The sequence below is a fragment of the Ziziphus jujuba genome, chromosome 10 (assembly GCF_031755915.1).
Source record: "Ziziphus jujuba cultivar Dongzao chromosome 10, ASM3175591v1".
NCBI lineage: Eukaryota > Viridiplantae > Streptophyta > Magnoliopsida > Rosales > Rhamnaceae > Ziziphus > Ziziphus jujuba.
In genome coordinates, this window is record NC_083388.1 from 9399072 (window position 1) to 9455560 (window position 56489).

At 30.9% G+C, this 56489-nt stretch overlaps 5 protein-coding genes and 1 long non-coding RNA gene across 8 annotated transcripts; 3 read left to right on the forward strand and 3 right to left on the reverse strand.

Moving 5' to 3' along the window:
- The first annotated feature begins 9506 nt into the window (after nt 1-9506).
- LOC107411109 (probable protein phosphatase 2C 4) lies at nt 9507-13035 on the forward strand. Its single transcript, XM_016018627.4, has 4 exons — nt 9507-11422; nt 11525-11638; nt 12280-12544; nt 12653-13035. The coding sequence occupies exons 1-4, from the start codon at nt 9743-9745 to the stop codon at nt 12766-12768; spliced, it is 2175 nt and encodes a 724-aa protein (XP_015874113.1). The 5' UTR covers nt 9507-9742; the 3' UTR covers nt 12769-13035.
- An 8296-nt stretch (nt 13036-21331) lies between these two features.
- LOC107411108 (uncharacterized) lies at nt 21332-23202 on the forward strand. Its single transcript, XM_016018626.4, has 4 exons — nt 21332-21787; nt 21888-22010; nt 22095-22256; nt 22362-23202. Exons 1-4 carry the CDS (start codon nt 21651-21653, stop codon nt 22942-22944), a joined length of 1005 nt encoding a protein of 334 aa, XP_015874112.2. The 5' UTR covers nt 21332-21650; the 3' UTR covers nt 22945-23202.
- Nucleotides 23203-23433: 231 nt separating this feature from the next.
- On the reverse strand, nt 23434-29258 carry LOC107411107 (U-box domain-containing protein 33). Its single transcript, XM_016018625.4, has 7 exons — nt 28797-29258; nt 28201-28319; nt 27272-27381; nt 26321-26903; nt 25329-25880; nt 24258-24980; nt 23434-23863 (listed from the first exon to the last, which is right to left on the reverse strand). Exons 1-7 carry the CDS (start codon nt 29143-29145, stop codon nt 23681-23683), a joined length of 2619 nt encoding a protein of 872 aa, XP_015874111.3. The 5' UTR covers nt 29146-29258; the 3' UTR covers nt 23434-23680.
- Nucleotides 29259-31469: 2211 nt separating this feature from the next.
- Nucleotides 31470-35142, reverse strand: LOC107411104 (actin-1). 3 transcript variants are annotated; one of them, XM_016018622.4, is made up of 5 exons: nt 34917-35142; nt 33577-33649; nt 33049-33442; nt 32053-32666; nt 31470-31789 (listed from the first exon to the last, which is right to left on the reverse strand). In XM_016018622.4, the coding sequence occupies exons 2-5, from the start codon at nt 33634-33636 to the stop codon at nt 31724-31726; spliced, it is 1134 nt and encodes a 377-aa protein (XP_015874108.1). In that variant the 5' UTR covers nt 33637-33649; nt 34917-35142; the 3' UTR covers nt 31470-31723. The 3 variants fall into 3 exon arrangements, with proteins under 3 accessions (XP_015874108.1, XP_015874106.1, XP_015874105.1); XM_016018620.4 differs by lacking the exon at nt 34917-35142 and adding an exon at nt 34784-34887; XM_016018619.4 differs by lacking the exon at nt 34917-35142 and adding an exon at nt 34455-34747.
- Nucleotides 35143-40150: 5008 nt separating this feature from the next.
- Nucleotides 40151-41370, forward strand: LOC107411099 (cyclin-dependent protein kinase inhibitor SMR10). Its single transcript, XM_016018610.4, has one exon. It carries the CDS (start codon nt 40612-40614, stop codon nt 41173-41175), a length of 564 nt encoding a protein of 187 aa, XP_015874096.2. The 5' UTR covers nt 40151-40611; the 3' UTR covers nt 41176-41370.
- Nucleotides 41371-54996: 13626 nt separating this feature from the next.
- LOC125420785 (uncharacterized) lies at nt 54997-55547 on the reverse strand. Its single transcript, XR_007239045.2, has 3 exons — nt 55436-55547; nt 55244-55301; nt 54997-55113 (listed from the first exon to the last, which is right to left on the reverse strand). It is a non-coding gene; the product is annotated as an uncharacterized LOC125420785 (long non-coding RNA).
- Nucleotides 55548-56489: the final 942 nt, after the last annotated feature.

Consider the following 56489-nt stretch of genomic DNA (forward strand, 5'->3'; position numbering starts at 1 on the left):
AAAAGGAGGGAAAAAAAAGAAAAAATAGGAGGGAGAAATGCCAACCAGCAATAATCACGCTTTTACTTTTAGTACACTTAATCACACGCTTATTACTTAAAATAAAAAAAAAAAAAAAAAAAATCACACGCCTGTGGTAAAGCTCTCAGCTCCAAATATCAGCTTTGAAAAAATTGGTTCAAACTCTCAAATTTCACCGTTACAGCTTTCTTAAAAAACTGTAAAATTTTAAAGTGAAAAAAAATTTACCTTTTGAAAACCCAAAAAAATGAAAGTAAGCAATTTAAACTGCAGCAATTCCATCACAAGCACATTTTAAAAAAAAAAAAAAAAAAAAAAAAACAACTCACCTCGAATGTGACCGAAGCTAGACCATCTCATTTGACGTACGTGTACTTTGGGAACCCATGCATAAAGCATACAAGTTAGAGATTGCCACTGATTCAGACTCAGTGAGTCACCAACAAACATAATCTTCTTCCCCCTCCATTTCTCCAAGAAATTTAAACCATTAAACCTGCAACAAATTTCAGTACCCAGAGTTCCCAATTTGTTTTCTTACCTAAAATTGGGAACGGAAAAAACAAAAAAAAAAAATTGTACCTGGGCAAGGAACAAGAAAAGGCTTGCCATCTATATTTGAAGTAAGATTTACCTTGGTGACCATATCAGCAAAATATCGGCAACATTTCTACAATATCCATTGAAAAAACTACTATTTTTGTCAATATTTGTCAATAACGTTGACATTCATAGACAACGTGAACATTTAAACAATAATCCAAATATACATTTTTTCTTTTTATTGGTGTTGATGCTCATCGAAATTCGATATTATCATTAATATTTCGCTAAAATCGTCAACTTTTTCTTCAATGCGAATGCCAAACTTCAATGCGCCTTTTTAGAACACTGAATAATAATAATAATAATTAGATATATTATTATTTATAGTTATTTTCTAATACGGAGTCATTTCTATAGTGTTCTTTTTTTCTTTTTCTTTTTTTTAGGTCGTAATAGTTGTTCATATAGTTTATATAAGGGATTTTTAAGCATTAGATTGTTCAATTGAAAAGAATAAATAAATAGATTTTTTTATCATAAAAATTAAATAGATGTAAAATTTTAAAATTTATAAGATAAAATAATAATTTATAACACTTATCATGTTATATTTTTGGAAACAATTACACAAACTTCCCTTTTAGTTTTCGTGTTTTTCCCTCTATATCTTTGGATTTTTAAAATTATACATACTTTTTATAGTTTCATTTTTTTTTTTTAAATATTCTTATAAGTGGTTGTATAATTCACGTTACAAAAATTTGTTAGTCGCACTACGGTTTTAATAATATTTTTATATTTTAAAGATATCCATTAAAAAAAAAGTTGAAAATATCCTTTAATACTCAAACAAAATCAAAATCAAAATTACATACATTACAATTCTATTTGGTTAGGGTTTAATGATGAAGATGAAATGATAGAAGAGAGCGATTGACCATCATTCTTTTCACTCATGAAAATCTAAAATAAATATTAAAGAGTATAGTTTCCAATAGCGAATATTAAAGAACATAATTTCCAACAAAGAAAAAACATTTAAGAGATAGCTCCTTAGACATTAAAATTAAATTTATCCAAATAAAAAGCTTTACAAGTAAAACTTCGATATTGTTGATGGATAGCAGGATTTCTAAAAATTACCTCGAGTCAAAATTATTTGATTAGAGAATTAGATGTGCAACTCGTGCATGCCGTTTATACCGTATAGGATGTGGAACAAATAGGCAAAGAAAAAACGAATTCAAAAGCCCCAACTTTTTTAGCCCCTTTGCAATTTAGTTCGAGGTCTTCAATTTTTTTTTTTTTTTTTTACTTCTTGAAAAAAACCTTTTTCAATTTAGAATAACACCATATCAAAGAGCCACAATGGGATACTATATGTAGACGAACACCAGAATCAAAGAGCCACATCTAAACACTGGGAGGGATAAAATGTGTTTGTTTCTTAAAAAATTTGGAGCGAAGAAAATTAGGGAAACATGTGAAGTTTTTGAAAAATTAAGGTGTAATGTATCTAAATTTATCTTATTTTATTAAACATATTTTATTTAGTACACAAAAATAATTTTTTATATGAATGTATATAGAATATAGTGTGGCTAATAATTTTCATTAGTGTAAATTAAATCACTCTATTCTTCTTCCCTATGTCAAACTTTGAAATCTGATGGTACAATGACAATAATCCCCTTCTCAATGTAAAATATTAAATTTGCAAAACATAAAAAGAAATTATAAAATGCCATTCTTTGACAAAAAAATAATAAAATGTAAGTTTAGAAGTTTATTTGTAAAAAAAATGCCACTCGTTGACAAAAAATAATAAGATGTAAGTTTGGAAGTTTGGAAGTTTATTTGTAAAAAATATACAAATAAATTGTAAAATAACATATATTTATTTGTATATGCAATCTTTTAATATTTTAAATTAAATGTATTTTGGTCATTATAAAAAATTAACAAGAGCACAAGATTTCAAAGATTGATTGAGAAAAGGAGAATATGTGGGGGGAAAAAAAATGAAATTGAAACCAAAAGGAAGTATGTGCCATTTTTAAAAATCCAAAGTTATATATGAAAAAAAATTTGAAGAAGTTTGCCTAGTTTACTTTTTTTTTTTTATTTAATACTTTGGTCATTTATAAAACGCGTGTATTTATCGTGGTATTGCAAATTTGTAATGTGATCAAAGAACCAAAATGTCATGTGAAAGTGAAAATGTTGGAGCTTGATATAGAAGATACTGGGCCAGCTTGACCTTAACGCTAATTTAATGACAAATAGCAATAGTGGTTCAACATCAAATAATTTATAAGTCCCCAAAAATAAAAGTACAAAAATTTAAATATATACTTATATATGATTTCTTTTTGTTATTTATCAGTGTGAAATGATTTTGTCAAAGTTGTGAATCAAAGTGCATTATTGCTGTTTTATGTAAATGATCCAGCTTTCGGTTTGGAGGAGAAAGCCATGGTGTTGAAAAATGCGGCATCAATTTGATTATTTCATTTAATTTATTAATCAATTGAGAAAATTGAAGGCCAAACACAATTTGTTGAGAATATATAAAACCGCATTAAATATAGAAGACCTTCTGACCAAGAAATTAAAGCCATGGAACTTAATTCAACTAATTGATCCATAAAAACTGCTAATTAATAAAAAAATGAAAAAAGAAGACTGTCTTCAAATTGACAACTTATAGAAGAGTTCTTATTTAATTACCCAAAAAACCAAAGCCATAATTTTCAACCCTAAAAAATGCACATGAACCAGGAAAGTAAAAGATGGGACCGGATTTGGGTTCCCAATTTTGTTAATTTTTAAATTTTTTACCTTGTTCTTTAACAAGAAGGAATGTTATGTTTCCCAATCAGATTGTATATTTTCCATCTTTTCAAAGGAAAGAGGTTAAGAATTCAATTGTGAAAGGGAAAGATTTGAGAGAGAGAGAGAGAGAGAGAGAGAGAGAGAGAGAGAGAGAGAGAGAGAGAGAGAAGAAAATTACAAGGCGTGCTAGCTAGCAGTGTTGAGAAGTTTAGGAGATAGATTTGTCAAAGTTTGGAAGTATAAGGAGGAAGATGAAGATGTGGATGGCATAGAATAGAGACAACATGAATGCAATAGTGGTAGCTAGTGGGCTGTTGTGGTGCTGGTGCTGACGGCTAATGACAATGACCATTGTGCTGCTGCCCATATAAATTCCTTTCTGGGTCAAACTATCTGGAGTGTGTTTGCTCTATGGCTATCATTCTATTCATTTAAATATCCTAGACTTGCCCATATCTTTCTACCCATTTGATATATATAATTTTCTTTCTCCTCCATTATTTTCTAGGATAATTATTGAGTTACCTTGACTTTTATCTATATATTCAACATTCTTTCTGCAGGACTAAAATATATCTTAATTAATTAATTAAACTACTACTTTAGAAGTTTCTTTTGATGAATTTGATTCTGTCTGTACAAATTTGAAAGTTTAAAAGTATGCAAGTTGAGTCAAAATGTAGAGTTTGTTCACATTTCTAACCATTTTCTCATTAAGTTTGTTATTTTTTATGACTTTGTTTTCCTTTTCCTTTTCCTTTTTCATGGTTGATGTAAGTTTGAAAAAAAAAAAAAAATCCATTAGGTTAGGTTAATATGGTTTAGCAATTGCATGCTTTCATGTGTTCTTAAAATTTTGAATCACTTATGATCAACCAAACATTTTTGTTTTATTTTGGTTATTTCAAAATAATTTTTGTGTACATCCGAAAAATTATTTTAAATCATTTATACTAAACAAAAAGTACTTTTAACCTTTACCACAAAAAAAAAAAAAAAGTTCTCTGCTATTTTGGATAGTATATTAGAAAAAAAATTTTTATTTTTTGGATGGTATATTAGAAAAAGTTCTCTGCTATTTTTAAGTTTGAAAACAGTATTTGACAATCATACCAACACACTTTCGTATTTTAAATATAACCATAATAGTAATTATATTTCCTTGAAAAACTATTTTCGTATCAATAACAGTATTGCCTCTAGGGTAGCAATTTGTTTATAAACTTCAATTAATGTGTCCATGTTTTATTAGTAAAATAATATTCACTTATCTGAGGGTTTATTATTATTATTATTATTATTATTATTACTAGTACAACTTAGGGATGAGAATATTTATCTAGATTAAAGTTTGAACCTATCTAGAAATACATTTTCAATAGTTTTACAATTGCCTTAAATCTACAAATTCATTTATGCAGACCTTGAATTGGAAGAAAATTCCCTTCCCACAAGTCGTAACTTGTAATTAAAAGAAAAATTATAATTTTGTCAATCATATTACCATATCATTTTTCTTTCAACTTATATAAAAAAAATTGATAAATAAGACAGTACCCTTTGTAATTAATAACATACTTTATTTTTCTCCTATTGTGAAATAAATACAAAGGATAAATACAAAGGATAAATACAATTAAGCATAAATCAATTAAATATTGACACATGATAACATTCAGTTATTTGATATTTAATATTATTCCCTTGCAAATTTTGATAACAATATTTTTGTCCGTTTTCAAAATATGTTATCATTCAGTTATTTGATATTTATTATTATTCCCTTGCAAATTATGATAATAATATTTTTGTCGGTTTTCAAAATATGGTAAAAGCTTACATAATGTAATCAAAATTCTGTTCTAATCTCAATACATCTATGTTGTGGCTAGATTTTCACTCATAACCAACCCAAACAGACTTGACTAGTCAGCCCTAAAATCTTCAGTCCTGACCTCAGAACGTACTCAGCAAGAAACGACTGGAGTTCAACATCAATAAAGTGACCTGAAAACTCTTATTCGATTTCAGTGACAAATCTTCAAAGACCTCATGTTCAGGAATATTGTTTAGGGGGCACCATTATTATTATTATTGTTTTTCAAGTTAAACACATATTTTCAATGATATTTTTAGCAATTTCACACATGATATTACTTAAGTTATAAACTAAATTTGGTTAAATAAAACATAACAATTACACCACACTAAAAGTAGTAAAAGAAAATTTGAAAAAGAAATAAATCTAGAAAACTTTAAATAATAGTTTTACTGTAGTATAGTCAGCAGGGATAAAAAACTTTTATATCAAAAGATATGTCAACGGCTAGACAAAGATAGTGATAATGTCAAAGTTGAGAAATCTTTTTATATTTAGAATTATGGAAATGTTTTTTGAATAATTAGAATTATGGGATTAGAGGTTAAAAGATACATTTAATAATTATCTAACAACTTTTACATATTAAAAGGCATTTATTTAGCTTTTGATAGTGGCTATGTGGATCATTAAATAGAAGAAATCCAACAGACTACATTTGCAAGCAAAAGCAAAAATTAAAGGAAAAAAAACTGGGGGAAAAATTTCAAGTTAAGGGATATTAACATGTATATATAAAAATTATAAAAAAGAAAAAGAAAAAAGAAAAATAAAATAAAACGAAGTTTGAGGAGTCCAAATGCCCCGGGCACAAATAGAACCGCCCATGGCACCGGAGACGGTGGCTTCCATAGTTGCAGAGGGACTTATAGCAATCTTGAAGTGGTTCATGATGAAGATCAGATAGTAGTTGGACACGAGCGAAAATCCATGGATTTTTTAACCATCCATACATTGATTAGTGAGACAATGAGAAAGGATTAGCTAAAAGGCACATAATTCAACAATTAAAGCTTTTATCTGTTACCAATATTACTAAAGGTTTAGATGCTGAATACTGCATAATTAACAATCAGCACCTTCGGAGAATTTTAAATTCCATATAATTATTAGACAAAATAATTAAGCATTAAAGAGCAAATGAAAATGATGAGCATGATACAAAATTATGCTGATCACTTTTAAGATCATACTAAAAGATATAGAAAGAGATATAAGTTTCTCATTACATTTTACTATGCTACAATCATGTGCTTACTTTATTATTTTATCCAGTAATTTTATGAATTAATAAAAAAAGCAATTTTATAATTTAAATTAACCTAGGAAAGAGACCGAGGCAGATCTATATCTCCTTAGTTCCTTATACAATATTTAAGCTGAAGTGGATAGCATTACAAGACACTAAGCAAGTATGGTGCTAGCAAACCCAAAAGGTCTACAAGGTAATAAGTAAAAACCCACTAAGTTGTTTCAGAAAATATTCAGAAACACCCAGTGGAATGAGCAATGGTAAAACCAAAAAGAAAGAAAAGAGGTATAATATTCTCTATTATTATACTTGGCAATATAATGAAAACATATGGTTTAAAGATCCAAAGCTAAAATAATTTATACACCAAGTTGATGCGTCAATGCATCAAACCCACCAATCTTTATTCTTTTTTTTTTTTTTCTAATTTTTTTATGGAGAGGATTAGAAAGCCAAAGTAACAAACTGTGCTCCTAAAAAGTAATAATTTGTATGGGAAAAAAGTCGTTATTGAAATTATAGGCCATTAAAGATTCTTGGGCTTCATTTCTTTCGTATTTTATTACATTTCCAAATAATAGTCATTGAAGGTTGAGCCTATGGATTGTGAAATCTTCTATCTCAATATCAAAATTGATGAGTGTATTAGTAAAACAATATGTGATATAAATACATAAACAAGTTATGTGGTGACCGGTATGCATTATTTTGTTGGCTATGCAATGTCAAAGATTTTCCAAGAACCCTTTGGACTTAAATATACAAGTATAATCAAGCTTCAATGCACATACTTAAATTTGAGTGTGTGCACATATGTATATATATTCAAGCGCAAAATATATATATATATATATATATAAATAATAAAATAAAGCACAAAAATAAGTGTCCAGATTGACATCGACATCAGTTATATCATGAAAGGTTGAGGTTCTCCTAAAAGAGACAAAGTTTTTGGGGAGAGGGGGTGGGTGGGTCAGCAAGTGGATGTGGAGATGGTGGCCTAGGAAGGTTTCTCCACTTGCAATATTTAATGATGATGGCTTTGAATGCTCAAATGCGGATACAATTAAAAATAATAATAATAAAAAAGCAAGAGAAATTTTGAGTTTTCCTGATTATATTTTAAAAAATTAATAACAACTTAAGGTCCATTTTGACTCTTAATATATATATATTTAACTACATGATAAGGATAATTCCCATCCATTCTTTCTTTTTCGTAGTGTTGGATGCAATCATATACCTAAAAACCAATTACCTCATTCTCATGATTTGCCACAGTAGTTTTGATAGCCACGTGTCCATAAGTGGCCAAAGAATAATAAAAAAAATGGTAAAATAGAAAAGAAGATATAACTTGGGGGAAAAAAAAATACTAAATTATATTTATTGCATGTAGCTGGATGGTTGATTTATTTTGTAAACTAAGTTGGTAATTATTCCCCCATGCTAAGAAAAAAAAAAGTTGTTAATATTTTTTCCCCAATCATTGTTTTTTCACATATTCCATTTAAGCAAATTAAAAAAAAAAAAGGTTAACCAGTGATCATTATATTTTATTTCATTAATGCAAGTTTAATTTGAGAATAAGGATAAGAAAAAAAAAAAAAGGTATGATAATATTTAAGTATGTTTTTACGACATTTGTTACTTGAACAATTTTCTTGTTTTTGTTTAAAGTGGAAGATTTGAATTTGAAATGTTTGTATAAAAAAATAATAAAGTATTTTGCTAATACATTATTCTTAAAAGAACTTCTGAGGAAAAAAAAAAAAAAGTACCATATGATTATGACCTTATATATATATTTTTTCTGTTAATAAGTAAATAAGTGGTTTTTTTATTATTTTTTATTACAGGGTTTAGTATGAAAACAGATAAATTAAATCAGAAGGCACTAAGAAATCTCTGTGAAACTAACTTAGCCATTAAGGAAATTCTGTACATGAAAATTTTGGCTATCTGGTTTGAAAATATGGATCTTAGGCCATCATGTTCTTTTGTTTTTTTTTTTTAAGATAAATAAATAAATAATATAATGCATAACACACACACACACACACAAAATATATATGAAATGTGTGGTCAATTTAAAAATACACAACCTGAAAGTCAACAAAAAGACAAGTCTATATCGGTCAAGCTTCATTAATTCTCACAACACCAGTTAAAATGTAGCATAATTAGTAATGTACAACCACCCCACCTTACCAAATTTAATAAATAACAAAAAAATTCTAAAAAATAAAAAATAAAAAATTAAGACAAACAAAACTGATAAGAAAGTCAAGCTCAGCTGCGGAGCAAGAGAGCTTCACTTGGGAAACCCGGAGTTGACATAAATTAAAAAAAAGAAAAAAAAAAACACAAACAGCTGGGGTTTTTTATAGTGTGTCAATAATGAGATGCCAGGTGTCAGTCAACCTTAGCTCCAAAATCAATCCTTTCCACTCGATCCAACGGTGATCGTGGCACGCTTTCCCACGCTTATTTATTGGCTTTTTGCTCTTTGACTTTTCGATCTTAACCAGAAGTTATGACCTCCTTTCAACAATCCCACCACCTTCACCTCACGCGCTTCTACTGTTTGTGATTTTGAAAATCTCCACCGCATTGGAAACAAACAAAATTATGTGAGCGTTTCCCTCTCTTTGTGGAGCCCACAACCCCAACGCGTTTGCAACAAACACTCTTTGTCCACTTGTAATCGAGCGTGTATTCCACGCTCCAATATAAGAAGGTTAATAAAAAAATAAATAAATCTATTTTGATTATTGTACCAAGACCCGCTAATCTAAAACCTAAACCCTGGAAGTTTTACTTACAACCCCCAACCTTTGTCAACGCCCAACACCCCCACCCTTCCCAACCCAAATATATATATATATATATAAAATAAAAATAAAAAAAAGCAAAATACCAAATTTCCTTTTTCTTCTTCTTTCTTTTTGTTTTTTTAATAACACAAATTGGAAAAAAAAAATGTTTTTTTTTTTTTTTTACATTTCAAAACCTCTGCTCAAAGTCAACGCCTCTCTCCTTCTCTCTCTATTTTCTCCTCTCTCTCTTACCTCTTCTTCTCCTGAGCTTCCTTGTCTCTCCTTCTTTTCTCTCTGGAAGAATCGGCCATGAAATATCGGTCACTGTAATTTTTATTACTAAGAAAAATTTCTTAGAAAAAAATAATAAAATCTTTTTTTGAAAAGATGGGTAACGGCTTTGGGAAATTAAGCGTTTGTTTCACCGGCAACGGAGAAGATCGCCGGAGACACCACCAAGATATATCTCTTCTGGTATCGGAACCTCTGGATGAGGGTCTGGGCCACTCGTTTTGCTATGTACGACCCGACCCATATCGGCTTTCTTCGTCCAAAGTCCATTCCGAAGAGACCACGACCTTCCGAACAATCTCAGGCGCGTCTGTGAGTGCCAACACTTCGACTCCTCTATCGACAGCCTTCGATCTGTACTCTTACAACAGTATTGATCGAGCTGCGGCTTTTGAGAGCTCCACCTCTTTCGCTTCGATTCCTCTGCAACCGATCCCGAGGAATTTCATGAACTCGGGCCCATTTTCGGGAAATCTAACCGGAATTCCCTGCTCCGGACCGCTCGAGAGGGGGTTTTTATCAGGCCCGATTGAACGCGGGTTCATGTCAGGCCCCCTCGATCGTGGGCTTTATTCGGGGCCTATGGAGAAAGATAGTTCTGATCAGTTCCAGAGGAGCTTCTCTCATGGGGCTTTTGCTTTCAGACCCAGATCGAGAAAAGAGAAGCTGATTCGGGTGTTTCGGAGAGCTTTATCGAAGACGATTTCTCGGGGACAGAATTCAATCGTGGCTCCGATTAAAAGTGTCGTGTCGGTCAAAGAGCCCGATTGGATTGTCGGGTCGGAGAAGCACAATGAGAATCTGACAGTTAGCAGTTTGAATTTGAGCAGCGATGGAAGTTTGGAAGACGACGATTCGTTGGAGAGCCAGAATCTGCAGTGGGCTCAAGGTAAAGCAGGGGAGGATCGAGTACACGTCGTGGTTTCTGAAGAACACGGGTGGGTTTTCGTCGGGATTTACGACGGGTTCAACGGTCCGGATGCTCCGGATTACCTCCTTTCGAACTTGTACTCGGCTGTGCACAAGGAGCTCAAGGGTTTGCTTTGGGATGAGAAGCTCGACACCGCCACCGCCGCCCCTGCAGCTTCCCCTGTTCATTCTGAAAGTTCCAATCCAGACATGGAAGATTCGTTGCGGAATAGTGATAGCGATATGGTGAGGAATCGAGTGGTGGAGGTTTGTTCTCAGTGTGTTGAGCAAGAGAATCATCCTTGTGCAAGTGGGGATGAGTATTTCGATTCGAATTTCAGAAGAAAGAAAGGTAGGAATACGAAAAGCAAGTACAGAGGGGCAGCGAAGAAATGGGAGGATAACCAGAGGAGGTGGAGGTGTGAATGGGATAGAGAGAGAGTCGAGCTCGATAGAAGGTTGAAGGAACAGCTAAATCGATCTGGGTCTGATGGGTCGAGAGCGATTAACCACTCTGATGTGTTGAAAGCTCTATCTCAAGCTCTGAGGAAAACAGAGGAAGCGTATCTGGATATTGCAGATAAGATGGTTATGGAAAATCCTGAACTAGCTTTGATGGGTTCTTGTGTTCTTGTTATGCTAATGAAAGGTGAAGATGTTTATGTGATGAATGTGGGTGATAGTCGAGCTGTTTTGGCTCAGAAAGCTGAGCCTGATTATTGGCTCGGGAAGATTCGACAGGACTTGGAAAGGATCAATGAAGAAACATTACATGATCTTGAAGGTTCGGATGGTGATAGATCTAGCACCATTCCAACTTTAACAGCTCTTCAGCTTTCTAAGGATCATAGCACCAGCGTGGACGAGGTACCATTTCTGCTATTTTTTTGGAATGAAATTTACCTTTTTTTAACTTTTGGGCTTGATTTTTGAGCTTTGCTTGATCTTTTTATACTCTTTTGCTTTTAGGAGGTTCAGAGAATAAAAAATGAACACCCTGATGATTCTTGTGCTGTGGTGAACGATCGGGTTAAAGGTTCATTGAAGGTTACACGTGCTTTTGGTGCTGGTTTTCTCAAACAGGTGCTTTTCCATTTTACTCTGGCTAGCATTTTACTTTCCAACATTAACTTGAACTTAGTTAATTTGCATTTTTTGGGCCTTAAAGTACATATATTGGAAAATGTACTGCTATTGTCTCCATAGAACTATGCTTGATATATTAACAACGTAGCCTTTAGATATACGGTTAGAAGGATGTATCTACCTCCAGACTCCGGTAGCATTCATTGCCTTCTTCTATAGTTGAATTTCATCTAAATGTATAATGCTGAATATAATCTAGTTAGCTTGTGTTATGCTTAATTCAGTAACAGTGGTTGTGGAATATAAACAATGTGGATGTTGAAAGCTGTATCCATGAAAATGAAAGATAAACTTCTTATACTTGAAAAAAAGAGTGGAAAGAACTTGAATCTCTTTGCCAGTAAAATTTTCAAACGAAGGAAGTGGAAGTGGAAGTTAAATGGTGTTTTTGAAAATATTAAGAGTCAAATCCAGCTGCCAAATGCATGCCCGAGTGAATATCAACTACTAGATTGTGCAAATGGGAGGGGTTGTAAATCTTAGTTAGATGGCTGCTATTGCTAAATTTAGATTTGCAATGTCTCGTCGCAAAATTTTTTTGGTTGCTAACTTTTTGTATTTTCCTATTTGGTCCGCAGCCTAAATGGAATAATGCACTTCTAGAGGTGTTCAGAATTGACTACATTGGCAGTTCGCCGTACATCACTTGTTTCCCATTTCTGTACCACCATAGATTAGGTCCAAAAGACAGGTTTTTGATATTATCCTCTGACGGATTATATCAATATTTTACCAACGAGGAGGCTGTTTCAGAAGTCGAACTTTTCATCACATTGCAACCAGAAGGAGATCCAGCACAGCATTTGGTCGAAGAAGTGCTGTTCCGAGCTGCAAAGGAAGCCGGTAAGATATATGATTTACCATTAAAGAAGATATTTCTTCTAAAACATTTTTAAGTATTACTCAATGCAGGAAACTAATGTAATGAATTTTGGTTTTGGTAAATTCCAGGTATGGACTTTCATGAGTTGCTCGAAATACCTCAAGGGGACCGAAGGCGGTACCATGATGATGTTTCAATCATTGTTATATCTTTAGAAGGAAGGATCTGGAGATCATGTGTATAAACAGAGAAACCACAGATAGACTATAGAGGCATCCACAAAAAAAGTCAGGCAATTCCCTTTTTTCCCACTGTTTTTTCGTTTTTTTTTTCCTAATCACCTTTGTAAAGTACCGATTAAGCTTTTCGGGGAGAAGCCGGAGGGACTTGGTGTTGTGCAAAATCTACTGGGGTGGTGGGGACTGTAAAGGTGTAAAAGTTGGTTCTTCTTGAATATAAACTGTCATAGAAAATTGTAATTTTCTAATAAATGGCATTCCTTTTCGAAAAAGGGGTTTTGTTCGACATAAGCACTACCATCACTTTCTGTAATTCTTTTATTCACAACTACGCTGGATTTGTCAACAATGCTCATCTCAGCATCTGCATCTTTCAACTTTTTCTCTCTTATAAATTAATTTTTGATTCTTGGTTGCCCAAACATTAAGCTATTAGAATTAAGAACCAGGTTTCTGACTTTCTCTATTTGTATATTAACTTCTTCCCTTTTCAGTATGGCTAGACTAGGATACAATAGGCACACAAAAGACTGCCACCTTGAGATTATATATTCCATCCCTACAAGAAACAATATCTTTGTCTTTCTCTTTGAGCACAACTTAACCAAAATCTTGAAACTGGTTCTGTAGTTTAAGAACCTACCCATGAATCTAGCATTAGCTTGGAGTAATGTCTACCTTTTTCTTTTTGTTTCATATCTTGGAAAAAATGTTATCACCAAAAGAAAAATATTTTGGACAAAATGTCATCAGATTAGCAAAAAGTCTTCTGCATGATCCTTGAGACTAAAGTTTCTGTATTATATTAATTGTTCTGTCAACCATTAATTTTGTTTTTAATATTTATTTTGGAGTATGGGGGATTTGGAACCATTGTCCCACTGGACAATTCCCCGAAGGAACATCAACCATTAAGTTAGAAAACATATTTTGAGAACAATGATACCTCCCTGATATGAAATTTATTATTATTGATATTAGTATTAATGTCCCTGATAAATGCAGAGGTGGGTAGCTGTTAATAAAATAAAAAGTCAAATGGAATAAATCATAATCACAAATGTCAAATTTGTTTCGTTGTTTTACTTAAGATGCACATGAAAAAACAAAAGAATCCAAATCCAAATTTTTGAATGATAATTATGAAATTTATGCACACCAACCCCCCCCCCCCCCCCCCCCCCACAAAAAAAAAAAAAAAAAGGAAGAAGAAAAATGAGAGAGGACTGCTTTGAGTAGATGGATGGCATGCTACAAAAGGAAAACCCAGTTCAGGGACCTTCTTTGGAGATTTAATTGTAATTCTGCCAACTGCTATCTACTTCTGAATTGATTGTAAATGCAATGGCAGTTGGGTGAGTTGAGTTGGATATCAAACTCATAAATAATGGCAAAATCTGTCATGCTTTCATTGCATCTGAAGTCATGATTTTGTGTTATGCTTGTGGTAACCTATCCTTAAGCATTCCTTCATTGTAAGGGAAAGCTACTTCACTTTTTTCGGACACCCAATTAAAAAGGATTTTATGACCCCACGAAGACTGCAACTTTTGAATTTTAGTCCAGCTTTCTTCATTTGTAAAAGAGGGACTTTCTTGGGAACTTGCTCTAGTTTCTAACTTCCAACACGCTAACGGAACTTCTCCACCTTTAGACACATGTCCATATTCTCTCTCTCTCTCTCTCTCTCTCTCTCTCTCTATATATATATATATATATCTATATATACATACTGTGGATCCACATCAAAATTAATATTTTTCAAAAAAAAATATCCATTTTGTTGTGTATTTTTTTTTTGTGATACATACATACATATATATATATATATATATAGGATTAACTGTATTTTAATAATCTTAATTTTGAGAATATCACAATTTAAAATTTTAATTTTACAATTGAACAATTTAGACAATAGATTTTTTTAATTTGTCACGATTTGAATTTTATTTAACTTTTTGACTAGTGACTTATATTAAACTATATTAATTTTTAAACCAAAGGATATCAAAGTATAAAATATTAAAATTATTTTTAATTATCTTACACTTATTACTTTTTTTTTAGAAAAAAAAAATTGGGGCAAATCACTTAACTAATATTAAATTTCAACGGGCTACTTTTAAAATTTCATACTTTAATATTTTTAAATTAGAAATTTGATATACTTTAATATTAGTTACATTAAACATTGTCATTAAAAAGTCAGAAGGGCTTAAACCGCAACAAATTGAATACTCAATGGCCAAAATTGCTCATTCTACAAATTAAGAGGCATTAATTGTAAAATGATAAACTTCTAGGTTATCAAAATGCAATTAACTTCCTCTCTCTCTCTCTATATATATGTGTGTGTGTGTGTGTATGTGTATGTATGTACAACCAACTCTTATTAGGTCGATTTTATGAGAAAATCATAAGAATTTTCTTTTTTAACGTTTGAATTATAGGATTTACTTTCCACAAATAGAGTTTTAGTATATAAATAAATCAAAATTTGATTACTAATTTTAAATCCTAGCCTCCTACAATGTAATCCAAAAGAAGACCTGATACGGAAACCATCCACTCAAAGCAAAGCTAACATTTTTTTTTAAAAAACGTCGGCTTTGGTGCTGGTCCGCATGCAGACGAACTGCATCGTAGTCCCATGCTATATATATATATATATATAAAAGATTTGAATTAAATGAGAATGGAAAGAAACTTATTAATATAACAAATAATAAAGATAGTTTTAAATATTAATTAAGGTCATAGCCTTAGCACTTACATGAAAAATTCCTACATGCACATTGCTCTGAACATGGTATAGTTAAGCATAGCAAAAAGGAAACTGACTTTTGAATAGAAAAATTATGTTCATATATTTAAATTTTTGATATGTAGAATGTTGAGCCCTTTACAAAGTTTCCTATCGAAACTCTAGGATGGTTTCAACTAGATGAAATCTCATTGGAAATTACACAGAAAATTCAACAGCATTTTCCTTATAAAGTAATTTCCCCATATTTAACTATGCACTGGAAATACACTTTTATACATCCATAACCACCCAGATATCTCACTTATTATAATTTCATAATTTGCCGCACTTCAAATATTACAACATACATACCCTCAAGTCCATAGCAACATTAAAGCATTTCTGGAAAATATGTCGAGGTAAACTTATATTGCTAGGAAATTAATAAATTTTAAGATAACATTAAATAAAATATAATAGAACAACATAGACATATGAAACTAATTCTTTAATTAAATAATTACAGTGATAACCAAAATCACAGTAGCATTGCCATTATCCAAATGCTAATGTAAACACACACACACACACACACACACACACACACATATATATATATATATATGTATACAACCCCTTAAAGGTTCTTTATAAGTTGAAATACATGTCTATAGATTAATTGTCCAAAGTTAAATACATGCTTGAAGGCTGAATAACCTACCTGCCCAAAGATTTATCTATCCAAATCAAATCCTCCATCCAATATCATATAATCATTGTCCTCTCGTGATATTAGCAAAATTGAAAAACATAGGCATGTATATATGGAGTCATTCTACTATCAGGTCTGACTTGATCAAAATGTGTCCAGTCCAAAAATATAAGAAAAACCAAGACCGTTAGATTAAAAAAGGATGGCATAGGCGGCTCAGATTACATCTTCAAAATCAGTTTCCACCTTTGTTAAAGCAATTCCAAAATCAATCATGGTTTAATTATTATTGTCATATGAACTGATAATTAATCCTCTAACAAATGTGTCTTAACATGTAGACATATCTAGCCACATGCATACACACACATATAAATATAAGCATAACATTCAGTACTCCATAAATAAATAAATAACAACTGATATGTATAACTTAGCATAGGCCCATAGTATTTAAGAGAATGAACCACCAATTGTATTGACATTTGCCATTCTTGCTCCACTGTAAGGTCAACTGCAAGTTTTGTTCAGGTTCCTAAAATACACTAAGAATATTATTTAGGTAACAACAAACTTATCTAAAGATATTGGAATTTTCTAAATATTCTAAAATTACTTCTACTATTTCAAATTTCCAAAATTTGGACTCTAAAGAGATTCAACTATATAGTGACCCCGAATGGCCTATTACCCAATATTGGGATTTATTTATTTATATCCAATTTCATGAAATTGAATATTTCATTAACTTCTATTAGTTATTAGGAGCCTAAATGTAATAAAAATTTGTAAGGAAAACTTCCAATACAGTCCAATTTTATAGTAATTATTAAAATTAGCTCAAAAATGATAAAATTTTAAATACTCATCCTAATTAACTAATTATATACCAAATTAAAACTTGGGAGACAAGGATTAAAAATATTTGGCTCAAATTAGTAATACTCGCTGCCGGTGGTCAAAAAGTCATTGGAAAATTTTGACCAAATTTTAAATCATCGTAACTCTCAAACAACTTAGAATTAGAAAGAATGAAGGTCATTCAAAATTAAGGGGTCCAAAATAGAAGAGATAAAGATATGGGTAAGGTTGGGTCTGTTGGAAATAGCCAAATCATCAGAAATTCAAAAACAGCCACTACCAAATTTGTTGGCCCAAATTTGGTCGCATCTGGCTGTGGCTGGCTATGAAAATTGGCTATCAAGGTCGTCGTGGGGTAGGCTCTTTAATGGGTTGGCACGAGACGATGGCAAGAGGTGGGCAATTTGGCTGGAAAAGAGTGCCTGTCTTTCTATCTCTCTCTCTTTCTCTCTCGTTTCCCTCCCCTTCATTGGTCTGAAAGTGGCTAGTAAAAAGCCAGCAAATGGATCCTCCCTCAGCCACAAGATAGCTAACATGTGGCAAGTGTGGTTGATATTTTAATTCCTCATTTTTTAAATTTTTAATAAAAATACTCGATAAAAACAGTTTAAGAAAAATAATTATAATTTTATAGGGTCATAACTAGGGGTGGGCATGGATTGGGTTGGTTCGGTTTTGGACCGAAATACAACCTAATCCATACATATCAGTTTTTCTAATTTACAATCCAAACCAAACCATTGAAGTATTAAATACAAGCCAAACCAAACCAATTATGATCGGTTTGGTTTGGATTGGTTGATCGGTTTGAAACTTACTAATTTATAAATATATAATACAAATAAAAAATTTTCCAAATATAAAATATAAATAATAAATTATAATTATCGAAACATAAAATACAATTAGAATAATACAACATAGTCTACAATGGAAAATAAAGAAGAAAATGTAGCAAATGATACACATCATGCACTTATTAAATAGCAAACATTAATATCATAATCTCACTCCTATAAAATCAAATTAAAATTGTTAGAACAAATAATGTAAAATAATACATTCGTCAAAATTCATTCACTCAAGAATCAATACATAATTCTTTTTTTTTTTTAACTTTAAAATTTTGGTAAATCATAAGTCAATCAACGTTGACAGGTTAACTAATTTTAGTTGATTCTGTAAGCTCTACAAAGATCAAAACAATAAAATTAGCAATAAATTATATTTAAACATTTATATATATATATATATATAAGAAACAATTGGATACAATATATGTAGATATATATATATATATATATATATGATGGGGATGTAAAAAAATATATATATATTATGGTGATGGTGATAGACTGGTGAACAAAGGTAAATGTTTAATTTAGGGTTACAATTTACAATTTGATTTGGGATTTGGGATATGGGGATGTAAAAGGAATATATATATATATATATATATTAAAAATCAATATATAAAAATGGAAAAAAAATTTAAAAACTAATATATAAAAATGAAAAAAAAATTAAAATTAATATATAAAAATGAAAAAAATAAAAAATATATAATTTATAATATTTTGAACCCAATCCAATCCAATTGAGTAAAAATCCAATCCAAACCGTTAAAAATGGATTGGATTGGGCGGATTGAACGGGTTGGATTGGATTTTGCCCACCCCTAGTCATAACGTTTTAACTATAACTCTAAATTAAACGTACTATTAATCTACGGACTTGTATTAACAAGCATTACACAATGGTATGTTAGTCAATATTGAATCTTGACCAAATAAAAAGTCAACTTTAGACCCCACTTAATCAATTCAAATCACATATTTTTTTTTTTTATCGTAACTTCTCAATTCTAACTCGAAATTTGGCATGCTACTGGTCTATAGAATTGTGGTAATATGCCTTTTGTAATGATGCCCTAATAAAAACGAAACTCGGATTGTATTAAAAAGTCAATAGTGAAATCTGTTTGGTTAATCATGATCAAACTTGATCAAAATTTTAAATTCTAAGTACTTTCTCTTATCAAAATGTTACATTGGTAACCAATAATAAGGGTTGCATTTATCTAATTCAATTTTAAATTTAAGCCATTAATTCACAATTTGCACGTTGTTATTGAGAATATGTTTCTAATTGATTATAACTCTGAGTGTCTCTCCCGGTGGTTATTGTAATTTACAAGCCCATAATTTTGTACTTCTATAGAGCAGCAGAGCAGAGAAAAGAAAACAACTTTTGAACATAAAATTATGGGGCTGGAAGACTTGAACTAGCCCAATCAAGATGCGGTCCATGAGCCCTTTTTTTATTTTATTTTATTTTATTTTTTGTGAATAGTGGTCTATGAACATTTGTTTAAAGCTTGTTTGTTCACCTTCGTACGGCTTCCATATTATTAATTCGGTTGGTCTAACAAGGCATGCAGCTGAAAATTTTGAAATTGTTTCCTTTCAAATAAACTAGGAATGAATAAAGCATTAGTTCAGCTCAGACCAGTGCGGAGCAGAACAGGCTAAACAAATAATAATTTTGGTAGATTTTGATGGTGGTGGTGATGATGATAATAATAATAAATTAGAAAAGTAATTCAATGAAAAACTTTGCTAAGCTCATGGATCATATATTGTTTTTTTTTTTTTTTTTTTTTTTCCTGTATCTTGGCCAGTTCATATGCAGCAATTCAGACATTAGCCATGCTATTAGAAGAAAGTTCTGAATCTGATGCATGCTTGCTTTTAAACACAGCTTATATCTTAGATGTATCGTTAGCATCAAGTTTTGGGATAAAACAGAGATTCTTTAAAAATAATTTTTTTTGGTCATTAAAGAAAAACATAAGACTCATATCAGGCCTTTTTACCATTATTAGATTATGTTCATACGTTAATTAATAAAATATTGAGATATAACATTTGGTATAATGTAGATTACCAAAAATATATATGAAATAGAAATTGGTTTATTTTCATAAATGGACAATAATAAAAGATAACAAAATCATTAAATTTTAAATATCAAATCACATAGATATAAATGATTGACAAATTAACATAAATTAAATACAAGAATCCAATAAAAAAAAAAATTTACCGTGTAATTTTTATTTTATTTTTTGGATAATAACCTTACCATTTAATATATAAAAAATTCAATTAATAAGATGATTTTGAAAATGGCAATGGCAAAAATATTAATTAATATATGAGGCTTAGAGGCCAACGTGTAGGATGTTTCAGGGAGTGAGCAAATTATACCATAAAATACTTCAATTTTTGGTTTTTAGTTATCGTCATGATTGGCAAAGTAGAATATTTGCTCCCACACGCAATTTTTCAAAAATAAAACTTCTGGCGTGGTGCATGGATAGAACCATAAACCAAAATAATAATAATAATAATAAATATTTTTTCTGCTGGTTGGAAAAAAAACATTTAGTTGAGTGAAAAGAATAAGTTTTCGCTAATATGTTATAGACAACAGGCCTACAATTTGTCATTATGCATGTTGGTGGCGACTACATCGCCCTCTCAATAGAATTGAAATAGTGGGAGGGCGGCCTTCATCTTTGCTCTTTGGAAAAGCAGTCACTTTTCTTTAATTTCTTACCAAACTACAAATTCAATTTCAATTATAAATTTTAGACGGGTTTACTAATTGAATTTAAGATTAACTTTTTAAATAGATGAATTTATGTAGCATATATAAGTTCAATTAAAGAACATACTTATTGGCACATTAGTTATATAAGATTGTAATTCACATTCTTTTTGTGAATTACAACTTTTTAATTGAACTTTTATAATTTAAAATTTAAAATTTATTTTAAAACTGAAAATAGACTTCACAAGAATATAATATCGGATAACTAAGTTTGTGGGCAATTCACTAAAATTTAGATTTCAATAATTCTAATGCATTGGGTAACTTTTGACCACACTTACCACATGCGGTAGAATATCTAAATTATTTCATGGAAATAACAATTTGACATAATTGGAATTTGCAATAATAATTAAAAAAAAAAAAAACATTTCAAAATTCAAATTGAAAACGTCCGTTGTGGGTTGTGGCCCTGTGTAATACTGTAGAGATGTTGACCTCACAACCTTCTTTGCACAATTTAGTAATTTTATTCAGTACAAAAATTCTAGCTACAACTTTCAATGACCAATAGAAACTTTACAAAACAGCCTTTCTTCTATTTTGAAATGTTCAACTTTCTACCGTGTTTATGACCCACAACATCGTTTACATCACACTCTGAAGTCTACTTTGAAATCTTCTCCTCGCTATACAAATAATATTACTTTTTAAAAAAGAAAAAAGAAAAATCTATTAGTTAATTACCAATTTTCCATTTTGCTTGCATAAGAAAGATCCACTCTGTTTGTTAGATAGATGTTAGGTGTTTTGATTTGTTGTAATGGATTAGTTAGGCATTTTTGCATAGTCTAAGACCAAATTGATCTTGAATTTTTTTTCTTCTTTTTTTTTTTTTTTTCTTTCTTTCTTGTTTGCTCTCTTTCCTTTCACCTTCTGATCCTAAGAATATGTCAATCTTAAGCAAAACTAATAATGAAAACAATGCTCCTTTCTTCCATGAATTCAAAAAACAAGCTTCTTTCTTCTTGAAGGAGAAGATTAAGACTGCTAGATTGGCTCTTACAGATGTTACACCAGCTCAGTTGTAAGTTTCATTCACTGAAATGGGCATGGTTTTTTGATGTTGTCGTTGTTTTGCATTTTGATCTCAACGATTTTGTTGGTTTTTGTTTCAATGCCTGAAGATGGACAGAAGAAGCTTCCAGTGGAAATCCATGGTCACCTGATACTCGTACCTTGGGTTCGATTTCCAGAGCTGCTTTCGAACTCGATGATTATACAAGGATAGTGGAGATCTTGCACAAAAGGTTTACATCTATTTATTTTTTATTTTATTTTATTTTTAGAAAATATTATGGGATCTGATATATGGTTTTGTAATTGTTTAACAGATTGAATAAGTTTGAAAGGAAAAATTGGAGGGTGTCTTACAATTCTCTGATTGTTCTAGAGCATTTGTTGACTCATGGACCAGAGAGTGTTTCAGAGGAGTTTCAGGGTGACAAAGATGTCATTAAAGAGATGGAAAGCTTTCAGTATATAGATGAGAACGGGTCAGAATTCCTGATTTAAAATCTTTTGCTTTATCATATCTTAAAAGGGTTTTGTGTTATTGGTACAAAAATTACAAATTATGATGATTATTTATCTTCATGCAGATTCAATTGGGGACTTGCTGTTAGAAAGAAATCAGAGAGAATACTGAAACTACTCCAAAAAGGTCCTCTTCTCAAAGAAGAGAGAGATAGAGCTAGGAAGCTAAGCAGAGGGATTCAAGGGTTTGGAAGTTTTTGCCAAAGATCATCTTCAACACAAGGAGTTCTAAGAGAAACACCAATTGTAGGATATGGAAGAAGTAATTCAGAATTCCACAGCCATGAAAGTCAGGAAAATCAGCTCCTTTCTTCAAAGGAAGAAAATTTGACCTTCAAGTCTGAAAATTCAAGCCAAAGCCAAGGAAAATTGAATCTGACTATTGAGTACAGGACGGAAACAGAAAATTCAAATTCTTTGGGCAGTTTTGATAATCACCAGGTGGCTGAGAAAACTGAGATAAATTTCAAAGAAAACTTGGCTCCAAAAAAGGAAGAGACACATAGATGGAACTGCACTGGAGAATCTAATCCACTTTTGGACGATAAGAATATTGAAACCACAAATGGGAATTCAACAGAAGATGATGATCATCCTTTCAATGAAACAGGGTATCAAGCCAGTGCCTCACTGCTTTCTGCAAGCTAGGGAATGCAAGGACATTGATGGGATTTTCGTAAAGTTTATTTCTACAACATGTGGAAACTTCGTTGTTCTTCTGAGGTTTTTTGGTTGCTCTTTGGCTGTAGTACATGCGAGGACATAAGAGTTTGTACTGTGTACTAAAAATTATGGTACTACCAATCTCTTCTTTTGCTTTTATAAAGAGTTTACATATTGACAATACAAATATATAAATTTGGTCCGGTCAATTAAGGAACAAAAAGTAGAAAAGGTTGAATTGCATTTATCATCTCATATTGGGTATTTTAGGCGGATTCTTCTTTTTCTTTTCTGAAAAACAAAATAAAATTAACAACTTTTTTGCCAACATGCTACGTACTTCACATACTGATCAACTTTTGGCTCGGATGCCTTGAAAATCGTTCAGTTATGAAAAAACATAAACCCTTTTGGCACCGCTAATTTCAATCAGGCTTCCAAATATGCGGTTTGCTTTCATAATGCACAACATACTTGCATATCATTGGTTATTTTCCTCATTTAGCTCATTGATTCATCCCAAACAGTAACAACAAACCAACCAATCCCTAATCCTACCACTGTTAAACCTACAACTGAGAGGGATGACCTTAAAGGTACGTACTGCTATACATGTATAAATACAACATAACGCTTGGCTTCGAATGAATCAAATTCAGTGATACTTTCCATAAGGGCATATACTATACAACAAAGATTACAATCATAAATTACCGAAATTTCATGATTTGCAAAGCCACTCCTGAATAGCAAGCCGGAGGATATGATTGGGAGTAAGATGCAAGTGATTCAGTTTTAAGTTTGTCATTGGCGAAGTCTCTTTACCATTTTCCAACCATCCACGGATGGCTTCACCTTCATAAGTGAATCCATCGGCTGCAACTTGCGGATCATGCATTATTTCCTGAAACCAACCCATAACGTGTAAGCCAGGTGAACCAGAAATACTAGCAAAAGCTAGGACTTTAGCATTTGAAACTTATATCACACGTTAAAAGCTAGAAGCTTGATTGGGGTAGATTTTGAAAGTTACAAGTTCCTGCATGAGCCCTGTTCAAAACTTCCAAAACCTATTCCTACAAGTTAGCACATTCATATTTCTTTCAATGTGTTCCTGTGTCAAATTAAATTTGGGTTAAGGTCTTGCACCCCATTTTAGCATAAAACAGTTGGAACATGTAGCAACTGCCTTCATAAATTCAACTTGGTTTTGACACAAATTATTATGCTAGAAACTATAGAAGGAAGCTGATGAGTTATAGGTAGTGACTATTCCATGAACAAGAAGTATCACTCACCTGAAGAATTGGGCACAAGAAGAAAGATGGCACTGGCCGTTCTTCAGAGACATGCAACTGCTCTAGTTCCCGCACCAGGGAAGGTGTTAGATCCGGTCTACCCCTACTGCTCAACTCGCAACATTGCAGCCCAAGGTCAACCAATCGCCCAGCCACAGAAATAGGCCATTCCCCAGCTGATGAATCCAAGATCGATCCTAATTTCCCACATGAATATGCCTTGCGAACCTCACCTGCTAAGCCAACTGGAGGTCTTCTTGTGAGCATTTGCAAAATGATTATCCCAAAAGAATAAATATCAGATTTGGGAGTCTGGATTCCAATTCTCTGGAACTCTGGATCTGTGTATGGGAAAGCACCCTTTGGTTCAGTGTTCCGGCGAAAACTGGGACAACATAGGTTGTCCTCAGTTATGAGCCTGCAAATCCCAAAGTCACATATCTTGCAGCTGAGTTCAGAATCTAGGAGTATGTTTTGGGGTTTCAAATCTCCATGAACAATCTTTTCAGGTTTCGAAGAGTGCAAGAAGCAAAGGGCACTGGAGATTTCAGCAATGATCCGTGTTCGGGTCTTCCATGTCAAGGGAGAAATGTTGCTTTTCTGGAAAAGGTGATCTTGGAGGCTGCCACTGGGCAAGTACTCGTATACAATGGACCACACTTCTGGGCATATGCCAAGTAATGTCACAAGATGAGGATGCTGTAATTTGCCAAGAACTTGTACCTGTAAGGACAGAAAAGAGATTATTACAGACCCACAATGCAAGATAAGCAATAGAGTCATATGAAAAAAAGAGAATTTGAATTTTTTATTTTTTTTTTTTTTGTTTTTACAGAAAATCTTACTAGTCTTTCTGTCAGAGGAAATTTACATCTTTGAACTTCGAAAGATCTAATCATTAAATTGCAAAGCCTAGATATAAGTGCACTATGCATATAACTCTTATGGCAGAAGCTAAGATAATTGAGACCGATTATTTGCCTTGTCCTTGTTGGGCATAATGTCATCAATAAATACAAGCTCATGAATGTCAACACAGAAAGGGATGGAGGTAGGGGAAAGAGAGAAAACCTCTTGTTGAAACTCTGATTGACCTTGCATGTTATGTGGATGCAGCTTCTTAATAGCAACAGTTCTACCCAACATTTCCCCCTTGTAAACACAACCATAGCCTCCCTCTCCGATTTTGAAGCTTTCAGAAAAATTACATGTTGCAGTTTGCACATCTGACAATGAGAATTCTGCCAAATCAGGTAATTCTTCAACAAACCCAATGAGACCATTACAGTTTGCAGCTCCAGCTTGTCCATGACTTCTCCAACGCTCAAGCCAGTGTTGGGCCTCCATCTTCTGTCGTCGAATCCGCTGCTTTTCCTGCCTTAGAGTTGCAATTGATGCTTGAATTAGGTTCCATTCCCCCACAGCTTCATCATGCCTACGATTGGCTTCCTGGGCACGACTGTCTAGAAGAGCAACATTTCTCATGGTCCTTCGAAGTTCTTTAGTTATCTCTTCTCTTTCTTCCAAGAGTTTTTCTTGTTCCTCTAATGTAGTTCTCAGAACATCCTCAGCCTCTTTTCTAAGTTTGATTTCACGTGCATGGGCAGACTTAAATACATTGACCTGAGTAAGACAATGAAACATAATTCTGAGGTTGCAAATACCTTAAAAGACTGGGAAACTAGTCATTTATTAGACCATAATTTCAATATCATTATATTATATTATTTACATGCTCTTGCTAAGAACATTCTCAACAACAGATTTCTAAGTTTAGAATATTATGAAGGGTTATTGATTTTGCCTTTGAGAATCCAAGTCACTGTAATGCAACAGACAGTGCAAATTTTTTAAGCGAACAAATAATAACTAAGTAAAAAAATAACTGAAAAATTCTAACTTTTGTTTTCAAATACTCCTTTGTATTGTTGGCTAAAAGGACTTTTGTGAGAAAATAATGCGTGTAACACATTATACCACAGCCATATCAGGAAAATCAGTAATACACATGTCACACATTTATTGTAAGCATATAAATTGGAAGTCAATCAAGTTGTACTCACCTTGCTTATGGTTTCCATAGCTTCTGATTCCAGTTTTCTTCGCTTTACAAGCTCTGCAAGTGCCTTACTCCTCGAAACCTCGGCTTCTAACTTGAGATCTATAAGCTGACTGCATAAGCTCTCATCCTCAACCTTTAAATCAAAATCTGAAGACACCCTTCTTTCAGAAGAATTATATCCTGAACTACTACTAGCAGTTGTTAGACTACATGAACTTTGGACACGTTGGAAGAAATAAGTATCAGTAGAAAGCGACACAGTTGTGGATGATACCAATTCTGCGTTGAGTGGTTCACTTATAACCCTGTTGCTAATTCCAGCACATATTGTAATCTCAGCAGAACTGGATTGAAGACAATCTGGGTGGATTAACTTATTTTTACCATATTGAAATGATTTAGACTTAAAGATTTCAGTGCTTTCGCTCTGTGGCTGACCACATGAAGGCAAAGAACTTGGGCCTTCAGAAGCATCTCTTGTCCATACATGTTTCCCTTTGTTAACAAACCATATCTCACAGAACGGGGGAGCATTTTTGGCGGCATAATTTGCTTTGCTGGAGCTCTTTTTCACCTTTATACATCTGTAACAAACTATTAGGAATGAAACAACTAAAGGGAATGGCATTTTTTTGAAAAATAAAAGGTATTCAAGTTTCATAAAGAGAACACAACCAGGGGGCACATACATAATTCAGGTATTCAAGAATCAAGCGACCTCTTAAGCCAACAGACCGTTGAAGTCTTGACACATCACCCAATATAATTGTGTTATTTTATAAGCATGGATTTTGATGTAAACTGGAAGTTGTATAAAACATCCATGCTCCACCCTTGAGCGAAACGGAAAGAAAACAGAAGAGAAACTATGGTAACCCAGAGTGATAGCTCAGAAATAAGCAGTACTATGACATTATAAGAGGATGACTCAGACCATTGACACTATACTTACTTCTTTGGCACAGCCCCCATAACAAGCTTTCTAATGCCATGCTTGCTCACCAAATCTACAATTCCTTTCTGAATATAGTCAGCTTCAATAGTTATGAAGATTGCTTTAACCTGCAAAACAAATGCATTTCTGGATATAATTCCAATATTTGTGAATTTATATAGGAAACATCAATTTGTCTTTGCTTGTGAATTTTAATATTAACCATTTTCAGTTGTCTAATAATACTACTCTTTCAAGGAAGTACAAAGAACTGCTTCCTATTGTTCCCTGGATGCTGCATGTTTCCTAATTCTTGGTGTTAAAATTATTTTTATCTTTCTATTATTGATTAGAAAAAAAAAAAAAAAATGCATTCTTGAAGCCTGGATTTTTAATAAAAAATCAGGAAAAGCAAGGATAATTTATCCAGTGTAGGAATACTAGCTGGTTGCTAAAAGCTTCCAGCATATGGAACGGAATGCGAGGAACCGGCCATTTAATCGTAGAAGAAGATTAAGGGAAAGATTACAGAGGCTCAGGCATTTCCTTTCCAACGTTTTACCACAAAAAACTTCTATGAAAAGAAAAACCAAAGTTTACATATTTAACCGAAGAGATCCGGAATACAGGTTTCCAAGGCCAGAAGGAAATAAGGGTCTTATTTAATTAAGATGGATATCACACTTAATTACTGAAAAAAATTTTACACCATCATATTTCTAATAATAATTATCGTTTTCAACCTCAAGTAAACAGAATTAATATTCCATACTAGAAAATACTACCTTTGTTTCATAGAGCAAGAAAAAACATTTTTTTAGTAAATAAACTTATATGTTACTACTGGAAATATAAATGGCGGACGTTTAGCTTTTATTTTGTATTTTTTTAAAATAATAAAGAAATAAAGCACCGAATTATTGTAAACATAAGCAGAAAAAGCACACCTTTGCTTCAGAGCAAAGGCTCAAGTAATTTCGCAAAAGCTTCATTGTCTGTTCTCTCTCGTCCTTCCTATACGCAGACACAACTTCAGCATTTGCTTGACTTGCTGGAAATTTTCCTACTGCACATTACAATCACGACTAAAAATAAGAAATTAATTGGAGAAAACAAAATTTGACTTATTAGATCCCGCAGAAAATGAATCGGAAAAACAGAAAATGTTTTTGTTTTTTTTTTTTTGCATAGTTTTTCCACCATTTAGCCATGGTTTGAGCGCCACATTCTCGCGGGCGCAAACTATTCTAGCAAACCCACCAAAATCATTGGATGAAAACAAAGTAATATCATAATTGTCTTTGAAGAACCCTTTTTTTCTTCCTCGCCTTTCTTGGCAACCAAACGGAGCAAAAACCCAAAACAATAAGCGACAAGTGATTTACACTAGGCGCTTAAAAGAAAGAAAATAAATAAATAAATAAATTCCATCAACATAAACAACAAGAATTCAAAGACGTTTCGTAAACTAAAGAAAAAAAAATAAAAACACATTAACGAAAACTAATCAAGCAAAGATTCAGAAAGAGAAAGAGAAGCTTACAGAGAGTGGGGATTAGCTGCGAAGGCTGATGAACATGAACAATACAAATTTCTTTACCCTTGAAACGTTTGAAAGTCCAATGAAGCAAGCTCACGAATTTCTCGAAACCCTTTCCGACGGCCACATATACTCTATTTCCATCGTCGGAAACATGCTCTGGCAACGGGAAACTGGCCGCCCTGTCAAACCCATGTCGGAAACTGGCGGAAGAAGAGAACCCAGAAAGGAGATCAGGTGAGAGAGTGTGGTCAGGACGGTGAGAAGGGCTTAGGAGCTCCATGTTCTTCGGAATTTCAAAGGGACATGGAAGTCCGGCAACGGAGGAGTTTAGGGATGTAGCTTCTTTCATGGACGGCTTTGGAATTGTGTCATGTGGTATGTAATGGTTTTCCAAAAAGGCAAAAGATTTTCGTGGAAATGTTTTGTTGGTATTATACAGAAAGCTTGACCTTTCGTGTTGACTTCAAAGCAAATTGTGAAGAAAAGTGGGAAAATTTGTTGATATTAGACTATCAAATTTTCACGTGTCCATGTGTTTAATTTCAATTCGTTATTTACTACACTTTTAATCTGCGGATAATTTGTTTTTTTTTTTTTTTTTTTTTCTCCTCTCTTAGACTTAACTTTTTTTTTTGTAAACTTTTTTTTAGGAATTTTTAAACATAATGTGATTCACAATGGTTGGCTTTTAATAATTCAACGTTTGGAATTTTTGGTTAACTTTTGTAACGTTGTGTTTTAGGTGGTGGTTTGAATTTGGGCAATTAAGAGATGGCACCAAAATGTTTATAAAAAATATTTACCAAATGATTATTTTTTTCTGATAAATATTTACTATAAATGATTAGTGTTAGTATATTATTTTCTTTTTCTTTCTGGACAAAGTTAATATATTAACAAAATGTGAGGCATGTTTTCATCATTTTTAAAAATACAAAGGCATTTTTACGAAACTGACAATGCAAATAGGGTGTTTATGTATATATATATATATATATATATATTAATTTTTTAATACATCCAAAAAACTAACACCCTCTCTCTCTCTCTCTCTCTCTCTCTCTCCCTTTTCCTTTCCGTTCTTGTTAGCCATTTAAAATAAAATAGCGATTGCTATAGCGAGATATGGAAAATGTGGCATAGAATTAGTATATCTTTTAAACAAGTTGAAGTAGTAAATAATTAATTGGTCGTTTTGATTGCAAGAGTGAGTCAACTACTTTTTGATATGTCATGTCAGATTTTATTTTATTTATTGTGCTAACAAAACGGTCCAAACCAGATTTAGATATATTTTTTATTTAAAAAAAAAAAAACAGATATAGATATCGATTTGAAAAGTCCAATATCAACTTAATTAATCAAATATATAATGGATATATTCGTTATAAAAATGGCAGTAAAAAGAAAATCCAAATATCTAGCGGGAGGGTATTTCTCATTAGCTAATGCTACAGATACCATTGATCTATTGATTAGACAATTAATTTAAACCAAGTATGGATACATTTAATCCTTATGTAAATAAAATTCAATACAACCCAATTAAATAATATTATAGTGTTTGTCATGGTAATTCCAAAATAAAATTGATAAACAATTTGATACTTATGTAGCATTATCTAAACTCATTTTTAATTTATTTACAAACCCAATCTAATTAATTTATATAAATTCCAACTTTCATTTAGTAAGTAGACATATTTCTTATTTTCTTATATTTACTCTATTAAAAACTGACACTCTCATTTTAAACAAACAAATTGATACCGTACTATGATCCTTACAGCCCCAGGCTACACTCATAGGTCAAAATAAAAATACCAAGAAATTATTTGGTACCCGCCTTGCATTATGCAAGTTGTATCCTTTTGCAAAAAAATAATAATAATAATAAATAAAGCAAAGTTGTATCCAATCAGGGACTTCTAAGACTTTCAAATCTTAGTAATTTGGCAAGAATCTTAATTAATAGACTTAACTATATATAAAATAAAATATGATATACATCAATCAAACGACCTTAAGTCGAATATGCCAATTGTTTTTAAATAGAATTTGCTTTTTATCTACACCGAACCCACCCAACTAATACCATAAAGGCGCACAAATGCATCCGCAAAAGGTCCATTTTTCCACTCAACAAATGAATCAAACCAAAGAAACTACCAACTCAAGACTATGTAGTAAATTAGTCATTTTCCAAGCAGAAGGCACATGGTTCAAAGAAAACAAGCTATTAATTAATTGAGGTAAAGTTATTAGTCAAGCTTAGAGCCAATGAATTTGAGGCAAAGTTCCAGAAAGAAACATGTGTTCTAAGATTTGGGAATCAATTTTGGTTCAGGTGGGTCATCACATTTTGAATACTCGGAGCATATTCCGAACCTATTAATATAAATCAAGTCAACAAGAGGTACGAAAGTTAGCAAAATAGCCAAGATCAAAAGCTCTAAAATTAAAAATTAGGATTGGAGCTCAAACAAATTGAGAAACAAAATCATATTAGATACTGTAACCTAACCTTAAGCCACCAGCAAAATAAACACAAGCATATAGCTACAACATTATGTAAATATAACTTAAAGGGCACGAACACTTACCAAGGCAATCCTTATGAATCAAACTGAAAGAAATCATATTTTCAATCGAAGGTGAATTTGGGAGGGCAACTAGGATTTAACAAAAATAAATTGCAAAGATTTTGGGTTTATAATTGAACATTAGCTGTTCAACCATTGCTAATGAAAACAATAATCAATGAATTAAACTCTCTGCCATGACCTCCCCCCACCTCTCAGTCCATTACTTTAGTTTCAACAATATTGGACACGAAAATTTAAACGAAACACAGCTAAACAAAAAAAATAAAATTAAAAAATTAAAAAAAAATGGAAATTACACTTGAACAGCTCCCATTCCGCTTTTTAGAAGCATTTCCTGTGTACAATTGATGGCCCAGATTCGTCGTACTCTGCCTTTGCGATCCACATCTGTATTTCATATTCAAACAAATATACCATGTTAGTAGTAGTATAACAACCGATCTAGACAGGAAAATCCAACCACTGATATGTAATAATTGCCACTATTTATTAAGAAAGATATCGGGAGCAAAATATAGGAGAACCAATGAATCAAGAAGCAGCCTTACGCACCTAAAACAATAGGGGTAGCCTTAAAAAGAATGAATGAAACCGTAACAAAATGCCAAAGTAGTAATGCATCAGTGTCACATATTACGCTGTTAACATACCTGCTGGAAAGTACTGAGAGATGCAAGGATAGAGCCACCAATCCAGACACTATACTTTCTCTCAGGTGGAGCAACAACCTTGATTTTCATGCTGCTAGGTGCTAATGCAGTTATTTCCTTGCTCATTCTGTCGGCAATTCCAGGAAACATGGTAGACCCACCACTGAGGACAATGTTACCATACAAATCCTTCCTAATATCAACGTCACACTTCATGATTGAGTTGTACGTAGTCTCGTGAATGCCTGCAGCTTCCATTCCAATCATGGATGGCTGGAAGAGGACTTCTGGGCACCGGAACCGCTCAGCACCTATGGTGATCACCTGTCCATCAGGCAACTCATAGCTCTTCTCAACAGCAGAACTTGTCTTGGCAGTTTCAAGTTCTTGCTCATAATCAAGGGCAATATATGCCAGCTTCTCCTTCATGTCCCTCACAATTTCACGCTCAGCTGTAGTGGTGAAGGAATATCCGCGCTCGGTTAATATTTTCATTAGTGCATCAGTCAGGTCACGACCTGCCAAGTCAAGTCGAAGGATGGCATGTGGAAGAGCATAGCCCTCATATATGGGGACAGTGTGGCTGACACCATCTCCAGAGTCCAGAACAATACCTAAACAAATTTTCAAAATTAAAGAACAGTTAGAAAGACAGACAGAACGTTCAAATTACATGTACTAGGCTGCATTGCAAAAAAATCATTCAGGAAAGAATCCATATCAACAACAAAAATATCTCTAACACTATCAGACAAAACTTGAATCATACAAAACTGTCCTCTATTTAAATTATTAAGGAGAACTTATTTAACAATATGCCAAAAAAACAGTTGCATTTTTTATCATCTTATTTCCAGCTAAGCTCTTCTAAAATCTGAAAGAATCTTCAAACAAATTGAACTACTAACTTCATTGGTCAGATAAGAAGTATATAAATATACTGATTCCTACTTCCAAATCCTGAGATCGGTAAAATGATGAATCAGAAACACTTACCCGTAGTACGACCACTGGCATAGAGGGATAGGACAGCCTGGATGGCAACATACATGGCAGGAGTGTTGAAGGTCTCAAACATGATTTGAGTCATTTTCTCACGATTAGCCTTTGGGTTGAGAGGTGCTTCAGTGAGTAGAACTGGGTGTTCTTCTGGAGCAACACGCAACTCGTTGTAGAAAGTGTGATGCCAAATCTTTTCCATATCATCCCAGTTGCTCACAATACCATGCTCAATAGGATACTTCAGAGTTAATATACCACGCTTAGACTGAGCTTCATCCCCAACATATGCATCTTTTTGGCCCATACCAACCATCACACCAGTATGACGAGGCCGACCAACAATGCTAGGAAACACAGCCCTAGGAGCATCATCTCCAGCAAATCCAGCCTAAAAGACCAGATCACATAACAGAATGTAAGCCAATGAAACACTGCATAAATTTTGCAACATGGATATCGAAAAGGGTTTCTAACAACAATTTAGGGAACAAATATTGCAGATAAAAATTCCAGATACAGTACCTTCACCATTCCAGTGCCATTGTCGCAGACGAGTGGCTGAATATCCTCAGCTTCGGCCATCTTCTACCACCAACTACAGAAATTATCAGCTTAAGTACATTAGGGAACAAGATACAATATAGAAGAATATATAAAGGAAAATGAAACAAGGGGAAAGAACCCCAATAATTTAGTAAGTGTCAAGTGTATGATGTTTTGACGTGACATAATGGAAAGGTTCAGTTCCAATCAGCTAATGCCTTTGTATTGATAGTAAGTGGATATGCTAGAGAGCATCGGTTGTCATGTTTGTATTATTTGGTATATATAATAATCGAGTTCATACTCTATCATTTTATAACTTTGGAATTGGGATTGATAACAAACTAACAATAACTATGGAGAAATAAATATTGATAAATTACTCAACAGTTATTATAACTTTGCCACATAGTTAAAAAATTATAATACGCTTTATGCACCAACAGTAACAAATACTATACAGCTACGTAGTATCATGCATAATAAAGGCAAAAGAATATAATTTTCTTTGAAGAAACTAAAGGGATAATTCACAGAAAATATTCTTAAAAACTACAAACCAAATCAAAACGAACCAAATAATAGTGTCTCCCACACCCACCCCAAAAAACCAAAAAGAAGTGCCGTTGTAAAAGGGAACCAAATATCACAGAAATTTCCACTACACTTTGCTTTCAATTTTATATCAATATGAACTAATGTAAAAAGCAATTGACAGAAACACTTAGATCTAAAAACTGTTGATGTTGAGTACACCCAGTCCATCAATATGAAGATCCTTCGGGTCAAGGCTATAGCATGTATTGGGACAATAATAAGCTATCAATTACAATTGAAAAGAAAGATGAAAAACAAACATTATCTCAAAACTCAAAATTCTGACAAGCTATATATGCCTTTGCAGCGTATTTTGCAAACAAATATTCCAATCCAAATCAAACACATTCATTTGCACAAGGTTATCAATGCACGATATGAATTCTTCCAATTCCAAATCCAACTCCTAGCAGACATATCAAAACAACAAATGCATCGGATCCAAGAGAAACCACAGGGGAGATCTAAAAATTGAAATATCATCAAAAACTAAATCCGAAAACAATTTCAATAGATCCGATGTCAACATCAAACAAAATTCCAAATCAAAATTCAAAAACTACGAGGATTGGCAGATAGACAAAATCACATTTTAGAGGGAAGAAAAATCAGATCCTGTCACATCATTATTTCGATAGATTGATAAGGCACTATGTAGGTAGCAGAGAAAACTGTCACTTTCTCAGGAAAATGCGAGAGAAAATGGGTTAGAAAATTTTCACCTTTTTTTCTTTTTGGGAAATTTGGCGTCGATGAGTGAGTGAGAGAGAGAGAGAGAGACAGAGAGAGACAGAGACAGAGAGAGATACACACACACAGACACACAAAGGAGGTTCCGATCTCAGCTGCCCGCCCTTGCGTTCAAAAAAATAAAAAAATAAATCAATAAACTAAAAAAGTATAAATACGAAATGGGGAAAATGAGAACCACGCGCAATTTGTTGGAAATTCGTTTCTTTAAAACATACCATATATCCAATCCTTGCCCGTCCCATTTTCCCACCGAGATTGCAGCAAATGTTGACGCGTGTCCTTCTCTGATCTGGGGCTCCCGTAAATACAGGCTGTTTGAAATATTGAAATGCCTAAATATTCTACCATCTTTCTTTACCCATATGCCCCCACTGCTTTCCTTGTATCCCCATTTTGCCCTTCCATTTATTGGGATTGACCATCCTCCTTTAATTAATGGGCCCAACTGTAATTAGAATGTGGGCCTATTTTGGGCCCAGTACTAGGAACATATAAACTCTAGTCCATTCACAAACCCAATCAATCAATTTTTAAATTAGGCCCACTTGTTGGATAGAAAAATGAAATCAAATCCTAACTTTCCTTTCATTTATGTTTTGAGCAATGGGGAATATATATATATATATATATATTTTTTTTTTGGGTTCTGTCTTCAATCATATACGATCACACTCTCACTTCATTTCATGACCCTGTGAATGTAGATATGATAAGCATATTAATTGATTTAGCCTTACTTGACCAATTCCATTTCATTATAATTTTTTTTTTCACATGGTTTATTTTATTTCTTTGTCAATTTATTTTTAAATGAGATAGTATTATATCATCACTGCTTACAAAGGAAGATAGAAAAATTGAGACAGAAGATGGGGACCCATGTTTGTGTATTTATGCTTTTTGAACACTCAAAATATATATATCCACACACGTTTAATTTGGATTTAATTATCTTTAAAAATTTTGTGCTAGATAAAATGGTTTTGTATCATCCATCATCCTCATCCATTAGATTTGTCAATCATAGTTGGGATTAAAAAACAAACATACAAAGATAGAAAAATAAAAATAAAAATAAAAGCAGGCCAAAGATCATAACTCTAGTAGGGTGTTTGCTTGTGGTCTTGGTGGTGGAGTACAAGCTGATAGTACGGTTTGGCGGGTAACATGGAATTCTTGGGCTCATTAAACAAGTTGCTTCAAGCAAAGTTGATCTCCTCCATCTTTTGACCCCCTAACTACCCCACCTTCCCAAGAAACTTGACCTCCATTTTGGACTTTTATATATAATTACCTAAAAGATATATATATATATATATAAAGGTTGGACTAAGTGGTTAATTAGTTTCATATCATTTTAATTTATTTTGTTTGTTAGTAGTGTTTGTTAGATTACTAAAGATTTGAAATTATATTCCAATATCATGATTAATTAGTGTTGAATTTTGACCAACTAATATTCTAAGTTACTAAAGAATTGAAATTATATTCCAATATCATGACTAATTAATGTTGAATTTTGACCAACTTATATTCTAAGTTACATGGATAATATGAGAGAAATTTAGATTTTTCAATGGAGTTTAAACATGTTGAATTTTGACCAACTTATATTTTAAGTTAAATGGATAATAGGACAGAAATTTAGATTTTTCAATGGAGTTTAAACACTTTTAAGAGTCAAACTTGTATACATCGCGTAACTTCTAAATTACATTGTCCTAAAGAACATTTTCAAAGGCTTAAGACTCGTTGTCTCATTTGTTTCTAAGTTTCTTTTTTTTTTTCTTTTTAATCACTCTTTTTAGAATCCTCTTATTTAATATCACAGATAAAAATCATTATTTTATGTGGTACATTTTAATTTTGGTATTCAATTTTATTATTTTTTATTTTAAAATCTTAAATGTGAACCTTTAATGATAATAATTTAACTTACCATTTAACATGTATATTTCATTGATAATCATTTATCGATGATAAGAAATAACATTTTTCTTCTTTCTAAGATTAAGCTTGAGTATTGATGATATCATCTATATGTCCTTAGACATTTAATTATATTTTTTTCTAAAAAAACACAGATATATATATATATATATATATATATTTGCTGCACGAGTATTAATATCTTTACAAAGAAAATATAAATCTAAAGGGGTACTAAACATTTTGTAGGAAAGCATCAACCCAATATTATGGTACATTTTTTCCTCTCCATTTAAATTAAACGTCAAATAATGTGAGAATAGCTCAATAGCAAAGCCAATATTTTTTCACTACCAATGATTTTAAATTTGATTCTTCAGTATACCCTAGTATAAAAAAATAAAAAAAGAATAAAAAACTAACAATATAAAAATTTTAACACCATATTGTACCAAAAAAAGAGTACTAATAGGAAATAATAATATATTTGTAGCGTTGGAAAGCAATATTCCTAGTATAAGTGAATTTGATAATAATTACTAGTATGATTATTATAATTAATTTGCTGCATGTAGAAGGCTTATCATTAAGAATATTAGAGGGAAAAGAATGGCGGGAATAGCAAAGAATATTGAAGTATAGAGGAAGAGAAGAAGTAGTAGGGAAAAAGAGAGAGCCAGGAGGAAGAGGAGGAGGAAAAAGGGTTGAAAAATGAGAGGAGATGATTGTTAAGGATGGGACATGATGATCGAAGATGGGAAGCAAAATGATTAAGCATGAGCATGAGCTGCAATTATGCGGCATGAGAGTGTGTGTTGTGTGCCCCTTTCACATTTTTATATTAATATATCTTTTTAGGTTCTTACCCCACCCTTATCATAACATCTTATTCCTTCCTAATCACAATTCTATTAATTTATCATCCCTAATCATTTTTTATTATAACCCCCGAGTACTAACACACCCTTATTGTACTTTTGCCCCTTTATATTTCACCATTTGCATTCCACTCCTTTGAATTTTCTTTTTCTTATTTTTAATATATTTGTATTTGGGAGATTTCAAGAGTTTGGAATTTGAATCATTATTTAAGAAAATAACAGGAAAAAAACACTAGTTTGTAGTAAAGGGACCTGTTGGTTTTGTACATCTTTGTGTGTGTGCTTTTTTTCTTTTTTCTTTTTTTATATATATATTTTGAATTTGTGTGAATGACATATATAATATTATAGGGACTAAATGAGAAAAATGTGATAGGAATAGAAACATCAATAGAATGGGAAAAATGAGAAATGTCATTGTAAGCCAGCTAGAGGATTTGAACACCAATTGTTGGAGGGAGGGAAACTTCTAAGTTTGGAAATAATTTTGAAAATGTTTGTGGTGAAATTGAAATTGCAAGAAGATGTGGGTTTGTGAAAAATTAAAGTGAAAATATCAAAAAGAGAAGCAAGCGGCCGGGTTTGATGTTGGAAATGGAATTGGAATTAAAAGTGGTCCTTCAAAATTTTACACTCTTTTTGTGGTGTGTCCAAAGATGCGGTGAAATCCAAGCAATCCAACTGGGTCCCTTTCACTTTCCAGTCTAGACGGCATTTCGTATATCGCCTGTTAAATCACCATCAAATTCTCCTCTACAAGAAAGTAGATATACAGATTACAGATCTCATTTTTTTTTTTTTAAATTTTTTCCCCTGTTTTTGTTTTCTTTGATTTCTAAAATATATAAAAAAAACAAAAACAAAATGTTATAAAATACATGAAAATATTTCAGCAAATCTCAACTCACCTCTGGTCCTCCAATATATTCAACCATGGAATCCAAAGCCAAATTCATGTTGGTGATGATGCGTTGTATATATGCTTCCACAACATATAGAAAATGGCCAGCAATGGGGACCCATGTGCGTCCAGCTGATATAATTCCTCCAAGGCAGCCTTCTTTTGCAAAATCATACATGTCTCACTCCAATCTTTTCCATCACTCATCTAATCAATCTGATTTATATATATATATATTTAATATTTAATTTTGATCTGGATAATATTTTACAGCATATCAAACAAGATATATATTTCTTAGTCAATGCATTCGATAATATTATGATAGCTTTGATAATTTTTAAAAATCTAAAATCCACATTTGAAAAGTGACACCCTTTAGTATTTATTAAAATAATAAAATTTTGGCATAAAATGAAAATTATAGTTTTGAGTTCAAATCTTCAAATTCATAATATGATAAAAAAAAAAAGAAAAAGAAATTATGTTCCTTATATATGTTAAAATTGTATATACACTTTTATATAATCATTATCCTATCAAAATATTTTGATAGTTTAACCAAGAGATCTACTTTATCAGTTTTTAAATTGTTTAAAGATTAATAACTGTAAAATATATTGATTGTCTAATAAAATACTAATACTTATAAAATGTATGACCAATAGATAGAATTTAAGTAAATCATTAATACATTTTTAAACAAAATGAGGATAGTTTTTTATTTTTATTTTTTTTTATCAAGAATTTCTATTTGTAAATGATATGAAATAAACCAATTTCAATATATAAGATAAATGATAAAAAAATTTTAAAAAAATGTGTGTTTAAACTATTCATTTCGAATATTCAATGATTCAATTTTCCTTTGTCTTTGGCAACTCCGGTAAGAGGAAACATACCCATATGTCAAACAAGGAAAGTCCAAAAACTGGGTTTTAATCTAAATAACGTGCATGGTGGAGCAAATCAAAATTTGGCCATGCATGGTGGAGGAGCGGGTTGTGTGGGGGTTAGATTTATTTTCAAAAACAAAATAATTAATATTTAGAAACAGACAAAATAGACGGTATAGTGTCCTTCCTGCGGCCGGACACTATAATATAAACCGACTTCGAATGCATCCACCCACAAAATTTTCTGAGCAAAACAACAAACAAGTTTTCCTTTTGGTTGGAAATTAAAATAAATAAATAAAAATACAAAACCAACCCCAAAATTTTCTTTTCTTTTCGTTTGCATTTTCTTCCAAACAAAAAGTAAGATGTCAAAAGTAAAATGTCGCGAGAAATAGAACATGGGAACGAGCAAAGAGAACATGCACGTTACCATCAAATGGTTTTTCTGCTGTAGTAAACCACGTGCATAGATGCATCAAAGTTTGTAATTTTTTCCTTTAATAAAAAGAAAATAAAAAATAAAAATAAAAGGCAACACTGCCTAAACGAGATTTTATAGTTAGTTAATGGCTGACTCTTAGCGACAAAAGAGCACATCCAACACAACCCAACCCAACCCAACCCAATCCTCTTGGACACTTTTATAATAAGAGACTAAAACACACAGATGAGAATGTGTATATTTGCTGCATTGGATCCTTCGTCGATTTGGGATTCCATTTTTTTCAAAGCCTAGCTAGCCATCCCTCCCACACACTCTCTCTCTTTTCTTTCTTTCTTTCTCTCTCTCATCAACCACTTCTTGGGAGCTAAATTCCAAACAAAACAAAGCTTTGTTTATGAATTCTCTACCCCATCAAAGGTGGTGATTTTGATCATCATCTTCATCATATCAAGTATACCATTTTTATATATAAGCTCTCAAATTCTTAATTTTTTTTTTTTTTAATTTCTCATTCTTAGGATTCCCATTTCTACAATTCTTGTTGTTGGTCTATTGCTTGGTTTTATCTTCATTTTTTATTTTCTACTTAGCTTGTCTTGTATCTGGTTCATGTGCTCCGAGTTGAAGTCAATTTCGGTGATGGGTGTTTCGGATCCCGAAATGTTTCTCACTGAGAAAGATCTAAACGCAGTGGAATTCAATTTCTTGGTAAGACCCACGTTGGAAATCCATCACGAGTGCCCAATTACACGTTCAGAAGAAGACGAAGAATCCGAAGTTGTTGGTCACGACGAAGAACAAACTGCGCAAGAAAATAAGAAAGAAGAAGGTGATAAATTCGATGTGTTGGTTTCGAGTTTGAAGCTCAAAATTCCATCCGTACAAGAATTCCGAGTCAAAGACGACGACAAAGATGATGACAACAAAGACAATAACGATGGATTCAAGACTCCTACTTCTTCTGATCAAAAGATCCCGGCGACACTCCACTGTCCGCCTGCACCGAGAAAACCCAAATCACTTCCGTTGTCGTCGATGAAGCGAAAAGCTCACGGCCGGCACCGGCAAGTTCTTCTCGACATGTCGAATGAGATCGAATCGTTGTTTCCTCCGGTACTTCTAGCGGATCTTGGCGGTGGTAAGATTAAGAAGAAAGTTAGGAAAGGAAATTAATTATTATTGAGTATTGACGCACCACCAAATGATGATCTTCTTCTTCATCGTCATAAATTAATTAATTATGTATGTTTATGTGAAGCAAACTTATACGTTTCCAGCTCTCTACAATCAAATGGAGCACGCTCAGCTCTATATATGATAATTTCGATCATGATCTTGGTTATCCAATTACATTTCTTTTACCGCTCAGTTTTTATGAGATCTTCTTCCATTTTCTTTTTCCTGTTTGGGGGTCGAGAATACTGTCGACTCAGATCGTATATTTGGCAAGAAAAAAAGCCAGATCTGAAATGTGTTGAGTACTAGCTAGTAGCTAGCACTAGCACATGAATTCTGTATGAGCAAAAACACTTTGAAAAATTCAAAGTACAGATAAATAAAGATAAACCAAAAAAAAGAAAAAGAAAAATTATGCATATGAAGCTGTCAATGGATTTTTGTTTTAAATTATTAATTTATAAAATAAAAATATTATAATTATCTGTCTTTTGCACAAGAGACTCAGTTTTCAAGAATGGAAGGAGTTTAGAAGTTCTTGTTCTTCTCTCTCTTTCTGATCAAGTTTCTCGCATATTAGACTGGCGTTTGACTTGGCTTTGTTTTTCAGAAATATTGAATTGGCTGCATTGACTTTGTCCAAAGGTATATTGCAAACATCCTTCAAAATTGTTTTGATCAGCGTTGATGAGCAAACCCATAAAGGGATGTGTAAAACAACTAATTATTCCACTGCTGACTACAATACAAAGTAATCAAATAAAAGAGAAAGTTAGGTTTACCTTTTTAAAAACCTTAGGTATATAAAAAACTTTGAGCATAAATAATTTCAATCCATAATTTTATATAAAGGATTCCTAAAAAAAAAAAAAAAAAAAAAAAAAAAAATTATATAAAGGCAAGGCTACAAATAAAGTATGTAACGTACATATAATTCTACCAAATATATAAATATATATATAGATATACATGTAAGGGCATGTCTTTGGAGTTTGGACAAGAGATATCATCTTTCTCCTAATGAACCTTATCCAACCTTGAAATTTTTTTGACAATGAGGTTTGCTAAGTGCTATGCCCTTCATATTTGTACCTTTAAAATATGAGTTATATGATCCCATTCTCCTTTAAATTAGAATATTATTATTATCTAGATGAAAAAAAAAAGGACTTGAAATTTTTGTGATGTTTGCTATTTGTAATACTAGCGATCATTAATAATAAGATGTTGTTGATGTAATGATACTTAATTAGGTTTGTTTCAAACTAAAAACCTATATGGAAATAGTAACGTTTAGCATATATGCCACTTTAATTGCAGTTTCATTGCTTCAACTATAAGATTTATCGGATAAAATTGATTTAGTTCGTATATCATTCGCATTTACATTTGAAAATTGGTGAATTTGATTATTTTAAATGATAAAATAAAAAACTATGGAGTTCACCTTTCATCTAAAGAAAATAATTATGTCCATATAAAAAAAAATAAATAAAAATAAAAAATAAAAAAAACTGAAAGTTAGATTCACTTGTCATAAAAATATCTAACAATAGAAACGTGTACATTCCACAAACCAAAAAACGAAAAGAAAAGAAAAGAAGAGAAGATATGCATTTAGTTATATTCGTATCAAGAATTACGCACATAGACCACTTGTAGAAGTTACGTTCAATGGAAATTCTATCAAAAAAAGGTAATATACAACTGTACGACAAAAACAATTTGTTCTTTATGTATTCACCTATATATGTTGCGAATTATAAAAGGAAAAGGCCTCAAAAATAAATCATTATAAGTAAAAGAAAACTTTGAGGTAAAGACCAAATAATAATAATAATAATATTTGTTTTGAATATATATTTTATTTTCATTTTAAATCATGTACATTTTAAATTTTTACAAAATTTTCTTTTAATTAAATAATAAATATTAAAATCTTTAATATTTCTTTTATATTTTAGAATAATTTACAACTTTCAAAGATAGCCTAAATAAATTATAATATTTTTTAAAACGAAAAATTCTAAACTAACAATTGATTAGTTGTTGGAAGATGATGTGTACTTTGACTCTCCAATGATTCTTAATTTTTACTCTCTTAATAATAAAAGTATATTTAAAAAAAAAAAAAATTATGTAGGTTTTGGTTAAACAAGAGTCCTGTCGGATGGACAAAATGGGTTGGGTGTAGAGGGAGGCAAATCTAAAAGAGGAGGATATTCATATTCCCTGGGATTGACAGGAATTAATGAATGGCTATCCCTAACTTCAATGTACTACTATATCTTGGCCCCACACCTTTCCTTCGAGTATGTTTTCAGGTTACTCTCTCGAGCCTCGAGAACTCTCTCTGTCACTTTTTTTTTTTTTTTTTTTTTTTTGGGTGAATACATGCTCTCACACTCTTCTTTTCCAGAGCATACGACATAAAAAAATTATTGCAGCAACCAAAAAGGAGTTGCCCAACCATCACTTCTTTCTAACTAAAATCTTTCCTTTCAAAACCTATTTTAAGAGAAGATATTATATGTAATAGATATACCTTGCCATTTCGTACTTCCTTTCCATCATCAAATGTAAGCTCAAAGATTTTCAGTCACTTGTAATAGTGTTATATATCAACAAATTCAAGCGTATCAATTCTACAAAAATATTATTACATATTTAATTATAAATGGTTTATAATAATTTGTCATTTATATAATTATTACCTAAAAAGGGTTTTTCTATTATTGAATTAAAAAAAAGATATTTTATTTAATTATTATGTCATATTCTATGTAATTTTTTAAATATCATAAGTATCTAAATCGAACAACCTATTATTATACATAATATTAAAATAAAATATATAAAGTTATAAAAGATTTATTAAATATTAAATTATGAATGATTTATGATATCACTTTATATATATATATACACACACACACATTTATATCCATATATTAGTTACATAAAACTGTTTTTCCTCTGTAATTTGGTAAAACCTACATGTTTGCTTCTTTTTTTTTTTTTTTTTTTTTTGGGTGTGTATTTATAGTTTTCAAATGTTATAGAATGAACACTGTCTTCAAATATAATTATTATTATTTTTTTGTTTTTTTTTTCCTTAGAAATTTTTTCGGGTAAACTATACTTTTAAATCTTGTATTTTGTCTTCACTTTTTTATAGGATCTTGTATTTTAATTTTAATTTCAATTTGAACTCTGATTTTTAATTTTTGAAATTGAGGCTCTCAATCGAAATGGAGGTAAAAGTAATGAAAATTTTAGTCAAAAAATTGATGTCTCATAATAAAATTAAGTCAAAATTGAAGAATTTTTAAAAAGGAAAATGGAAGAGCAGAATGAGAAATATAAATATTTCTATTGATATCTCAATAAACTTCAAATATTACAAGTACCAATGACTCTTCTTTATAGAGATCACAAAATGCATCAATGCATAATTATAGGAGAGGTAGCAGAGGCTACACACAAGGGAGGTCAATCAATCGATATATCTACGATTTGATTAATGCTTGATTTTTGCTTTGATTTCTTTTATTGACTATTGACACAATTCTAATTGATTCTTGTGACTTGATCTATTCCCTTAACAAAAATAGAATATTTAAAAATATTATTAACTTGCCAAAAAAAAGAAAAAAAAGAAAAGGTTATAACAAAAGCCAAAATAAAAGTAAAACTAAGATTCCGCACCAAACGGGAAAATAAAGATATGAAAATAAAAAAAAATACGAGTCTATATTGAAATTAAAAAAAAAAAAAAATGGTGGACATCTCAACTGAAAGTTCATGACTGGTTCGAAATTGAGAGAAAAAAAAAAAAAAATAGAGTCCATGAGTACTTAACCTTTTTTCTCTCAGGTTACTTAGATGTGATCGACACCTCCTTCCGAAGACGTAGTTAATAATATCACACTAAATTATCCCTCATGAAGCTATTATTCTCACTTTGCTAACTAACATAACAAATGCTATTATTTATCAAAAATGATGAAAACAATCTTGATGAATTAACTTGAGGAATATATATTGAGGTTTCATAAAAATTGACCAAAAACAAAAAAATTATGTAAGAGAAGTGTTCACTTCTTAAGAAGTTTCAAACCCTGGTAGGAAAAGAGGGAAAATAGGCAATGGACATGAAAGGTAAAATGGCAAAATGGAAGAATAGGAAAATATTATATGCCCTCCTCTTTTTTAGTAAATATGGGATGGAATAGTGAAACAAAATAATAAAATTTAATTGCTAAGTTGCTATTTTAACCATTAATATTCTCTAAGAATTGTCAGAAGGGTATTATTTACCACTTTTCATTCTCTTCTCCTCTACCTTTTACCACACAAGAAATAGCTTAAATAATGGATCACTACTTCAGCTCAATGCTACTGGTTACCTAAAATAATGGGGTATGAATATTCAATTCAGTATAAGAAAGGGAAAGAAAATGGAGGAGCCAATGCTTTATTGTATGTGGTAGAATTCTTTAAGTCCCACTTCTACTCTAATTCCTCTTGCTTTGGACGTGTATCATGCTTCACCTGTTAGAGGACAATTCATATATCACAAAATTATTATTCGTAGGAAACGTGATTTTGTATGACCTAAAATGTGAGCTGATGTCAAGATCTTTATCAAGAAATGCTCTATTTGTCAACCGGAAGAAAAAAAAAAAAATGCACAAAGCTTGCTAGACATCTACAACCTCTTCCCATTCCTGATTGGATTTGGAGCGATATATTGTTGGATTTCATGGATGGCCTACCTTCATCCCATGGATTCATGGTTGCATGATGATTGTCGATCAACTCACTAGATATGCTTACTTTGTTCCTCTTAAGCACTTGTATACAATGCTAGGGCGGCCAAGGCTTCTATCAAGAACATTGTGAAGTTACACGATATACCAATCTAACACCACATACCAAAGTTTATAGGAATTTTTTGTCTTTTGATCAGAGTTGACTAGAGTTGACCAAGTGAGTTCCATAATTATCTTTCATATAAAGATGAAATTTCACTTTAGACAGGACATCATTGCAAGTATGCATCATCCTGAGTTCATAGATTTAGTAGCACACCAAAATCAGAATTGAGATCATAAAGTTATGGGTAGAACAAGGTAAGGTCCAAACTGATCGAACGCGATCAAGGTTGACTTTTTATTTGTGTGAATTATGGATTTGATTTATGTGTCATTGTATAATGCTCCCTGATATGAATCCATAGATTAATGGTACGCTTAATTAGAACTTACAATTGAAAAGTTATAGATTTGTAAAATTGCAATTTTTTTGTGAACTCATTTTACTTACAAAATGTGGGATTATGGACATTAGCCACGTGTTAGCAAGGGAATGAATCTCGTGAATGCACAATAGCATTGGGAAGGCCCTTTATTGGGCCACTTGGCCCAAGAGAAACGAGAGAGAGAGGCAATCATTTTCTCTGACCAACTCTCCCACTTCCAGCAACCTTTCACCCTCATGCATCATCTTGCCAGTTAGCCCCCTTAACACGCACCAGCCTGCATAATTTCACGGTGAGTAGGTAGTTGACATGCCAAGATCAAAGCTTTTTCTCCGACAGTGGGGGTAGCAACTTTCTCGATCGATTTCATCCCTCTCTAATGACCATCTAACCTTTCCACCTCCACTATCCCATTATCCACTCAAAAATCAACAAAACCTCAAAATTTCATGGCCGATGGATCATCAACAAGCTGAGATCGAGAACCCAGCATTCTATTCCAACATTTTTCGGTGGCTAGCCGATCTCCCTTTTTCAATGAGTTTTAGGCTGACCCAGCATTCTATTCCAACATTTTTTACCCTTCTTAACTCAAATCTAAGGTCTTTTTGGTTCAATTCAAGCTAGCTTGTGAGATCCAATAGCATTAAGTAGCCGGGTCTTTCCTGTGAGATTCCATCCACCACTGACTTAATCTCCAATAGGTAAAACCGAATTCGTAAGCCTTGTACTCTAAACTTAGTTTTGGTATATAGGTTGCTAGTTTTTGTTGAGATTTGTACTTAAACAACTAGATAAATTGTGTGTAAAATACTCAATAAAAAAATAATATCTTAATAGGTGTTATATTTTTGTTAATATCTTTACCACTCATGTAAATTGAGGAATAGATCCTATGGAAGATCTAGAGTGATTCGCATTTCGAGGTAAATGGTATATTTTCTAAAATTTATTTTTGGGTTTAAATGTGTAAAATGATATTATGAATTTTTGGTTAATATTGTCATTTAAATAAAAAGTAAATTGATATTTATATGTGTTTCATGAATGTATTTTTATATATGTTTTTATGAAACAAAAATTGTTGGTTGAGTATTATAAAATAATTTTTTATATGAAAAATTATATTTCATCAAGGTTGTGATTTTTGTAAAGACAATTTAATAAATTAAATAATTATATGGGTTGATGTATTATTATCAGTGTTCTAAAAGGAGTAAGACGTCACAAAGCAGCAAAGTCAAGCCTTAAGCTTTACGAAACTAGACAAAGCCTAGGCTTGAAAAGGCATTTCATAATTATATTATTATTTTAATTATTATAAGGTTACTAAATAAACAAAATAATTCATATTTTAGATGTCCAAATATATATAAGTCTATACTACCTTTGTATGTGCAATAAAGAAGAAAAATAATAATAAGAAGAAGAAAAAATAGAAAGGAAGAAAACAAATACCATAGATTTTTAAGATTATAATGCTTGGAAAGATAGAGACCATATAGAAAGGAAACTTTTGTCCTTTTTAAGTTTGTGCCTATACTCTATATCCTTGTAAAGAGGAAAAAGCAACCAGGTAAATAGAAACTTCCTATTTTTTATTTTTGAAAATATGTTTTGCAAGTTGCAAGTTAATATGTTCAGCTAGCAAGCTTTTTCTCTTTCATCCATTTAAACATTAAAAACGTGGGTCTCTAAATAAAAAAATTGTGTGATGCCCACGTTTACCTAAAAAGTATATATTTTATTTCATTTTTTTTTTTAGTTAAATTTTCTTTATAATTCCTTAATCCTTATATATCATGTTTTTATTTTTTTTTGTTTAAGAAAAAAACTTAATCTTAAAAAAGTTTTCATTTTTAACAATTATTTTATTTTATTTTTTAATTTCTTACGAATTGTTTTTTAATATATTTTTTTAAAATAATTATAAAAAAAAAAACTTTAAACCAAAAAGCTCGTGCCTTTTAGCACCTAGGCACGCATTAGGCGGTCAACACAATGATGGCCTCTTTTTTTTAAGCCTTTACTATATGAGGTGTTATCTAAAAGTATCATGCCTAAGCGGTGCGTTTTTCTACCTTTTAGAATACTGATTATGATGACTCAGTAAAATTCATAACAGAATTGTAGTAAAATTTGTATATGTGTATTGTTTTTAGATGCATCATATAATACTATTATTCTATACTGTCATCATTATTAATTAGCACACAAGTATTATTTACCCATCCTATGGGAGCTAAGTGAGAGATGGTTGATATTATGCATTGTAAGCATTAGTGCCCTTCCCTTTAACAGTAGGATGACAGATTATTAGCATTAGCGCCTTAAAATGCGAAGGTGTCCGATTGCAGATATATATTCCTATAACTTTTTGTCAAAGGGTGTTTGAGTTGTCAAGCGCAACCTGATATCACTCAGTATATAGTGTGGTATATCAGATATACACTTGATATATGTTTTAAAAATGTTTTCATTTTAAAGGAATATTTTTGGAGATATTTATTTAAATAATATTTTGTTCTAATTTTATTTTATTTTATTTTCCACAAAAATATTTAAATATTTAGGAATGCAAAATTATAGGTTTTGCAAAAATGATTTTTAGCATGGAAATTTTTCAAATTGAGTGAATTAGTGAGGATTTTTAGAGAAAATTTATTCTTCTAAATTTTTTATTCCAATTTCTTAATTTTTCCTTGTAATTATTATTATTATTATTATTATTATTATCATTAATAATATTGCTATTATTACAACTTTTAATATTTATCAAATAATTATTTATTACTACCATTCATCTCCATATGATGCACGGCATATGTAACCATAATATATAATTTTAAAAATAATCTATAATAATTAATTATATTTGAAAACTTATTTTAAAGTTTTATTCTTAATAAGTATATTTGAATTTTTTCTTTTCAATCTATACAATAAAATTTTGATAAAAATTATAAATTTGATCTCTATATATAACATTATTAAATTGTAAAATTCAAATTAAAAAATATTTACCTATTTACTTTTTTCATCTATGTAATTTAGATTCAAATTCAAATGCATTTATATAATTTAAATTAAATTCAAATGTATTTAAATAATAATTTCCATCCGTAGAATTTAAATTTAATTCTAATGTATTTTTTGATTCACTGCAAATAATTAATTTCTGTATATTAAATACTCATGATGTAATTTTATTATTATTATTATTATTTATCCTATAAACACCTTTTTACTTTATAAGTTTAGTTATTATTTAAGTTCAAATGTATTTATATAGTTTAAATTTAAATTTAAATTTATTTATATAATATTTCCATCTATTTAATTCAAATTCAAATTCAAATATATTTTTTTAATTCTTTGCAAATAACTAATTTTCTTATGTTAAATCTTTATAATATAATTATTATTATTATTATTATTATTATAACATAATTAACAATAATTTGGATTTAAAAATAGATATATTGATACATACTATATATATATACAGTTTCACAACTATATGTGTCGACTTGTATATTATGATATAGATAAGTATTAAATTATATGTAATTTATGGTGTGTTGTATGTATTTTATTTTAATGTTACATATAATTTGATTATGACCTATATTTAATATGCATAACAATATTCATTATAGTATAATTATATATATATATATATATATATGTAATATTATAAATATATTTTTATTATTTATTTAAAAACAAAAATTGATTTTACATATATTTGAATATAACCATAAAAATGTAAAAAAAATTTATACTTTTTCAATCAATTATCTAATATTATAATAATAATAATATATATTTTTTAATACAATTAATAAAAATGAAACCATTTATGCTTTTAAAAATAACTACTCCATTTTGTACTTATTAATATTTTAATAGAATCATAAATAATAATAAAAAATATGCTTTTTTTTAACATTTATATTATGAAAAAAATATTTCAAATCTTTTCCATTAATAAAATCAAACATTATTTATGTAATTTTTTAATGGCAAAATTATGTATATCTTTATTGCTTTCTATATAATGCTTACCCAAATAACTATGAATAATTTTATCATAGTGATTATTATATATATCTATATATATATATATATATATATATATATATATTATTGTAATATAATATCAATTAATTTTTTATATGAAATGTCCACAATCAAATATTCATATCATAATTTTCACAATCAATTTTACCAAAATTAAATAACATCAAATATATACAATATCAATTGATTTTCTATATGATCTACAATCAAATATTTATTCCATTATTTTCACAATCAATTTTATCAAAACTAAATAAAATAAAAAATATACAATATCAATTGATTTTCTATATAAAATATTAATAATAAGATATTCATTCCATTAGTTTCACAATCAACTTTATCAAAAATAAATTAAATCAAATATATATATATATTTTGATATGATAAAATTTCATTATGGCTATCTGACACCTAATAATCATTAATGAATTTTTTCTTATGTTTTTGGAGGAAAACTTAAATATTCATATAATAATATGTGTCAGAATATATATATATATATATATATTCTTATCAATATTAATAGAAAAAAATATGTTTATGTCAAATTTTTTTCATAACAAAAATTGATTTTATATATTTCTGAGTATAACCATAGAAGGTAAAAAATCTCATACTTTTTAATCAATTATATAATATTATAATGTAATAATAAAAATATATATTAATTGGTAAATAAAATATATCAAATAATTTATTTTGAATATAAATCTTATTTTGTTATGTTTAACAATTATTATTTATGATATTATGTTTTTTATGGTCAAATAAAAAAATATCTTTATTAATTTCCATATAATAATATTTGTATATGTAAAGCTATTTAAAATATGTTTAATTAAGGAAACAATATGCTGATATATTTTATGATATATATAATATTATAATAATAAAATTATATTTTTATTCCTTTATTCCTAAAAACAAATCTATTATATATAGAATTAAATCTTATTTTGTTATGTTCAACAACTATTATTTATGATATTATGTTTTTTTATGTCCAAATAAAAAAATATTTTTATTAATTTCTATATAACCATATTTATATAGGTAAAAATATTTAAAATATGTTTAACTAAGCAAACAATATATATACAAATACATTTTATGTCATAAAAATATTCTAATAATAAAAATATATATTTTTATTCCTTCATTCCCAAACCCAAATCTATTATATATAAAAATAAAAAAACAGATATAATACTATAAAAATATTATAATATTATAATAATATAATATTTATAATTAAAGAATGAGTTTGCAATTCCGTGAGTATAATAATCTACCATTTTTTATTGTGTTCAATATATGGTTATCGATATTTTTAAAAAAATATTTCTTTTTAAATTTGTTTCAAAATTAAAATCAATTTTATATATATTTGGGTACAACTATAGAAGACAAGATCATAAATATAAATAAATATAATTAAAATAAAAAAATAATTTTGGAGGAAAATTAAAATGATAATATGCTGATATGTGGCATTCATTGTTCTTCTTTTATATATTATATAAATTTTTTATATTAGTATTATATTTATTATTAATATTACTATTAATACTATATGGGTACCACACACTGAGATGATTAGCATCTCATTAGTTTTTCTTTGTTTTTTAAATTCATTCTCCTAGGTTCAGATAGTTAGTAGACAGATCGCTAAACTGCGCACCCTTCCGACTACATCTTTTCGTTGCTGTATTCTAGTAGAGTGCTTATATCTATCTTTCTATATTGTTATTATTATTTCTTTCGTTTCTGTAATAATTGTGTTTCTTAAAATAACTTCAGAATGCTTTGGTCCTAAATTATGGATATGGTGGTCTGTATAATACTAATCATGATTATTAATTATTTTTGCTCTATGTTCCTTTATTTTTTAAGTGTTGCGCAATCTTGTCAAAATATTGTAGTAAGGGTGGAGAAATAAAGTGGTTGTACTTTTGGGAGTGTGTTTTTTGTGCAAATATTTTTTGGCGAAAATCTAATCCTAAGGTAAATATTGTCGGATTTTCTGTAAAATTTTCAATGGGATTTCCTTAAATAAGGCTAGCTTAAGGTTCTAGTAGGGAATGTTGGGAGGGTTTTGACAATTGACATCTATTATAAATGATTGGTACAAAGTCTTCATTAGTAACTTCTTAAATAGTTTATTTCAACTCGTGCGTTGCTTTGAATGTGAGTTTTAGTTACCACTCGTAAACTAATTGATAAACTAAAGTACCTTAGAATAGTATTTAAGATGTTTCGTAAGAGAACAACCTTTAAAATTGTTAGATTGGCTCCTTTAGACTGAGTATAGGTACAATACTTTAGAGCATTCGGCAACCTAAATCACCTCATTTGAAGTTGTTTATGGTTTGCCACTACATTTTGTTCTCTCATACATTTGAAGAACAACTAAGGTGCAAGAGGTAAATGAGCAACTAAGTGACCATAGCACAATTCTTAAAGAGCTCTTTCAAAATCTAATCTCCGCTCAAGTGTAAATGAAATCCAGACTAATTAAGGTCAGTGTGAGATTGAATTTGAGGTTGAAGACCATGTCTTCTTGAAGTTGCAATCTTATTGCTAATGTGAGATTGAAGTCTAGGTCATAAAGACGATGTATTCTTGAAGTTACAATCTTATTATTGGCATTAGATTGAATTTTAGGTTGGAAACCATGTCTTCTTGAAGTTACAGTCCTATTGCTAGCAATTGGTTGTCCAGTCACCAATCATTTAAGCTTTTTTCATGGTTTTTTGAGCCTTTTCGCATTTTAAAACATTTAGAACCAATCTCCTATCATTTGGAGCTGCCTCATGACTCCAAAATCCACAATATGTTCCATGTTTGTTTGCTCATGTTAAATTACTACTGATCCAAAAAATTTAAACTATTAGGATATAGGTATATTATGTATATCAAGCTTGTGTCTAACATTTTTCCTCACTTGTAGCCCATTTTGGTCATTATAAGTGTTAATGCATTACAAATTTTAATTCTTTATGGTAATGTGATAGTAGTGGGACTTGAACTTAGGTTTCTAAGACTTTGAGCTCTGATGCCATGGTAAATTACCATTAATCCAAAAACTCAAGCTATTGTATATAGATTTATTATGTATATCAAGCTTGTATCTAACAGGCTAAAAGGTTTGAGGGTCCTATGATAATTGCAGCATCAAGCCTTTTTCTTAAGAGTGAAACTACCATTATCATGCCCTAAGTGGAAACTATTCTTGATAAACAAATTGTTCAAAACAGGTGTTACCATCCTGAAAACGAAATTTTGGTGAAGTAGGTCAGAATGACGGTAGAAGATGCAACATGGGAAAGCCAATAGTGAGTTGTTAAGTAATACCTTGAATTTTTATTCTTGAGGCTAGGGAAAACTTGAGGATGGAGGAATGATAGGGCACTTTATTCCAACATCCACATACCCTTGCATGGGCCATGCATGGAGGAGAAACTAAAAGGGTTCTACATGAATGGCTTAGTCAATTATTCCCTTCCTTTTACTTATTTTCTTTCATGTATTATATGGTTGTTGTGATGTGTCTCCCACATTCATAATGTGTTGGTAGTTCCTAGTTTATGGGTTCTGTCTTTTATAAACTTATAGTTATACAATGGTTTAGTTATGACAAAAGAATTATCCTAATCTCTATCTATTTTTTCTCTTTCTTCCCTTTCTTCTCACTTATTCCTTTCTAATAACTAGGTTAGTAATAGGGGTGGACTCGATTCGGATTGGTTCGATTTTGTGGATTTTTTTAAACCGAACCGATAGGTTCGGTTTGGGTTAGATACAAAACCGAACCGAACCGACCGTCACATTCAACCCTAACCGAACCGAACCGAACCGAATGATCATTGTTCGATTTGGGTTGGGTTCACGGTTTGGGCCGGTTCGGGCTTTATGATGGGCTTCGGCCCAAATTTTTTTATTTTTGGTTTAGGCCAGTTTGGGCCTCATGATGAGCTTCACTTTCAGCCTAAATTTTTTTATTTTTGGTTTGGGCCGGTTTGGACCTCATGATGGGTTTCGGCCCAAATTTTTTTATTTTTACTATTTTGAGATATGAATTTTGATACATTGAGCCAAAATTGTTTAAAATATTTTTTAAACCTTTTTAATTATCAATCTTTAATTATATTATTATTCATGCATTATATTTTAAATTAAATATCTTTTTCAAACTATTATCTAACTTAAATAATTTTAACATACATTCACCTAAGTAAAAATACTAAATAAACTAACTATTAAGCATCAAATATGTGAAATAATACAACATAAAACTATACAACTACAATACAAGTTTATAGCTATCACCTAATTATACAAATACATCATACAACAACAAATAAATTTTCCAACAAGTTTACAACCAATATTAGTTATAAAATAGAATACAACCATATTTGATATTTTAAACTTCAAAATTAACTTAGAATTTAATAAACTAACAATACATAAAAATAAAAATTATTTTAAATAGTCTTCTTCCACACACTTCATTCCACGAGCAACCACCATCAACCACAATCCCATTATCACAATATGCCAAGCAAAGCCATATTCCATTCATCCTTCAACAAGCATTAAAATTACACATTAAATATTAAATGTAACTAGCAATCAATAAACTTAAGTGCAATTTAGTATATTACTAAAATATTATCTAATTTAAAAAATAATTGGAATTAACAACAAACTTACCAAGCAATCATAGATCAATTAGATGGAGGTAGATTTTGTTTTGTAACACAAGATGCTCCTAAACAAATTAAAATATAATATTAAATTAATCAATAAATACTAAAAAAACGTTGTAAATATTACTAAAAAAATTTAAAAAGCTCTAAAAAACATGATAAAAATAAAATTACAAATAATTAAAAAAAATCGTACCTGATTCAATAGAATCATAATATGCAACATCCTCAATTGGTACTTCAACTCTATAATCATATCTCATAGGATTTGATTTCAACCAATTTTGTGAACAAATCAAAGCCTCCACTATTTTTGGACCCAATGAACTTCGAAATGCATCAAGAATACGTCCTCCGGTACTAAATGTAGATTCAGATGCTACTATAGAAACTGGAATGGCATATACATCTCTTGCAATTTGAGATAAAATTCGATATTTTGTGCAATTATTTTTCCACCTAGCCAAAATATCAAATTTCTCACTCTCCACATCCTCACATGGATCAAACAAAAATTTATCAACCTCATTCTTTATTTCCAATACATTTTTCTCCATTTTTCTTTTTTTAAATTGTGATTCTTTCAAACGCCGACGATCATCTATACTTCCATCATCCATTGAATCCACCATCATCCCACTTTGTTGTGTTTGTATTGATTGATTATCATTAGGATTAGACACTTTAGAACTCTTATCCATAGAATCAACTTCTTTATAAAAGTCATAAAGATTATATAAAGTATCTTTCACATCCTTAGTCAAAGATTCAACCATACCACTTTCATAAGCATCCTAAAAAAGATATGATACATATTCTAGCTTATATCGTGGATCAAGCACAACGGCAATAAGTAACAACTTGTTGACATTTCCAAGTGAACCCCAATATTTCTCGAACTTTGTCAACATTTTCTTTGCCATATCGGCCATCAAATGGTTTTGACTATTACTCCATTCAACAAGTGCATTATACATCAAACTCAATTCATGAAAACATATATTAGAAGTAACAGTCAAAGAGGCACTAAATTTTAAGGTAATCTCATAAAAAGTAGCAAGAAATTTCACAAAAACCCTTGCACTATCCCAGTTTTTACTTTGAGGTGGCCCAACTCTCTTCCTTCCAACTTCATCCTCCTCAAAATATCCAAGAAAAAAACCATCATCATCTACCATCCTATCAAAAGCTTTTTGATACTTCAAAGCCGAATTCAACATCAAATAGGTAGAATTCCACCTAGTAGACAC

Bases quoted from the DNA above. Each gene is read 5' to 3' on its own strand.
- LOC107411109 (XM_016018627.4), top strand. From the start codon at position 9,743: ATGGGTAACGGCTTTGGGAAATTAAGCGTTTGTTTCACCGGCAACGGA. The intron at 11,639-12,279 runs GTGCTTTTCCAT...TTTGGTCCGCAG, and splicing joins GTGCTGGTTTTCTCAAACAG to CCTAAATGGAATAATGCACT. The intron at 12,545-12,652 runs GTAAGATATATG...GGTAAATTCCAG, and splicing joins CCGAGCTGCAAAGGAAGCCG to GTATGGACTTTCATGAGTTG.
- LOC107411108 (XM_016018626.4), top strand. From the start codon at position 21,651: ATGTCAATCTTAAGCAAAACTAATAATGAAAACAATGCTCCTTTCTTC. The intron at 21,788-21,887 runs GTAAGTTTCATT...CAATGCCTGAAG, and splicing joins GATGTTACACCAGCTCAGTT to ATGGACAGAAGAAGCTTCCA. The intron at 22,257-22,361 runs GTCAGAATTCCT...ATCTTCATGCAG, and splicing joins CAGTATATAGATGAGAACGG to ATTCAATTGGGGACTTGCTG.
- LOC107411107 (XM_016018625.4), bottom strand. From the start codon at position 29,145: ATGAAAGAAGCTACATCCCTAAACTCCTCCGTTGCCGGACTTCCATGT. The intron at 26,904-27,271 runs GTAAGTATAGTG...AGTTTGTTACAG, and splicing joins ATGGGGGCTGTGCCAAAGAA to ATGTATAAAGGTGAAAAAGA. The intron at 25,881-26,320 runs GTGAGTACAACT...TGTCTTACTCAG, and splicing joins CTATGGAAACCATAAGCAAG to GTCAATGTATTTAAGTCTGC.
- LOC107411104 (XM_016018622.4), bottom strand. From the start codon at position 33,636: ATGGCCGAAGCTGAGGATATTCAGCCACTCGTCTGCGACAATGGCACT. The intron at 33,443-33,576 runs GTACTGTATCTG...CTGGTCTTTTAG, and splicing joins ATGGCACTGGAATGGTGAAG to GCTGGATTTGCTGGAGATGA. The intron at 32,667-33,048 runs GTAAGTGTTTCT...AAATTTGTTTAG, and splicing joins TGCCAGTGGTCGTACTACGG to GTATTGTTCTGGACTCTGGA.
- LOC107411099 (XM_016018610.4), top strand. From the start codon at position 40,612: ATGTGCTCCGAGTTGAAGTCAATTTCGGTGATGGGTGTTTCGGATCCC.